This window comes from Equus asinus, chromosome 3 (assembly GCF_041296235.1).
Source record: "Equus asinus isolate D_3611 breed Donkey chromosome 3, EquAss-T2T_v2, whole genome shotgun sequence".
NCBI classification, from domain to species: domain Eukaryota; kingdom Metazoa; phylum Chordata; class Mammalia; order Perissodactyla; family Equidae; genus Equus; species Equus asinus.
In genome coordinates this window covers 108069356-108141444 of record NC_091792.1, presented here as the reverse complement: position 1 = coordinate 108141444, position 72089 = coordinate 108069356, and the positions used below count along the sequence as shown (strand labels likewise).

Sequence of the window (72089 nt, the reverse complement as noted above, 5' to 3'; positions counted from 1 at the left end):
CCGGTTTTCTTTCTCTTGGCATGAGATATTTCTAACTCTTAAATGGGTATTAAATTTCTTGAAAATAAGTTTTGATCTGAGACGCTGAATTGTTAGAAGCCATTTTGTTGCTTGAGGAAGGGACCTTTACAACACAACTTCTTGCTGGAATAATCTGGAGGAGCCCCATCTGTGAGGCATACCACCTTTAGGCCTGAGATATAACTATGCCCTTTTTCCCTTCTTTCCTGTTTTAGCAAACTTCTGGCAACAAAACAGACAGCCTTTTGTAAGGACAAATACAGCAGTTGCCACACAGGCCAGCAGGAACCCAATCACATCCAAAGAGTGGTGCTGGAACCAGGTGAGGTCATGGGCTGCAACTCGAAGGTGTTTGGCTCCTTTGTGGCGCATGACAAACTCGATCCAGAAGACTGCTCAATCTAGAGGCTTCATTGGCTGATCATGTTGAATTCTTGATAATTTCATAGCATTTTCTTTATAGCTAAAGGAGAAACACAAAGATAACAACATTGAAAGGAAGTCAATTTGCCTAAGCATACCAATCCTATTGATTTCTGAAAAGTGTCACAGAAATGATTCAAAATAATTGCTGTAGAATTGCCGAGGAGCAAATTTTTATTTGGGTCTCATAGATAGTTTGGCTTTTATATTGGAATTTTCTGATTGATAAGTATTTACAAAGTGAAAAAACAAATTCACGTGGGAAAGGAAAATCTTTTCCAACAGAGGAAACGATACAAGCCATTCTAAGCACTATAAGTCACATGGTAGAAATGCAATTTTAGGATGATGCTTTTGAAGTTTTTAAAGAGGAATAGTGTCATGGAGGATGAAATGCCTCCTCACTAGTTCCTGTGCTTTTATTCTTCTACACTCTCCTGTCTATTTTCCACCAGTAGCCAGAATGTTTTTAATCAAACTTATGTCAGGTTATTACACCTCCCTGCTCAAAATTTCCACCTGGCTTCTCATCTCATTCCGAATAAACTCTAAATCTCTTCTTTGGACCTCAGGACCTCCATGGACAGAGTCCTGGCTCCCTCTTCTCCTATCAGTTTGTCCCATGCACACTCTGTCGTAGACTCATTGGCCTTCTAGCTGTTCACTGAAGCTGCCCAAAGTTTTCCCACCTCAGTGCCTTTGCACTTTGTGTCCCCTCTGTCCCCCTGCTGGAGCACTCTTCCCTGCAACACCCCAAGCCTTGCTTCTACCTTTCGACGGAGGCCTTTGGTTCAGAGTTCCATCTCAGGGAGGCTTTTCCTGGCCACATTATGACAGCACTCGTGGGCATTTCTTCTTTTGTTTTTTGTTAATCTTATTTTTTTAATGTTTAGAAACTTTGAAATATGTTATATATTCTAAAAGAAACCTTTAAGTATGAAACATATGGAAGCTGCACATTTCCTGAGAAAGCAGCTCAAAATTCAAAATTAACTAGAAAATTATCCCAAGACAAAACACTAATTTAACTACTCTCCAGATCATGATATAGAGAATCATAAGCTCCCCAGAAGCATCCCTTCCTTGTGGGCACTTCCAGCCACTACTCTCTTCCCTAAATTAAATACTAGCCTGACTTCTAATATCATTGAGTAGTTTTGCTTATGTCTATACTGGAATCATATTGTGTCTACTCATTTGTGTCTGTCTTTTGTGTAGCAGATGTTGGTTAATTGCATTGTTGTATAGTATTCCTTTGTACGACAATAGCACAAATTATTTATTCATTTTTTGATCAAAGGAAATTTGGGCAGTTAACAATTTTCTGGCAATTACTAGCAATGTGGTTATAATTCTTGAATATGTCTTTTGGTTTACATGTTTATACATTTTTGTTAGTCATATCCAGAGGAGTAGAATTTCTGAGAGAACAGTGCATGTATGTTTGGGCCTCATTGATATTACTAAATAGTTTTCTAAAGTGGTTTATTAATTTGTGTTCCCACCAGTAGTACATGACAATTCCTATTTCTCCACATCCTTTTCAAGACTTGGCCTTGTCAGTCTTTTTAAATTTTAGCTCTTCTGATGAATTAATAGTGAGGTTCCAATTTACATTTTCCTGATGGCTAATGAAGAGGGTAAAGCTGTATATTTTTTGCCAGTAAATGTAATATTTTGTATAGGTTTTGCTTTTTTTGATAGATAATCATCATCAGATTAAGGAAATTTCTTTCTATTTCTAGTTTGCAAAAGGTTTTTTTCTTTAATATAATAAAGGGATGTTGACCTTTATCAAATTTTTCTTTAGCCATTAAAATGGTCATAATATTTTTTCTTTTTCATGCTGATAATTTATTGAATTATATTGATTGATTTTCAAGCATTTCAGCAAACTTTCAATCCTGGAATAAACCTATTTTGTCATGATGATTTATTCTTTTTTAAGGTACTCTATTTAGTAACTTAATATTTGATTTAGAAAAGGAATTGTTTTAAAATTTTGTTTTCCTGTAATGTCCTTGTCTTTTTTTGACAGATAGGATATTATGCCCTCAAAAAATGACTTGAAAAGTATTAAATATGTTTGACATTATCTAGAAGAGTTTGTGTAAACTTGGTTGTATTTCTTTCTTAAGTATTTGGAAGTGTTCACTGGTAAAGTCATCTGGGCTAGGAGTTTCCTTTGTTGAAAGTTTTAACAAAGAATAAATTGCAAGTTTTCATAGTTTTAACAGACTTTCAATTTCTTTGATGGATATTAGGCAAATCAAATTTTAAACTTCTCCTGAGGTGACTTTTTTATACTAATGTGTTTTATACTACTTTTTATTATGTAGAATTTTGTTCATATAGTTGCACCTAACACACTGTTATTAAAAATTTTAATGCTTGATGGTTCTGCATTAATGTCATTTCTTTATTCTTGATATTGGCAATTTGTACCTGCTTTGTTTCTTTCATGATCCAACTTGCCAAGAGTTTATAAACTTTGTTGGTCTGTTTCAATAGCCAGTTTTTGGACTCATTTATCATATTCATTGTAAGTTTGTATTATATTAATTAATTTTCCTATTGTATTCATTTTTTCCTTCTAGATTGGTTTAGTTTGCTGGTGTTTTCCTCAGATCTTGAAATGGAAGCTTAGATCATTGTTTATTAGACGTTTTACTTTTGTCATACATGTGCATTTTAGGATCTAAATTTTCTTTTAACTACAGCTTTTGCTGCATTCTTCAAAACTTGATACATTTAATTTTCATTATCATTTAGTTAGATATATTAAAATTTACATTATGAGTTTTCATTGATTCTGAATTATTAGAAGAAACTTGCTTAATTTGCAAAATTTAGATTAAAATTTTTTTGGTGATTTCTAACTAAATTCCAGTATTGCCAGACAATATACTCTGTATGAATTGAATCTTTTCAGATTTACTGAATCTTGATTTAGAGACAAACGTTTGGTCAATAATGGTATTTTATTAGACTTGCTTTTGAAAAATGTGTCTTCCCAGTTATCTATCTATTTATCTATGTATCTATGTATCTATCTATCATCTATCTATCTATCTATCATCTATCTATCTTGCATAGGGTATGAAGCCATGAAGAATGACTAAGGGATATAAGGTTTCTTTTTGAAATGTTCTAAAATTAGCTTATGATGAAGTGGTGAGGGTTTCATAACTCTGTAAGCACATTGAATAGATTTGAATTTCACACTTTAAAGAGGTGAACTTCATGTTATGTAAATTTTCCCTCACTATATAATCTATTAAAATAATGGTATTAATAAAAATAATTCTTTAGCAAAAATATTTTTATAGTTGTAGAAAATTTAAGTAATGAATTGAAATATTTTCTATTTCTTTCACTTGCATCGGTTTTTCCTCCTGTGGATTCAGTCACATTTTTAAAATGTGTACCTCTTACAATGAACTATATGGCTTTAAAATTCTTTTGCATAGAAAATTGTTGCACTAATTGGTTACCTATTAAATCTATAGGCTTAAAGTGCAACTTTGAAATAACTGTCTGGTTGAATGAAAAAGTGAATTTTAGATCCCTTATACCATTTTAACGATTTCAAAATTAGCCTCTTAATAATAGGGCAAAACTTATACTCACTGCTGAAAAGAAAATCTATCTATGAATACCAACTAGTTAAAAAAATGCTATACTCACGAAGGGTTATTAATGACAGTCTTCAATGCATTGAGCAAATCTGTACTTGACATTGTGTTCAAGTCCAATCTAATAGCTGCTCCCTTAGCCTCCATGTGACGGATGTTTTCAGGTTGATCAACAAACATAGGGAGTCCCACCATGGGAATCCCATGGGAAATGGCTTCATAGATGACATTGCCACCAGCATGAGTGACAAAAGCTTTGGTTTTTGGATGACCTAATAAAAAGATCAATAAAAACGATAAATTTTGAGCCCCATAGTTAAAAATAGAAATTGGCAGTGTAAGACAGTAAAGAAGCCTGTATTTTCTGCACAGGGTCACTATGCTCATGGGATCATGTAAATATTTGTGGATTTCCAAAAGAAGTCTATCTGAGGGAAAGAGAGAAAGCTGTACATCAGAAGAGATGTTAGTTTAGAGTTTTTTTGTCCAATAGAAAATTGTGGCAGTGAATGCAGATTCAAAGAACATCGTGTTTGAAATCATGGAGGTGAAGAAACATTGTCTCTTAAGGGTATAGGGAGTGATTCACTCTGAAAATGTGTGGAGAATCTCAGGAGGTGTTTGGAAATACAGGACAAATGATGGATGTGTTGAACGCAAACTGCTTCATATCCTCTTGGGTGTACTTTATTTTCTAGGCAATGTGAGTCATTGAAAGTCCATAAAAAAGTAGGGGTGTTTTCCTGTATCTTTTTGGAAGAACAAGAAAACATTATAACAGCAGTGAGAAAGACAGATCTGAAGTAGAAGAGCATGGAGGTGAGAAGACCAATCAAGAAGTTGAAATTTGAAGAAAAGAAAATTGAAAATTTATGGGTGACAGATAATTAACACCTGATTGTCGAAGTTTTCAAAGCAAATGTTGCATTGCATTTCTGTTCCAGTCTTTTTCCTCAGATTTTCTTTTAATTAGAATTGTATTTGTTTGCTGCAGTCTTACCAAGAAGATCATTCTGTGGGATCCACTTGAAGAGCTGAGTATTGGGTCCTAATGTATCTGGTTTCTTTCCCCTGAATCTCCACACAATCTATTAAGATGAAGAAAATGCTCTATTCCATGAATAAGATCACACAGGCATAGAATATTTTTGAAATTAAAATCTACTAAGAAGTCTTTCCCAGCTTCCTCCCACTGACAAATGTGGACATTTTTGCCCAGAAATGTTAAAATATGAGTGCTATTAAATAGTTTTAAAAACCAAAGCACCAAAAATCTAGGTAACTATTATCAACTATCTTTTCATAGAATTTACTACAAATTATTAGTTTATCATTCGCTATTATTAGTTCTAAAGAGCTGAGGGAAATTAGTTTGTAAGTGATGTATTTTAATATTAAAAGCATTCAAGAATCAATCAGAACTGTAGTGTAAACACAAAGTTAACTGCGATTTCTGCAACTTTATTTCAAGTGACTATCTCATATAATGAACTTGTGGTTTTAATCTAGAAAAGACTTTGCTTGCTTATCATTTTCTGAGGGGAATAGGTGAAGATATGCTTATGTTCACTTTCTCCACAAAGCATTTTGATGGAAAGTTATATTTTCTATTTTCTATTGTTGGCAATATCATACTTTCTTCTACTTCGGAGAAAAGGATAAAGTTCCTTCTTCTTATAGAGGGAATATGAAATATTTTAGATTATATATTGGAAGAACACTGTTCCTATAATCTTTTAAGTTTAAATCTTCCAAGGCATTATCTCAGCTTGTTTTTTTTTTTTTCCCCCAAAGGCCTTAACAGTGGAATATCCATCCACAGTTTTACATATTTTTTTACAAAGCTAGGAATTGCAGAATTAATATTAGGACAACTGATAAAATTTTAAAAAGTCACATTAATTTTCATTGACCATAATAAGCTAGAATAGTCAAATTAGAAGCTTGTGCTATTGAGATCTAATTGCATATTATACAACAGAAAACTCTGATATGGAATGCCTCATGTATCAAAGATGCTACAACCAGCCCTAAGTAGTGATTGATGCTGAAATTCTCACTTGTAAGTGGGATGACATGCCAAGGAATCCTAAGTTAGTGGGGCATTTTTAAAAAAGTTGGCAGGTGGCTGTCTACTACCTGTCAAGAGAATCAGCCTAATCTCAGCCTCTCAGAGATACAAATATTAGGGGTTGTTCAGGGGGCAGTTTAGATAGTGCCTAAAGGTGGCAAGTAGTTCACAAATACTGAGAGGGCTCAAGTGGATCTTATAATTTCATAAGAATAACTATAGGATTTTATGGGAGGGAGAACTTCTGGACTTGTCTCTATGCTAAACCTGACTCTGCCCACAAATTCCAAGCTTTTGCTTCTCCCCTTCCCTCCACCTCTGAGAAAGCAGTTGATAAGCCAGTTGGTCAGAATAGTATATCGATTAGAACAAGTTATTAATGGGCAGGACTAAGAGCATTTAAAGTCAGAGCCCATACCCCTTCCTTCCTATTGCCTGTTCTACTTTGACAGGAAACAAGGCCCTCTGGGCCTGCTGGTTAATTTATCCCCACTATTAAACACCAAGGTGAATCAGGAGGCCCAGGCTTCTCTCTTGGTCTTTCAGAGAGGGCTAGTTTTAAGATATATACTGTTTTCATGTTAGGAGAAGAAGAAGAAGGAACAGGAGGAAGTGTCTGAATCTTTATGCTCCAACTCAGTCTTTTTGAAAATTCTGCTTTGAATATTGAGTGTTTATGAAGCTTACCCTCTGAACTATAACTTGATGCCTCTCTGCCGTTCATAACTTCACAATCCCTCAGGAACCCCTTTTGAAAATGCTTTGATTTGTAGGGTGAGATTTGGGAATTCTTGTTGTGTTACTGGCATACTATTAGCATAATAGCAATGAAACCTCACACATCGTCCCTAAAATATAAATGTCTCAGAGAGAAAAATAAAAGTTAAACTGTTTTTTTCTTTTTTTTTTTTTTTTGGTGGGCAGCAAATGTGTCTCCCTTGCACTATTTTAGAATTTGACTTGAAAAGAAAAACATATGAGTTCAATTTGATCTAATTGTATTATGAAATTTTTACTCCTTTGTAGTAACTGTTTTAATGGACTCACTCTACAGACTTTAAATAAACTCATTCAAGTAGTTGTTCAGCATAAATGCAATTTTTCAGAGTGCTGGGAGCCGTGGCTACGTCATTTGATCGGCTGTTTGACAGGGTCCAGCCGATTAACGCCGAGGGGTGCAGGGCCGCCCCTTGGTGAAGAATAACCAGCCAGCCCCTCACATAGTTCTGAAACCTGTGCTGCTTCTAATTGCCCTTCATTCCTTTTCCTTTCTTAACCTCCAGTTTTCACTCCTTTGGGTGGCTGCTTGGGAGGCACTACCTCCTGGGAAAATTAGATATAGTAAGAGAATGTGACCACCTGCAGGTAACTTTCAAGATATTTTTCAGTTAATTATTGGAGAAGCACACAGTCCCATTTGAGACAATCAGAAAGGAATCCTGCCCAGATAAGATGTCGAATTAGGTTTATGGCCTCTGTCTGGTTAATGTTTCCTTCTCCCTCCAGTTCTTTGTCTAAATATATATGCATCGTCCTTCTAAGTTTGCTGGTTAATTGGATGATCAAGAAGTATCTATATATTATTCTTGACCTTCTGCTTTCTGTTAAAATGTTATAGAGGTTTTCTCCTAAAAGCAATAAATAATAAATAATTGATGAGTAGAAGGGCCGAGGGGTGCAGGGATGCCCCTCGGTGAAGAATGGCCGGCTGACACCCCTGATATTTTCTGAATTATATGCATGCTTTCTATCAAGGTTATGTGTATACATATTTCTCTTTTTTATTCTTGAAGATATATACTTTAGCTTAGCTTTTCAGCCCTTTACTTTACTAACAATATGATACTTTCTGCAGCAGTGTACTTAAGGGACTGTTAGCTCTACAATCTAAAAGACAAAGGAATGCTTCCACCCCCTAAAGGGCGCGAAAAAGTAAAGATGTTTAACTGCCCGCTGAGAATGCGGATAGCCCTGGGGATAAGACACCCTGGAGTCGCCTTTTGTTCCCATTAACCGTCTACACTAACGGCGTAAATGATTGAGGGAGGCAGGGATGGCTCCACCAGGTTGCAACCAGATGGACTGCTGTCCTGTCCGGAGGCCTGGACCTTCTCTCTTTGATTTAACTTTACCATGAATCACAACAGACGCCTAGGTACCTATCTCCTTTAGCTTAGAGACAACAAACACTAGTTAATTGCGGAGAAGACGATCATTAACCTTATGCTCTATAGAATGGAATGCTAATAAATATTCTTGTGCTCGTTTTTTACTTCCTTATCTCTCTGAGAATATTTGTAGAACTATTTCTGTACTAATCCTGAAAAATATATAAACGACACTTGTGCACAGTAAAGTCGGACTTGATAACACCAACCCGTCTCACGTCCCCTTTATTTTCCCCCTCACTCATGGCGCCGACGCCGTCCATCCCTCAGGAACCTGGACTCCACTGGGGCGGGACCCCGGCATCAGAGCTTCTGTGGAATCTGATCAAGGGCCAATGCAATCATGTTGGCCTTTTCTTCTGTAAGGTCTTGGACTATTGACCCCAAACTGAATACTACAATGCCATCTTCTCCAGAGCCCTGCACAAACTCTTCAATTTCCTGAAAAGAGACAGTTCATGGTAATATGAAATGGCATCACTGCAGAGATTTTTTTGTATTTCATTTGTTCTTTTTTAGTTTGTTTGAAGGAAATGAATACATACATTTCTAAACAGAGTAGAATTGTCAGAATAGTCTCATCTTCTAACATGCTAAACCATTAAATCCCCTTAGAAGGATTTGTGTGATATGAAATCTATTGTCTTTAACCAATGTATATCACTGATTACTAGGAAAATATGGTTCTTTGTCAATTCTCAGCAAGGGATGACAATAAAGAGGAAGTGTCCTTTGAGAACTTTTCACAATATGGCAACATAGGTTTAATTTTCATAAGTGAGTACTAAAAACAGTGTAATTTCTATTCCACGTGTTAAACATTACCAGGGCCAGACATTTTTTTGTTAGTTCTATGATAAACAATACTGAGACCTACCAACACTAGCTTAGTTGTTTGTTCCAGGATTACATGACAGTGACCAACTAAGATAATTTACTCATTAAACCACGTAGCTTGCTGGGGCTGGCCTGGTGGTGCAGCGGTTAAGTGTGCATATTCTGCTTCAGCGGCCCCAGGGTTCGCAGGTTCAGATCTCGGGTGAGGACATGGCACCGATTGGCAAGCCATGCTGCGGTAAGCATCCCACATATAAAGTAGAAGAAGATGGGCACAAATATGAGCTCTGGGTCAGTCTTCTTCAGCAAAAAGAGGAGGATCGGCAGCAGATGTTAGCTCAGGGCTAGTCTTAAAAAATAAATTTAAATAAAAAACACATAGCTTGCTTACTAAGACAAGAGTCAAGACCTCACCTCACTGTGTCCAGTAGTCCAAAATTATATCATAAAGTTTGCTCACTTACAACCAGTTCACCAACCCAGGCCCCAATACGTTGGAATTATCTTCTTTTGACTTTCCTTTTCTGAAACAATAATAAAACCTTGTCAAGGTGCTGTTCCTGCTTCCTGTAATAAGTCAGATAATCCTAGCTTTGTTTGTTCAACAGGTTATTTTTGGTGTTTTTTTGAGGAAATAACAGATGACTAAAAAATTAAAATGATCTAAACTCCTAGCAGAATTCCTTTAATAAAGTGGAAGACCATCTGTAACTAGGCTTCTTGAATTTGTATGTCACTCTATGTCCAATATGTTTGTTACTGAAGTGTAACAATTTTCTTCTTGTCAGTTTTTAAGGAAATCTCTTTTGGCATAGGCTTTCCTGATTATGAAGGCTACATATTATATGACCTGATTATGAGCTTACATATACTTGCTTTGGTAAAAGAAGGAAAATGCTCTTGTTAAATCACCTTTATGTACAAAAATAAGAATCCTAAATTTATTAGCCACAACCTTTCCTGTTTCAGATTCCCACCATGAAAAGGCTCTCTAAATTTGAGCTTCAGCTAAGACTCTGATGTATTAATCCCTTGTCTGGGGATATTACATTAACAAACTGGAAGATTTATGAATTTATGAAATAATTTTCCTTTTCTTACAGTCTCACGTCCTTTTTCTTTCTGGCACGTGCTGTGCTAATATTGAGCTTGTTATAACAATTTCATCTCATATTAAGGAAGCAGCTTTTCAAATCTTCCTGCAGATTGTTTTTTCCTATTTTCACTCAAAGTCCTAATGAAAGTGCATTAACATTATTTTTATATAGAATGCTCCAACCTTGAATACAAGTTTGATTCTATCTGATCCTGGCCCAGGTATTTCAAGGCAACTAAAGCATGACTGATAATGAATGTGACAAATTTTGCTTATAAACTATTTACTTTGGATATTTTTACCCTTGAAAGTGTGATTTAATGGATACAACATTTAATCAGTGTGTATATGAACTACTTGGGATCCATGACATAAAATTACTAAAAATCTTCATTTATATTTCTAACTCTGTGGCCTGTTGTGCAGGTTAGTATTAAACCGGACATTTCCTCCCTGATATTTTACTTACTATATTTGTTTTCAAGTCAGGTAGTGAGATCAGGCAATTTAAAAGTTTAGAATATAATTATATTTTGTCTTATTTATGCACCACTGAATCATTTTTAATGCCCTACTACAGCTAATTCCTGAGAGAGGCTGATTTCTGCAAACTGTATTATCAGGCTACAATGATCTCTGCTTTGTTTTGTGCCATGAAGTTCTTTGATCACATGTAAGACCAGATCAATTGCTGGAGTGCATTCAGAAATGCTTTTGGAAAAACTATCAGGGGTTTGCCAGTATACACTTATGCATATACATGCTCATTTATATACCTCAGAAGGAATCCCTCCAGTTTGAATACTGGTGAGACTGCTTAAATCTTCAAATCGATTTTGACAGTTTCATCTGCTTAATGTGTATTCTAAAATGAATTCCTTTTGTTCAAAGGATTGCTAGTCAAACTGAAATCACAATAGCTAATATTTATTAAGCACTGTGTGTTTGGCTCTGTGTTAGGGCTTTCCATATTTAGTCAATTCTTATTATTCCCAGCAGTTATGTTCTGTGAAGTGCTGCAAACACACGATTAGCGAATACTGAATCACTGCTCTCAGCAGAAACATAATGTTAGGTTCCCACAAACCTCTTGTTAACAGCATTTTCATCAACTGATCAACACATAACCTTGTTATATGTGTGTTTCTGCTTAAAGACACCTTATTTAATGTATGTTGTTGTTTCATTGGCATTGAGTTCATAACCAACAGTGCTATAACTCATGGAACTGAATGAAGCTTATCTAATAGACATATTTTCTCACTGAGGCATGGCATAGTTGTCTTGCTTCCTCTGAGGAAAACTAGAAAGCACTACAGCACCATCCTTGGGGGCCATTCTAAACAGTGCAATCACGAAAAACCACCACAAAAATGCAAAAAATGTGGCACTAATTAGACTTGGAAAGGGACGCATTTACAGTGTGAGAGCCAAAGAACAAGGCAGAGCATCACCTCATGTGATCTCAACTGGGAACATGCCTGTCAGGTGAATCAACTTTTTTGCTGCTCTGTGCATATCCATGAAAGGTGATGAAAGCACAGCAAGTATTGATGTTGGCATTACAAATCAATTTTACTGAGTAGGCAAATTTAAAACTGTGAAATCTGCAAACAATCAGGAATGACTGTATTAGAACTTTTTATTGTCACGCAATTCAATGAGATAGGTAAGTAACCCCCCTGCCATTTTTCTCGTACATTCATATCTTATAGGAAAGGTATTCTTGGCAGGATTAGGACTTTTGTGTATTTGCTGGCTACCATAATAGCATGCATTAAAGCACCAGATCCCATAGCCTTAGGATACTGGCATATGTTTTCACTTTGAATATAACATTACCAGAATTTGACTCTTTTTAGATACCTGATTGCAATTTACTAGAATAAAATATAGCAAGAAATCCCATACCACCTCAATCTTACTTATAATATGATTTGTATTTTATTGTAAATAATTGCATATACTGAACATTAATAGTGTTTCTGACCAACTAGTCTATAAGCTTCCCATAGGAGGTAACTGTGACTGTGTCATTCACCTCTTCTTCAGTACAAAGTGTAGACTCTAGCATATAGTAGGCACAGAACATATATTTGTTGAAAAAATTATCTTTTGTTATGTGTTGGATGCTGAAAGATTGTTTTATAGTGCCTATATCCACACAATCCTCCATTTCTCTCATACTTGTAACAATTGTAATGTAACCCGGAATCTTCAGTGATAATGAAACATGAAATACATAGTATATGCAGGAATGGTGTGAAGAGATTTTAGGTATTGCCCCATATCTTTTCTATAGGACAGAATCTGGATTGGGGAAAAAAAGCTCTTTTCAAGACACCAAAGTCTTACCTTAGGCAACAGTTTGGCAGGTTTGCACTGGAGTCCTCCAACAAACTCAAAATTAGGTAAGAGTGGATGAGGAAATTCAAAATCCCAATAGGTTCACATCAGCCATACGTCAGCTTTCCCCATCAGTTCACACAATGTAGTGGGTCTTCCTAAAAAAGAAATAGGGAAAGAAAAATATGTATATCTGTGAATTAATATACATTTTTTCCTCGAAAATAAAGGAATAAAGCTTCAGGACTCTGTATGTCAAGATGTTCAAAATATGCCAGTGTTCTAAAATATGAACAAACATTTGAAGAACATATAAAGCAAAACAAAAACCATGTAAGTGAGAGACTTAATAGTTAACCAGGTGCTGTCACCTCTGCTGCTTTTCTAAGTTCAAATATTCATTAAAGATTCGTTCCTCTTTTCATGTATTACAAATTCAAGATAACTAATACCGTATATTTCTGGGTCAATATTTTTGTGTAATTGTTTAAATATATATGATGAATGTTATGTTCTAAATGACCATCTTCTCATTTTCCATATCCATAGCATTAGGATTATGATATTTATGACAGTTTTACTGAATCCCATGGCATTTTAAACATATTTTGTTTTCTTTGCTAGCTAGTGATCCTCAGTCTCTGGGGAGGGCCCATGTGACAGAGTTTCCAATGGGACACAGGCCCAGCTCAGAACCCATTTGCTGCTCACTGAAATGAAGAAATAACCCAAGATTGATGTAATTGGGTTGAATAAGAAATTGTTTTCTAAATATCATAATGATCTTCCTCATTAAATATGGATCCGCAGTGTGAATATTTGCATTGTTCTCACTTGTCTCAATCTGTTCTCCAGTTGCACCAGAGAATAAACAGGTTACACATGGGAAGCTAAGTATCCTTTGGAAATCCAGAGAAAGCAAGCAGAAAAACCTCAGTGGCTCTAGAGTCCTCCCTAATGATACAGAGCTCACCTTATGACAGAGAGACCTTCTCTTCTATAGCTTAAGGACTCACTCTCTGTGGTATATTTTACTGAAGAAAACTTCTTACAGGACCAAAGCCCTGGACCATCCATGATCAGGAAAGTGCATGATGAATGAGATGCACTAAATGAAGTGACATCTTTCACCTCCATCTCCTTGTCATTTATTTTTTATTTCTGAAGAAAGTTGAAACATTCTGACATGGATAGATGATTATGATTTAACTTATAGGGAAAGCTGCTTGATAACTTCAAGGAAAGAATTGGGGTCTGAGGCACTATCCCATCATTCAGTCTATCAAGTGTTTTCTCATACCTAATTCGTGCCTCTAGTCTACAGAAAAGTTATATATATGGAAAAACTAAAGTAAGTATTAGTAAGTGTGTGGGAAGGGATGGTAAGGGAGATTCACCTGCAAAAGAGTTAAAAGTTCTCCCTTTTAAGGATTTATGACTTGGCCAAGGGATCTCCTTTGTCAGTTTCTACCCCTAGAAAAAAATCATCATTGCTGTCATGGGTGCCCACTCAAGGAATGACATAAAACTTCCAGAAAAACAGGATGAAAAACTTGACTTCGTTGTAAAAGTCTATTTGCATCAGTGTCCCCTAATTTACTTAAAATGTTCTTTAAACCTCTTTGTGGCTTTGAGTTATATGCTTGGTCTTACATTCCCACAGACCCACCAACCCACTCACCCTCCCCATTCGCCATCCAGCTTTCTATTTTTTGTTTGCCATTTGATTGCTGTTTTCCTTCACATGACTGTGCATGTCCTGACTATGGAATCTCATCTAAGAGCTTATTTTCTATAACCTGTTATTCCTGATTAATTATTAGCAGGTTAATCATAGAAACTTTGGTCTTTGGATTATTTGTTTAGTCTTTTCCTGTGGGCCAACCTAGCCACCCTCCCACTCCACTTAACCAACCAGCTTTCTACTTTGATTGTTTGCCATTTGATTCCTTGTTTTCCTTCACGTTACCTTCCATACCTTTGCTCTGGGATCTCACGTAAGGGCTTAATTTCCATGACCTGTGATTCTTGATTAATTTTTAGCAGATTTCTTTTTGAAACTTTGTTCTTTGGTTTTATTCTCCAAGCCACTGCCTCCCATACTCTCATACAGTATACATATAGTAGAAGGTTAATATTTTTATAACTCAGATCTTTATTTCCTCTGTAATCAAATTAATCTTACATACCTTCTTATCCATTGATAATAATTATTACATTTATGCTAAGGATGGTTAAGTTCCATTTGAAAGGGATATTTTTTCCAGGGTTTCAAAATTTTTACAATAGAGCCCCCCAAAACGATGCTTTATTTATATGAGTAAAGATGCTTTATATATATGGTAATGAGGGAGCACCCCTCTTGACAAAGCAAAGTTTGGGTAGTTGAAAGATATATACTGGCAATGGGGACTCTTTGCTAAAAGGATCTCCCAGATCAAAAAAAAAAAAACAGTTTTATTGATCTTCTAAATTGTGGTATACTTAGTGCTTAGCACAATGTCTCTTCAAGTAATATGTGGAGATTTGAAGTTAGAGTCTCTCTCTTCTCTTTCAGTTAATGAAATTTGCAGAGGTGTTAAGTCCAGTGGCCAGACTGATCTGTTTCAATCCCACTCCCAACATTTCTTCTCTATGAAAACGTGGATAAGAAAGTTACTTGAACTTTCTGTACATAAGTTTCTGTATCTGTAAAATTAGGAGAATAATAATAGTGCCGCAAAGTGGATTTCTATGTGTATCTTCCATGAGTTAGTAAATATGAAGGACTTAGAAGAGAGTAATTATCAATAAATGTTGACTAATTTCCTTCTGCCGCCTGGAAACAAAAATCATAGCATCTGGTCAATAGATGTTTGTTTTTGAATGAATGTGTTTTTAGTGAATCATATTTAGACCTCTTTTAGATTTGAAAAATATATTATACCCCCATATTTTGCATTACTTTTTAGCTCAAGGAGAAGTAGTAATTGTAGGTCAGCAAACAGACATGGATAATTCTAAAATAATCCCGAAAGTTTTAGGTTGACTTAACAGATGATTTATAAATCATTGAGAAAGAAAGAGCAATAGTAGATAACGCCCAGAGATGACTTGTCCATAACTAAGCAATTTTCCTCTTACTAGAGGTATTAAATGATAAGACCAAAGAAGCAGTTCAGATATAGTAATAGAAACATTTAATCTGGAAGAAAGATATCAGAAACTTTGATTCTGAAGGCTGAAAGGAACCTTAGCACTGAGCTTATAGAAATATTTAATTTTGAAGACAAGTACACATAAAGTTTTCACAAAGTAGGCATCTTTCTCACACATAAAGTAAACTTTTTACTAGAATCAGATTGGTAAAATATATTTTCTCATGGCTGACCTTCTCTTGATTTTATAAATATAATTAATGAATTTCCTTACTGTGGCACTTTAAAAATGCTATATAGGGGCCAGCCTGGAGGTATAGTGGTTAAGTTTGCATGCTTTGCTTTGGTGGCCTGGGGTTTACTGGTTCCGATCCTGGGTGTGGACCTACACACCACTCATCAAGCCATGCTATGGCAGTGTCCCACATATAAAGTAGAGGAAGTTTGGCACAGGTGTTAGCTCAGCAGCAATCTTCTTCAAGCAAAAAAAAGAGGTAGATTGGCAAAAGATGTTAGGCCCAATCTTCCTCACAAAAAGGAAAGAAAAAAAATGGCTGCATAATCTTTGCAACTTCTCCTAACAAGACTTGGAGGGTATTTCTCCATCCTTTGAATTTGGACTTGCCTCATGGCCTGTTTTACCAATAGCAGGTGGCAAAAGTGACATTGTGTGACCTAAACCTAGGCCCGGAGCATTCATACAAGCTGTTCTGGAATTGTACTCTCATCTGAAAAAGCACAAGCTTGCCTGTTCAAGGGACCATAGGGAGAAGACAATTAAATTGTTTGGTTTTTGGGCCAAGGAAGGCCCAAAGAAGAAATATTTCACTGAACCTAGCCCTAATTGCTGGTCTACAGGATCATGAGCAAATAATATGGTTGCTGTTTTAAACTCTGTTTTAGGATGGTTGGTTATACAGCAATAAATAACAGAGACATTGTGATTTATGAAGAATATAGTACATAAGTATCTTTTGAAATAAACAAGCCCTAAGAATATTAATATAGTAGATCAATGTCAAATAGAGTTACAATTCCAGTTTCACAGAATTATAGAATAATTTACTCAAGTTTTCTTGAATGATTGATAAATTCTGATTGAGAAATTATCATATGTCCATTTGGACACTAAAACTAAGACAATGTAAATTCTCTTTAATTATATATATATATATATATATATATATATATATATATATATATACACTCTCTCTCTCTCTCTATATATATATACATAATGTATTATATATACACACTCTAACACATGCCTAGAAAGTAAGGGTCTTTTTCCACCTACTGTAGGGAAAAGATAATAAATAAACCATTGACTTACCTAATGCTTCACTGTAAAACTTATCCCACTTCTTCTTGTTAAAGATCTCAAATGAAAAGTCAACATATAAGGAATACAAGAAATTTGCTACCCTCTCCATAAATGTCATTTTGTCACTAAGTTCTGATAGGACAACAGGTACATAGGAAGGAGGTAATGTAAGCCCTCCACAGAGTTTTTCATATGTATTGTTAATGGTAAATCGAAGAGGGTAGAGCAAAGGTAAGTTAAGTAGTTCAGGCAGAAGCCCACTACAAGGAGCAATGGCATCTCCAAGAACAACATCAAATTTGGATTCTTGCAGTTTCTTGATTAATTTCGTATTCAAAACTGCATCCTCACAGAGCTTTAGAACAATATCAGAAAATTCATATATGTTTTTTGCATCTTTGAATCATATGCCCACAATGTACTCTTTGGTAACTCATATGACCACATCTTGATAAATTTCATAAAACGCAAATCAAGTTCATTCTTCATAAAGGATGTAGGATAAACCTCAAATTTAAGAGCAGATTGTTTGTTAGGATCCACAAGGATGGAAGCTGAAGATACCAGCACAGTTACTTCATGGCCTCTCTGAGCAAGTTCATCCAAGATTGTCTTTAAATTGAGCTAATGACTGTATTCCATTGGCCACACAAGCACTTTTCCACAGAACACACAGCTGAAATAATAGTACAGTGCAAGAAGAGAGGCCCATTTCTTAGACATCCTGATAAAGTTCACTCCTTCTTTATAAACTTCTTGTAACTTTTGTGTTGCTTTCATTTATATGTAGGAAAGAATCAATTAAGCAGTTAAAATATAACTGATACATATCAATTTCATGATGGTTAAAGAGCTCCCAGTGGGCTTGGAAAGCAAATAAATAAAGGATAAATGATCTTTTGCTTGTATGTGAGTATCATGAATCCCAGTATCATAGTAAATTCTACTGCCACTAGGCTAATAGGAAGAAAGTACCTTCATGAATCCCAGTATCATAGTAAATTCTACTGCCACTAGGCTAATAGGAAGAAAGTACCTTCGATGTGCAGTCTCCAGATAAGAAAGTAACACTGTTTGAACACAAATCTATTCTGATTTATTTAAGCATTTCCAAGCATACTTTCTGAATTTCCTGCTCCTTATTTTCACACCTGTTATATTACCTCCATTTCATTTCTCTTCTCTTTGTTTTTTCGACTGTAGATACTCTTTCTCTTCTTTCCTTTTTGTCCAAACATGAGAGACTCTCAAGTACCACTTTAGTTTCTTTCTTTTATTTGAAAATATTGCCTCTCATTTATGATCTTTTTCTTTTCTGAACATTTGCAACATTTTTTATGTTACTCTTCCCTCCTAAAACTTACACTTAGAAAGTATTTATCCTCAAAGTACCTTCTTTTGAACTTTGATTTGTGGATTGCCTTTGTGATCCAGGTAAATTATATATATGTTTAAATCTTACCAGGAATTCCCATCAAATTAGAAGTAGGAAGGGAGAAATGCATGTCATGGGATAGATTTGTTTTCATGCTATTAACAATCTGTTGACCTGAAATGAGAGGTGATTCTCTCTTAAAAAGAATTTGGACATAGATTCTAGCAAAACACTGCCAGCAGAAGTGCTATATCCTTCAATTTTGGCAATGCCCTTTGGTGGAATTGCCAAATATTTGGTATGTTAACCAAATTCTCCTTTTGGGGATATAGAAATTGTTCCCCATCTGATGAGAACATTGTCAGCTGACACCCCTTGTCTACCAGCTGTCTTTGAGGACTGACTCTGCAGAAGAGAACTATCTAGTCTAAAGTGATGTCTCCTTCCTGGGGAAGCCCTAATCTGATATCTGGTCTCCTCATTTCACTCCAACTCTTAAATGTGATCTTAGCTTCAGAGCTCTCAGTGGGCTGGTTGAGACCTATGCTGAAACTTTATTATGTCCCTATTTTTTTCTCTGTTCAATCTTGTTTCCTACCCTTCACACTCATGGGCTTTGTTTCCAAAAGCATCAATTGGTAATCTCCCTGCAAACTAATCTCCAACTCAGTGTATGCTTCCTGGGAGCATTCAACCTTTGATAATGGATACCAAGGGTGGAATAATAGAGTAGACACTGGGATTGGATGTCAGAGCCGATCATTCACCACCATTGTAATGAGGACTCTATCTTTGGTGGGAGGTGGGACACAGATAGCCTCAGAACTATGGTAACTTAAACGTTTACTACTTTCAGTGATGGTAAATTGGTGTCATATACTGTTGGAAAGAAAGGGATTAATGATTGTGATATATCAGGTATTTGATGAATATGGGGAAAGTAGAAATTATGAGGACAATGGAGCTAGATGATTACTTCATCTGAATTTATGTTTTGGAAAGTATAATGGAAAAATGACAGCTATGAATCATCAAATTAAGGCTAAGTGTGAAAGCCACAGAGGTCTCATTGGCAGCATGTAAAGTGCTTCTCATTCTCTTAGGGAAAGCCAAAAACTACTCTCTACCATTTTAAAAATAAAACTCTTCCAATGCTGCTTAAAGTCCCAACCTAGTCTGATCTTTTACCAAGGTTAGGGCTCTAGTTGAGAAAGAGCAGAATCTCAAGACATCTGATAAACAGTTAATTGCACATGACAATTTTGAATTCCCAGATTCCTCTGAACACTGTTAGTCCTGAGAAGTGTCCCATTCCTCTCTACTAAGGGATAGCACTTCTCCCATATTTGAGGATTACGTAAAGTCTTCTACCCACAGGACATTATGTGTCTCTCTCAGGATCTGCTCTTGTCTTCCTTCTTGGACATGGACCAATAAATAGGGTTGAGTCACATTGTAATTCAGCATAGATATGGCTGCATGTAAGCTGCACTATGAATGGAGGAAAGATATTATAACTCAAGGGTCACAGACTAGTTACCCCAAGGAACTCAAAGGTGGATTTAGATATTTTAATTGTTTTTCCAAATTGTTCTTTTTCTTTTTGCTATGTTAAGGAGATGCAATTGTCAACCACTCTGAACCAGACCAAGTCTCACCATGAGAGCTACACCTATAACCTTTGCCTTATTTCTAATGCTAAGATTTCTCCAGGAGGAGCTTAGGCCTTATTATCATAACTTGCCATGTACGTGGAAGCATGTTTCACAACTGAGCCTGTGCAAGAGAATACCCTCCTCTCTCTTTTGAATATTTGCTCCCTATCCAAAATAAATGTCCCTGCTTCTCTTTGTTCAGGGACATAATGACTCTGGAAATGATTCTTTATGTCTCCTATTTACCACAAATATACTTTACTTTATGAGACAACTACTTTTGGTGGAGAGTCTGATTTAACTCACCAGGAGGGAACCCACTTTGGTTTTGGTAACAAAAGAACTGAATGATGTAACCAATATTTACCAGCAAGAACTGGGAGATTATTTAGATTATTTATTATTTATGTGAGCAACTGGACTATGGAAAATAGAACATAAAGTTACATAAGGAAGCATAGTTTTATTTTGTGTTTTGTTTTGTTTTGTTTTGTTTTGTTTTGTTTTGTTTTGAGTAAGATTAGCCTGAGCTCACTGCTGCCAATCCTCCTCTTTTCTCTGAGGAAGATTGTCCCGGAGCTAACATCCACGTCCATCTTCCTCTACTTTATATGTGGGATGCCTACCACAGCGTGGCATGCCAAGTGGTGCCATGTCTGCACTCGGGGTCCACACTGGCCAACCCCAGGCCACTGAAGTGGAACGTACGCACTTAACACTGCACCACCAGGCTGGCCCTGCATAGTTTTATTTTGGAGCTCTCTCTCAGGACATAGGATTTAATACCTGTGTTCAGACTGCAGGAGATGGCAGTAAGAAACTGCTAAGATGCCATAGAAACTTTGGAAAGTGATGGCCCACACAAAGTGAACCTGATGTACTAGAAATGCAATGGTGAAGAGTGAGAGAAAGCATCAAAAGGCTTAGAGCAGTGGATATATTAAGATAGATATGTTATGTAAGTTGCAAAAATCTACCAGATGATTGTTTACTGAAGTTATACGGAATGCTCAGTGTGGCTCTCCTCTGAGGGTCAGATGTTTTGATAGATATAAAACTGAGCTCACTAAAATTAATCATAATCAAATCGAAAAATAAAAGAGACCAAACCATGGTGCTTAATTATGAGAAACCAGGTACTCACAATGATCACAAGGAGCAGAAAGATCAGGTTTGCAGCCAGGCAAGCTTAACTTTGAAAAGCTATGATACGATTATAGAACAGGCAGTCTTAGGGACAAAACAGACCATGACAAAGGGCATTGCACAACCTATACTAGCTGTCTGGAATCTGTGGCAAGCCCAATGGGAGAACCACAACACAGAAAGACAAGGCCATCTAGACTGACGAATTGCACGCATTTGGAAAAGCAAGTCATGGCATGCCACCAAGCCCTGTTAGCGATGGAGCACTTGATCATGGACACCACGTTAATGCTCACCTGAGGGCATCTATCATGAAGTAGCTGCTAAACAATAGGGTAGGCAAAATGACTCAGCCAGTTGACATCAGCCAGCCTCTATCATCAGCCATCATAGTTCTGGTCCCAAGAGCAAGTTAGCAAAAACGTGGCCATAGTTAGTAGTGAGAGAGGCTATGCATGGGCCCAAATGCACGCACTCTTGTTTAACAAAGGTGATCTAATTACTCTTTAACCTGAATGTCAAGTGTATCAAATCTGCTAGCAATAGAATCAAACACTGTGCCCCTGATATGGTACATCTTTTGGATAGAACAGCTGGATGGTTGGGGGCCAGTTTCCCAAATTGTATCCCTTCCGTCTGGCTATTTTGCCTGACAGGATTAGCCAGATATACTCGGAATCTCTTTATCTTTCTTATTCTCATAAGTCAGATATGCAGATAAGAAAGAAAATGTGACATTCCACTAACTGGAATTTTAGCAATTTGGACAGTTGACAAGTCTGAGAGATATAAAACTGATCTTAAAATCAAGATTGTTTAAGACCAGATGTGAAAATTGATTTTAGCAGGTCCAAACTAACTCTTCTGTGAGTAGGTTAATTTTAAGTAGACAATAGTGTGGGTCATTTTGGATTTCTAAATTCTGCACATTCAATTCCAAAAGTCTAGTTACCTCAAATTCCACATTTGTTTTTCCTCACACAGTCATACCCTCAATTTCTGGTGGAGATCCTGTTCATTGCAATGTAATCCGGAAAGTGTCTATACTCAGAAAGCTGAAGTGACCTTATCAATTTCCTATCTCTTAATTGTCATGTTCTTGTGATGCCCAATATTCAATATCTGAAAATAGTTGTTTTATATAATTTGTTCAGTTTTCTAATTGTTTATGGTGGAGTGCTAGTCTGGCCATAGTTACTCTATGAGGGCCAGAAATGGAAGTCAATATCTAATTCTAATGCAGTGCAAACATCTTGGAATAGTCTTGAGTAGAAAAACTAAAGCAGAAACTGAGAAAGTTTTGTAACAAGAAGGGAAACTTCTTAATAGAGATGTTTTGTGACTTACTGAACGTATATCTTAGAGAAATTACACCCTCTTGTTTTTCCTGACTTAGAAAAACTAAGAATGAATTAAGCATGTTTTCTTTTTCTGATAAAGAGTAAAACAATTAACACCTAGGCCAGGAAGCACCCAATAACATTGATAGACTATTATTGACAATACTTGAATTCACTGGCTGTGGGTCATAGGTCTTTAGCTCTTCTGTTGTTCATAACAAATATAATTCAGAAAAATGTTACAGTTAAATGAATTATTAAATAATATACTAGCATTATTTTAAAATAAGGAAAATGCATATAGAAAGAAATACATTGTTTTCTTGTCCTTCATTACATTTACATTTTAGATGATACAATCTCAGACATATAAATGTGAAAAAAAAGAAGATATTTTTCTTGAATGATTTTAGCACCTTTTCCTGATAGATGAGGCAGTCCTGTATATTGATAGGGAGATAAACTTATTTCTAACAACAAAAATAATGTGAGCAAAAGCCAAAGTTGGAAAACTAAAATAGATGATTTGAAATACTTCACTTGATAATTAGAGTAATAATTGGTTCATATTGCTAACCTCAGTTTTAGGGCACAATGCTATGATATGTCAAATGTAGGCTGGTCAGTAAGATACGTGGTTGTGGTCCTCTAGAGCTCTTCAGATTATCTAACTATGAGAAAGAAATGAAAACCGCAATAGCATGTAGTGACGTGTGTGTGTGTGTGCGCGCGCGCGTGTGTGATTGAACAAAGGTTAATAGGGTGTTTTATTTTTTTCTGTGTTTTATGCCTATTTTTTTTCTCTTGTTTATGGAAAATATTGTCAGGTACCTTCCAGTGATAGTACTTTTTTCATTAAATGTTCTAGTTCCTTTGATTTTGGAGTTTATATTCTTTTTTTGTTTTTTCTGTAAGGAAGATTGGCCCCGAGCTAATGTCTCTTGCCAATCCTCCTGGGAAATTGGCCCTGAGCTAACATCTATGCCAATCCTCCTCGACTTTGTATGTAGGATGCCACCACAGCATGGCTTTACAAGCAGTGCATAGGTCAGCACCTGGGAACTGAACCAGTGAACCCCAGACTGCTGAAGCAGAGCACACGAACCCAACCACTGTGCCACTAGCCTGGCCCCTGGAGTTCATATTCTTTAGTAAGGTAAATAATTTTTCACATACTTCTCATTCAAAACTATTTCTTAAAGGGTGGAATTAGAATTTTGACAAATGCCTCATCACTTTAGAAAGATAAGAAATGTCAAAGGATGACTGGTTAAGAAATAATCTAATGACAAATTGATATTTAGAAAACATTCTTAAGGATAATCATTGGAAAGATCTTTAATGACCTTAATTGAAATGAAAATATTAAGAAACTATCCTGTATCTTATGGATTTTATTATAACTTATGTTTGAATGAAATAATTTTTACTCATAATTTAAACTAGGAAATACAGAAAATGTATTTTTCAGTTTAAAGGCACTATTTTTCTCTAAAATTACTCCATACATTTTAGAAGTAGTCATACAAATCCTGTTGTAAAGTTTCCTGGCAGATACATCTCATTAGTTGTATCTTAAATGAGTTGCTCTGTAGGAATGAATTTTAAATTAATTGCTCTATAGGAAATTAACCAAATTTAATTAAAATATTCCAAACATTGCCAACAAATGCTGTTAAATTAATTAGAGTACTTATACTTCAATAACCAAAACAAATTCAGCCTTTAAATCTATTCATTTATTTATTTTCAGTTATTTTTTTAATGCTCCAAGTGCCAATCTCACACCTTCACCAACTTTGCAACCAGCTTATTGTGTGTGCTCTCGAGTGCAGCAGCGAGAACAACCTCTGGTAGACAAATACTGTGCACAGAAAATAGGCCAGGACCTATCAGCAAGGGAGAAAACAAAAACTTGTGCTGTAGTGTCACCTTCTGGAAAACAAGAGGGACGATTCACATAGCTGTCCTAGTGAGTTGTAAGATCAAGAGAAGACATACAAGCCTAAGATTTCTGCCATGAAAGGGAGCAAAAAGTGTGGAGCAGGTATATCTATACAAGGCTGAGAAAGCCCCAGATATACAAAGGACCCATGAGGGGCTGGCCTGGTGGTGCAGTGGTTAAGTTCACACATTCTGCTTCTCGGTGGCCTGGGGTTCCCCAATTCGGATCCCAGGTGCGAACGTGGCACTGCTTGGCAAAAAAGCATGCTGTGTTTGGCATCCCACGTGTAAAGTAGAGGACCATGGGCATGGATGTTAGCTTAGGGCCAGTCCTCCTCAAAAAAATAAATAAAAAGGTAAAAAATAGTAAAAAGGACCAATGAAAAGTATTTCCCACCTGTAGGCAGCTATAAAGATTGGAGGAGGAGACCAAAACTTCAAATGCAAAAACAACAATGCTAAACTCCAAGAAATGTGAAGAATCAAGGAAACGTGATGTCACCAAAAGATAACAATAGTCTTCCAGTAACCAACCCAAACACTCAGAAATCTGTGGTTTACCCAGTAAGAAGTTCAAAATGGCTGTCTTGAGGGAACTCAGTGAGCTACAAGAAAGGACAGAAAGTCAATTCAGTGAAATTAGGAAAACAATATAGGAACAAAATGATAACAAAGAGATAGAAATCATAACAAAAAACCAAACAGAAACTGTAGAGCTGAAGAATTGAATGAATGAATTGAAAAATGTAATAGAATCAAGAGCAGAATAGACCAAACAGAATATAGAATCAGTGAGTTAGAGACTAGAAACTTTTAAATAACCCTGCAAGAAGACAATAAAGAAAAAAAATGAAAAAAGAAGAAGAGAGTGAAGAAAACTTATGTGATCCATGGGACATCATCAAAAGAAATAAATATCTGAATCATTGGAGTTCCAGAAAGGGAAGAGAGGAAAAAGGGGCAGAAAATTTATTTAAAGAAATAATAACCAAGACCTTCCTAAATTTGGGGAAAGATTTGGATATCCAAGTTAACAAAGCTAATAGATCACCCTAATACTGTAATTCAAAACAGTCTTCTCCAGGACATGTTATAAGGAAAGTGTTAAAAGTCAAAGACAAAGAGAGAATCCTAATAGCAACAAGGCAGAAGAAAATTGTAACCTACAAAGGAACCCTGATTAGGCTCTCAGCAGATTTTTCAGTAGAAACCTAACAGGCCAGGAGAGAGTGAAATGGAATGATATATTCAGAGTGGTGCAAGAAAATAATTGCCAGTCAAGAATACTATATCTGGTGAGGTTATCCTTTAGAAATGAAAGTAAAATAAAGACTTTGTAGACAAATAAAAGCTAAGGGAGTTTGTTACCCCTACATTAAAAGAAATGTACCTACAGTATGCCTACATTACAAGAAATGAAAGGATTTCTTTAGCTGAATTAAAAAGACTCTAATTAGTGACATGAAAACATATGAAAATATAAAACAGACTTGAAAAGTTAAATATACCATAATATTTTGAAATCTCTAATTTTGTATTATGATGGTATATTAACCACTTAACTATAATATAAGGTTAAAGAAAAAGAGAATTAAATATGGATACTATAATTTGTTATCAAATAGACAAAATGCAAGGAGGTAAATTGTGACATCACAAACGTAAAAGTGAGGGTCTAAAAGTGTAGAATTTTTGTATGCAAACAAAGTTGAGTTGCTATCAGTTTAAATGAGCTGTTTTTATCTATAAGATGTTTTTCTGGAAGCCACATGGTAACAGCAAAGCAGAAACCTTTAATAGACTCATAAAAGATAAAGAGAAGGGAATCAGGGTACACCACCATGAAAAATCACCACTTCACAAAGATAGGCAGAAATAGAGGGGAAAGGAAACAATGAAACTACAAAACAGCCAGATAATAATTCATAAGATGGCAATACTAATTTTTACATGTCTATAATTATTCTAAATGTAGATGGATCGAATTCTCCAATCAAAAGGTACAGTGTGGGTTGATGGATTGCAAAAAGAAAAGACCACACTCTGCCCACAAGAGATTCACTTCACCTTTAAGGACACACATGGGCTCAAAGTAAAGGGATGGAAAAGATCTTCGACGCCGTGGAAACCAAAAGACAGCAGAAGAAGGTATACTTATATCAGAGGAAACAGACTTAAAACAAAAATGGTAACAAGAGACAAAGAAGGTCATTTTATAGTGATAAAGGGGTCAGCTAACCAAGAAGATATAATAAGTGTAAATATATATGCATCATCATATGTATGCATGAGAGGCCCTGAATATATTAAGTAAATACTAACAGATCTGAAGGAAGAAACGGACAGCACAAATACAGTAAGGGACTTTAATAACTCACTTTCTCCAATGGATAGATCATTCAGATTGAAAATCAGCAAGAAAATGTTAGACTTGAATTATACATTAGACCAAATGGATCTAACAAACGTACATAGAACATCCCATCTAACAGCAGTAGAATACACATTGTTAAGTGCACATGAACATTCCCAGGATAGATCCTACGATAGACCACAAAACAAGTCTTAGCAATTTAAGAAAACTGAAATAGTTTCAGGGATCTTCTCCAACCACAATGATATGAAAATAGAAATCAGTAACAGAATCTGTAATGTTCCTTTTGCCATGGTTGCTCACATATTCACAGATTTTGAGGAGTAGGGCTTGGACATCTCTGACAGCCATTATTCCGCTCACAAGAGTCTGTCCTCTGGGCACCAAAGATTCATGTCCATCACACGTGAAAAATTCATTCACTACATCCTAGGGTCCTCCAAAGTCTCAACTCATTGAAACATCAACTCAAAGTCCAAAATCTCTTCAGCTCTAAAGTCCCAAATCACATTATCCATATCATCTAAATTAGGTATTAGACAGTCTCTTGGTATATTCCATTATGGAGAACAATTTCTTTTCTGAGAAACTAAAGAACAATTTCTCTGCTCCCAAAATATGATGATGATCGACCTGGGAAAATAGTTGTAGACATTTTGTTTCAAAAGAGGAGAAAATTAAAAATAAAAAGAATTGATGGTTCCTTCAATGGGAAAATCCCACTGGCTAAATGGCAGTAGAAATCAAGTCCTGTGGATGATTGTTTGTACTTCATGGCTCTTCCTTCTGGCATTGTCACTCTCTTCTGGGCCATGTTTCCTTTTTCATGGAAGATAGCATGTATTTGCAGCCAAGTACATTTATTAGCCTCATTATCTTCATGAAGAAATCTGAAGATCAGACAGCTTTCTTTCATTGTCTACTCTCTTTTTCTTGAAGCAGAAAGAGTTTTTGCTGGTGTAAAATTCTCAATAAGTTGTGGGTCTCTGTGTAAGTCATGGAGATTCACTCCCTTAGATGAGGGGCTCGTTCTTTTGTAGATACATCTTTCTTAGCTAATTCCCCTCTCTCTCCTTTGACTTTTACTGAGATGGCTGAGCAGTTCTCAGAGAACAGAGAACAGATAGATGTTCTCTGGTTTGATTGAGTCATATACCCAATCTCTTCAGTCTTTTGTGTAACTGAATACTCTAAACTTTTTATTTTTCTGAAGTGTTAGCAAAAGATTGCATAGCCACACCGTTGGCTTTTCCTCTAGAGGATGTTTTTCTCACAGTGAATCTCATAGTATTAGCTTCTTTTACAATTTAGCCAGACTATGAATTTTACAAATCATCTAGCCCAAGTTCCTTGTTGTTGAACAGTTCTTCCCTCAACTTATCTTCCTCCTCTCACATTTTACTATAAGAAGCAGAAGAAACCCGAGGTAGTATCTTGAAACTTTGGGAAATATCCTCTGGTAAATATGTAAGTTCATCACTTGCAAATCTTGATTTCCATGTTGTCATGCGACACAATTCCTCAAAGCTCTCTGAAGCTACAGGACAAGGATTCCCTTTGCTCCAATTTCCAAAAACATATTTTTCATTTCCTTGTGAGTCCTCACTGGCAGCAACATTAATACCCATATTTCTGCTTACAGTCTATTTGTATAATTTAGATATTCTCTAAGGCAATTTGGGTTTCTCTACCATGATCTTTGTTGCAAAATTTTTTGAAAGGAAATAAGGAGTGATTTTCTTATATTTTATTACTAATATATAGTTAGCTGAAGATTTATATCTTTCTATGTTATGTAGTCAATAATGTAGTATTGTTGACTTGGAAGTATGAAATAACATGTATTCTTCTTAGGGAGACAGTATAACAATTTTTATTATATAATAAGGGGGAAACATTGTTTTCTAGAATATTGTAGACAGAAATCATTGACCTGAGTCCAATGCGTTTTTGCCACTAGATGCCCAGTCACTAGTTTTCTGTACTTTTGATGTAGAAAGAAGAAAAGCCCATAGAAATGTCAGAAATCATAATGTTATCATTGATATATCCACAAGAAAGAGGATCCCACATTACAGTCAATTTATCATCATTAGCTAAAATGAGAAAATTATCAGGTTATTCTATTAGGTGGTCTAATTCCACTTTATAATACAAAAAATATTGAACAGATCATGAGTCTAACTAGAACTTGATTCTGCAACCAGATAGATGGAATAAAATTCCACAGAATCCTAGATTACTGGATTTTCTTTTTCACTCTTTTCTTTTTCTTTTTTTTTTACGACAGGTTGCTATGTACTATATGCAAAGTCATTTCTCAAATAACATTGTGATAATAGTGTAGATGGCTTGGAAGGAGTTCAGATCAGTCATGAACCTAGCCTGTAGGTAGCGCTGATCTTATAATTTTAGAAAAATAGTAAGATTTTAAAAAAGGAGACCTATTTACTTTGTTCAATCTAGACTTAGCTCTGCTCACTTTTCTCCCAAACTTATACATGCCTATTCCTAACCTATCTGAAAAAGTTGGAGTTGGTTATCTGATTATTCAGAAGCAGTCACATAGATTAAGTCCTCTTCTGAATGGTAAGTGAAGAGACATTAAATTTATGAACCTGTGTCCCAGCATTTCTGTTGCTATTTCCTAATTGAAACTAGAAAAAGTAGCAGCTATCTTTGGACTGGATTTTGGTGTCTCTCTTCTACTCCACAATCAGAGTAAAAGAGGATTCATGGAGGCCCATGCCATCTCTCTCAGGAGATACTTGAAGTATACTATTCGCAAAATGTACACTGTACTCAGCTGGGAAAAAAGGGAATAAAAGCAGGGGTGGGAGTTGGAGTTCATTTTATGCTTGGAGTCAGAGTTTGCCAACTCAACATTTTACCAATTCTACACTAAGTAACAAATATTTGGAAGGATAACACTAAGTAACAAATATTTGGAAGGAACATCTGATGCTGCTTCATGTGCCTCACTTTATTTAGAAAATCCAGTAGAATAAGTCCTGATTGATGAAAAAATCTGGAAATTGTTTTACCCTCGTCCATAATATCCAAATTTCATTCTTAATTTATATCTATGTAACTTTCACTTACCATAACTTGTAAAAGTATGAATAATTTTTCATTTATTCATAAATTTAATTTTCATTCATAACTTTCATTGCTTTGAAAGCAATGCAAAGCAAGATTTGCAAAATTGAAGAAAATGTGTAAAAATAATACAAAATGACCATAGGAAGATATTTGGCTACACATATATTTTAAAATATTACCTCCTTTTGTGGAAAGCGATTTATAAATGTGATAAAGAGTTTAAAGTTTATTTGGTTCTCTTTGGGATCTGGGGAAGGGCCACTGCAATCATGTTGTGTTTCTTCTGTGAGATTTTTTGTCATTGATGCCAATGAAAATGCCACAAACGCATGTTCTCCAAAATTCTGGACAAATTCTTCCATTTCCTGTAAAGAAAAAATTTGCTCATCCAGGTAAGAAATGTGTTAAAGGGATTTTTTTATTTTTTTGAGGAAGATTAGCCCTGAGCTAACATCTGCCACCAATCCTCCTCTTTTTGCTGAAGAAGATTGGCCCTGAGCTAACATCCACGCCCATCTTCCTCTGCTTTATATGTGGGATGCTTGCCACAGCATGACTTGACAAGCAGTGTGTGGATCTGCACCCTGGATCCGAACTGGTGAACTCTGAGCCGCCGAAGTGGAACATGCGAGCTTAATGGCTGAGCCGCTGGGCTGGCCTCAGGATTTTTTATTTTTAATGGATGCCTACACTTGTACATAAAGATAAATTGTTAATACATCGCTGCCTTCTGACATGCCAAACTATTACACACCTTCAGTTGGAATAGGTGATATAAAATCTGTATTCAAAACTATAGATAAACAAGGCTAGTAGACAAGTTATAGAAATGAACCATATTCACCAGGAATTGATAAACATGAGTTCTTGTTCCTTGAAATCAGAAACAAGAGATTGTCCATCGTCTGGCCCCTAGGTTCACTTGTGTCCCTTCTTTGTCTGATAAAATTATTATTACTGATGTATTTTTCTCCTGAATAGGCTTTCAAGATTCCTTTTTAGTGCATAATTCTTGTATATCTCTCCAAATAATCAAAAACAGAGAGTTTACAAATCTTCGCTTTGTTTTAAGAAGAGAATTAGCTTTGTTAAATAATCATGCATGTAAATAAGAACCTTATTCACAATACTCTTCCTTATGTTTCAAATGTACACATTACTAGTGCGTTAATCACCCGGAACTTCTGTCTGCGTTATGAGTTCAATTCATTAACTGCTTCCTTGTGACGAGACATCAGTTGTCTTAGAGAGACATACAATTTTGAAAATGATTTTTATGCAGGAGGAAGAGTTGAAAATGGTCATGGCATTTAATAACCGCTTCACATTGGGTAAATGTGTTTAATGACTCAGCAATTTGTTTTATTCAGATCACTAATGCGATGAGAATTTGACCATATATCCCATGACAGGTCAATTATTGCCTGGGAACTGAGCCCTATGCTTGTGGACAATTGACACATTTTGTAACAAACAATGGCAGATAATGTACTCAGCTTATGTCTCTGAGGCTCTAAGAGTAGCAACTACTTGGTGACCAGCATCCTCATCGTCTTGTCTTGTAAACATATAAACATAACAGGTGAACTCACATTTCAAATTTCCGGATTCTCCAGGTATATGGCATTGTGTTTTGTGAAGATCTGGAATGGAAGCTCACCACTCACTGCAAAGGGATGATGCAGGAGTAATACTAACAGAGTTGGTTTCTTCTACCTATTACACAAGCATTTGATAACTTTATGACACCTGGACAGTGAGTCTTCCTTCAATTCCTACTAGATATTGATGAAATAGCAGTTTTATGTCAATAAAGGAAGAAAGATCTAGTTTATTCTAAACTCTCCAGGAATTGTAGGACCCCCCACCCTCATCATGACCTGGATGATGAGAGCCTATGTCTAGGAGTTACTGGAAAAGAAACAGGAAGTATATGGAGGAATGTTAATTAGGGCAAACTATCTCCAGGACAATCAGGTGGCTTCCCTTCATGGTACAATCGTGATTTTATGAAATGACAATTGCTTTAAGAGTGAACGATAGGTGCCTTCATTTCATGATGTCATATGGCTTAAGTGAAATCATATATGAGGTGATTTCATCTGACTTGATGAAAGGACCGCCTCTGGGGGAAATGATTGACAGAACCTGACAGTGAGAGATTAGGATTTCAGCTTCTTTGGCTGGGTTTACAGCCAGAATCCAGAACACTGACAGAACTGGAGTGGGATTTAAAAGCCAAGAACTGTGGGAGGAAATGGAAATGAGAAGCTTTGTAGTGATTCAGTGTGCTTTGCAGAACTTACGTTCTCCGTTCCATAGGCAGCAGACTCTTCTCAGTCCTAGCTGTATAACACTTTAAAATATCATGGATACCATTCCATTAATTTAGGGAGTATGGTAGATCTGGGTCTGTAGGTGAGTTATTGTTTTTGGTAAAATATGTAAAACTTAACAGAAACAAATGCTCCTTTCATTGTAAAAGGTCAGCAAATTCAAAAATCAAAACATACAGCAATATGAATCACTTTTATTTATAACATATACAGCATAACTTTTTGTTCCTCTATATATGCATGCGAATATGTACAACATATTTGCAGCTACCTATTAGATTTTCAATTAAGGTATGATCCAGAAGAAAAGTGAGCAGAGTTTGATAACATAGTCACATATGAATTGTAAATAGTTTAAAAATAAATTATTTTAAGATATGCTCTTTTAACTGACTAAGAAAACCAGAAATAATTAAACTCTTGAAAAATGTGTTCTTATTAAAACTTCAACTGGAAAAAGTGCAGTAAGTTACAAAGGCTTAGCCTCTGCAAATTGAAAATTATTACCAGAATGTTATTATATTTGATATAATGGTCTATAGATGAATTAAATAGATAAGTATTTGTTTCTAAGAAATGCATTTATCTCTACAAGATAGAATATATTCATCTATTTGTCTGGGTAGTTCTTTTGAACAAACTCAGAAATCGCTAATAAACTTTCAAATCTTGAGTTTACTTTAACTACTTATGTTACATAATCTTATAATAATAAAAAAGTGAAAGGATATCTTGACTTTGACATCAAATGATCAAAGATTAAGCTATGATTTAAAGGCCATGATAGGAAAGAGCATCATCTTATTACTGGAATAAATAATTCAGCAGCACCATAAATTATTGCTCTGATTACTTTAATGAGATCTTAAACCAAGCAGCATTAGTGTTTACATTTTTTAAACTCTACACTTTAAATCATTATAATTATCCAATTATCTCAAAATCTCATAAAATTTGGAATATATATTTTTTCTCCTATGTTTCTTTAAAGTTAACTTCCCACCTAAGAATTAATTAGTTTGCTTCCTCTTATTTCTGTCACTATTGTGTCCTCTTATTTGTGTCAAAAAGCAGATATCCCCCTAGTGATTTGTATTACTCTAGGACAGAGACATGAGTTTAGGTCTCTTAAGCTTAGGTTATAAATGTCAAACTTTGTGCTAAATCATTTACTAAACTTGCTTAATAGACAAAATTATCACAGTTAGATTGAATAATTCTTTGACCTTAAGGACAAAGAATTGTCAAATATATTGGAAGAGAAAGCCTTAATTCTATTAAAATTAAACTTACTTCCTAAAGTTGACTGCAGATTTCTAGCCAATGCTAGGTAACAAGAAGCCTAAGTACTTGTGCCTGGTATAGTTGTCACGGTACAGCTTATGAGAGGACAAGGTGAAGTGATGGAGGAAAGGAATAAGAAGAAATGGGCAAACTGATTGAGTTTCTGGTTAGGTGGAGAAATCACCCCCATAGCAAGTAACATGTCTGAGAAAAGCGTTTTCTCCCCAAAATATCTGCAGTGTAGCAAAGTACTTTTGCCTTTGCTTTCCAAATATGGTTAAGTACAATTAGTATAGGGAAGAATTTTTTAAAATTTTTAAATTACTTAAGAGGGTAGGTGTTAAATTGCAGTCATTTGCTTTGCTCTACCATACCACCAATCATACTAACTTGTCAGAATCAACTAGTTCTCTGAAGGCACACAGTGTTACAATACAAATCAAGTACTATTATTATTAATTTCCAAATCAAGTAGATCTGCACATCAAAGACAAAAATAGCATTTTGTATTCCAAGGAGAACAAAGTCAGATGGGTTATATGAAAGGAAATTGATGGTATAAATGTGCGTCATAGAAGAGTAGAAACCCTGACAGTCTCCTGATATTTCTAACTGGAAGCAAAGCTCTGGCTATAGCGTGCTCTATGCTACTTCTTGTCTGGTTGCTTTAGACAATATGCTGTAATTATAAGATAGAGCAACCAAAATGATATCAACTCTTTAGAAAATGTTCAATATGATTGATATTGAATATAGAATTAATCATTATGTTCCCAAGGCCTCAATTTTCATCTCATTTTGTTGAAATGAAACAAATGTATAAAGTAAAGGACTAGGATTTGAATAGTAGTAACTTCCATGTACTTATAGGTTTATCTTCACTTTTGAAAGGCTAAATTACTTAAAATCTTCATTCTAAATCAAGTTGTCAACTCCTTGGAAGAGTCTTTAATCTCTGACTTAATAAGCTAAGAAATGGAGAAGAGCTTGGGAGAGTAGGAGAGGAATCTGTTCAAATAAGCAGCTCAATTAATTTGGATGAGCCCTATCACGGTTTCCAGCCAAACTCAAAGAAAACTACTCTCTCTTTTTCTTCTTTCCTGGCTTACCAAACTTCCAGCAACAAAACAGGAAACATTTTGTGACCAGAAACATAATAGTTGCCATACAGGCTAGCAGGAACCCAAGCACATCCAAAGAACGGTACTGGTACCAGGTGAGATCGTAGGAGGCTGGCCGCAGGTGTTTGGCTCCTTTGTGGCGCATGACAAACTCAATCCAGAAGACTGCTCGATCCAGGGGTTTCATAGGCTGATCGTGGTGAATTCTTGATAACCTCATAGCATTCTCTTTATAGCTAAACATTGGATACATAGTCAGCAACTTGAAAAATTCATGAAGAACGTGATATACTTAAATTATGTTATGTTATCAAAAGTTACTAGGTAATTATATAAGAAACATGTCATAGATGATATCACCAAGAGGCCAGAATGCATATGACAGCTTATTTCCTCATGAGAAATTTCTACATATGGTGGCCTATCAATTGGAATTATTCAATATTTCGTAGTCTAAGTAACAATTGGAGGTGGGAAGAAAATAATTTCTCACTGGAAACCCCATTTAGAATGTTCAGAAATAAAAATGTAGACTATGTCAGTTAGGAATACAGAATTTTGATCTAATTTGCTTTGTGTGGTTTTAGGAACAAGACAGTGACAGGAAGTAGCAGTGAGAGGCAGATCTATGATAAAAAGACCCCACCCCACCCCCTCTCCCAGGTTTGTTCTGGAGTGTTAGTGGTAGCAAAAATCTAGTCTTCAGCAGTAGCAGGTAATGATTTCCTTCTATGATCTTCCTGGCTTTGACATTTCAGACCAAACCAAAAAGCTTAATGTGACCATATGGGCAAATGTAGGGCCAAAGAGTGAGTAGAGACTGGGATCTTGGCTTCAAGTTACAGAGGGATGCAAGTGCCAGTGGTGAGAAGGGACAATGGCAACAGTGAGACAAAACGCTAACCTTTCTAACTTCAAGCAAAGAACAAAAGACCAGGCCAGAGTTTTGGTTTAAGGTATGGATGGCTGACCTAGAAAAAGGATTTCCTTGAATTTGTGAAGGAACTGAAGAAGGAGGTAATTCTTCTCCACCAAAGTGCAATCATCATTTGAGGAGAAGAGAGAACATTAAATTGTAGAAGATAGTGGAACATGTAGAAACCTCTGAGGAAGAGAATGAAGAGTCAGAAAACTTATACAAAGCCCTGTTGCCTTTTGTTTTTAAAACAACAGGCAGGCTTTTCTTAATATGCAAGAATTTAAGGAATACCTACCTTGGATATATCTCAGGAAAAAAAAGAGAAAGCAACCTAAGCTCCAAGATGGGAAAGCAAAATATTTGTTAGAGAGCAAATTAAGAAAACCAAAACCCCTCAGGAATAGAAAGACTGAGGTAAAACACGAATGACATCATTAAATCCATATAAATACCACTCTGTGGTTAAACCATACTGGAAATTGTTGTCATAGACAAGATGTATATGTTATAAGCCTTAACAATGAAGTAATGATAACATATCAAGCAAAAATTAAGATGTGAGGTTCACGAGACAGAGTGAGAGGTTGAGAAGTGACTTTAAAGCGAGAAATCATTCTATATTGACCAAAATTGTGAGCATTGTAAAAATAATTATTCTAATCTCTAATGTCAGTTTTGTTTATGGATTCATCTGTAGTTTTTAGTAAGTGATTTATTTATTAAAGAATATTTATCCAAAGCCTGGCCATTCTTTTAATTTGACTATAGTTTCTTTCATTCCCGGAATGTATTCACTTGATTTATTTTAAATTAAATAGCATAATTAATGTAATCATTGTTGAGAATTTATGTTTATTTATTTACTATCACAGTTATGTTTATTTTGAAATGAAATAGTGTTACCAAGTAACATCAAAATGGAAGGGGTTGTTCCAGCTTTACTGAGATATAATTGAAATATAACATGTAAGTTTAAGGTGTACAAATGTGTACCTTCATACACTTATACATTGCAATATGATTGTTACTGTAGCAGCAGCTAATACCTCATCACATCATATAATTACCATGCTTTGTTTTTCTCTTATGGTGAGACCATTTAGGATCTACTCACTTAGCAACTTGCAAGTATGTAATACAGTAATATTAACTATAATCACTATGCTTTACAAAGATCCCTAGAATTTATTCATCCTATATATGTATGTTTGTACCCTTTGACCAGTGTATCTCCACTCCCTGAACCCCTATGCCCTGGTAACCACCAGAATCTACTCTCTGTTTCCGTGAGTTTGACTTTTTAGATTATAAATATAAGTGCTACCATAAAGTATTTGTCTTCTCTGTCTGGCTTTTCACTTAGCATAATGCCTTTAAGGTCATCCATGTTGTCAACAATGGCAGGATTTCCGTCTTTCCTATGGTTGAATAGTATTCCATTGTATACATACAACGCATCTTCTTTATCCATTCATCCAGTGACAGACACTTAGGTTGTACCCATATCTTGGCCATTGTGAATAATGCTGCAGTGAACATGGGAGTGCAGATATCTCTTCCATATCCTGTTTTCATTTATTTTGGATGTATACCCAGAGTGGGATTGCTGAATCATACTGTAATTCTATTTTTAATAGTTTGCAGAAACTCCTCACTGTTGCTGTATCAATTTACATTTCCAGCAAAAGTGAGTCTGTATTTCCTTTTCTCCACATGCTCACTAGCATTTCTAATACCTTATCTTTTCATGACAGCCATTCTAACAGGTGTGAGGTGATTATCTCATTGTGATTTTGACTACATTTCCTGATAATTAGTGATGCTGAGCCCCTTTTCATGTACCTGTTGGCCATTTGTATGTCTTCTTTGGAAAAATGTCTAATCAGTACTCTGCTCATTTTTTAAATCTTGTTTTTTTCTGCGTGTTTGTTTTCCTATTGAGTTATGTGAGTTCTCTATATGTTTTGGATATTAACTCCTCATCAGATATATAATTTGCAGATATTTTCGCCCATTCGGTAGGTTGCCTTTCATTTTGGTGATCATTTCTTTTGCTGTAGAGAAGCCTTTAAGTTTGATGTAGTCTCGTTTGTTGATTTTTGCTATTGCTCTTTGTACAGTTGCTGTTGCATCCAAAAAATCATTGCCAAGACTCATATAAAGGGGCTTTTCCCCTATGTTTTCTTCTAGGAGTTTTATGGTTTCAGGTCTTACATTTAAGTCTTTAACACATTTCTAATTAATTTTTGTGAGTGGTGGAAGATAGGGGTATAGTTTCATTCTCCTGCATGTGATATCCAGTTTTCCCAGCACCATTTATTAAGGAGACTATTCTTTTGCCATTGATATTCTTGACTATCTTGTCAAAATGAGTAGACCTTGTATGCAAGGGTTTATTTCTGGGCCCTGAATTCTGTACTTCGGACTATGTGTCTTTGTTTGGCAGAACCATTACATTTTTTTATTACTGTAATTTTGTAGTACTGTTTGAAATCAGGAAGTATGATGCCTCCAGCTTTGTTCTTCCTCAGGATTGCTTTGGATATTTGGGGACTTTGGGGCTCCATATGAATTTAGGAATTTTCTTTTTCTATTTCTGTGCTCCAAAAGGCTTGAGAAGCTTGTTACTAAACCAGATCTTCCTTTCCTGTTGAGGAACTCTTTCTAGCTGAGAAGTTCCCTCCTGGCATGAGCAATGATGGCTTGGGGATGGGATGATGTAGGAAAAGGAAGCTATCCTGTTTCTCTTCTTGGGCAATTGTTCTCAGTTTTCTTTTGTTTCACTGTGTTGCTAAAAGTTCTTGTGTGGACTCAAGAGCTCTCCCAGAGCTGATTTTGTTCATGGATAGCTACCTATTATTTATCTTTGTTGCAGCTGGGACTTCTATGTCACCATTTTGACCTTTCAGTTTTACTTTATTTCTTTTCTCTTGTTTTAAATTAAAATATAGCAATATAGCATATTTTTTGTTAAAAAGTAGCATAATCCAATTTTCATACAATTGTTTCTATCAGATTCTTTATCCTTTATAAATTAGCTTAATGAAATATCTGAAGTAATACTTTGCTATTGGTAATTGTTTATAACTGCACGTGGACAGTTAAGTGATTTTTAAATTTTGTTTCTTTGAATTTTTGTTACATTTCCTAAATTCATTGTAACAATAATATCAACCATTTGTGAGAAATAAACCATAAATATTATTAATAAAAAGTAAAGATTTGTACGTCTTTAAAGATAGCTTATTTTGCTTTCATAAATTCAGTGTTTCTTTGAGCTTGTAATCTATTACCCATTAACTATAGGTGAATCAACATGCCACCAAAGAATTTGAGACCTATAAGACAATTGTATTTGATATTAATTATGTGCTGGTGATTATTTAAAAGTAACCAATTTAAAATTGAGTAAAACAAGTCATTTCATTTTAAAATACTAGATGCTTCTCAGTAAAGAATGTATTCTATACTCACGAAGGGTTGTTAATAACTGCCTTCAAAGAGTTAAGCAGATTGGAACTGGTCGTTGAATGCAAGTCTACTTCAACAGCTGCCCCTTTGGCCTTTAAACGAGCAATATTACCAAACTGATCACTAAATATGGGAATTCCCACCATAGGGACCCCATGGTAAATAGCTTCATAGATTCCATTTGTTCCACAGTGAGTGATAAAAGCTCTGGTTTTGGGATGACCTAAGAGGAAAAAAAAATCATTATTTTAAGTTGTGAGAGTTTCAGAAACAGAAAATCATGATATCTGTACAAAACATTAATTCAACTAGGCAACATCATCTATACAATTCTGTGCTATGAGGCCCTATATAAATTCCTATAAACTCTACAGAAAGCAGCAATTAGTTATCCCAGCAATTAATTCATTCCATAAACCTCTGAAAAGGTTTCTGTGAAGTTTAAATGATGGAGAATAGTTGTCACATGGACAAGTTATTGGGATAAGGAATATATTAATAAAAATGAATGGGAGGATTCAAAAATGAAACTCATGTTTGGATGGGGAAGAGGAGGTAGGATGTACAGCATTTCAATGGGAAAGTGTCAGAATAGCAGTCTAGGAAGATAGACAATGGTAAGTCATGAAGTAGTCTGTTTAATAAAATGAGATTTTGTACTTGACTTTATAGTAATATGGAGCCATTTATAATATTATAAATGATGAATAGAATTACAAGATTTTTATTTTAAAATAGTTATAGTGGGAAAGAGAAAAGAGAGGTGAGAGAAAATGGACATGGAGACTCTGGAGATGCTGCAATAGTCTATGCCATAGTTAATGAGAGCCTGAACTAAAGGTATGTTGACTCCAATTCTGAGGATGGAGAGATTATCTCATAAATGGGAGAATTATAAATTCCATATTAACGTTACAGCCTGACAAAAATTATCTCCTTGACCAAACTCTAGTCAGGCTCTTCTGAACTTTCTTCTCAACTAGTACCTGATTTTTGAGCTTCTGTGTGTCGTCTCTGCATTGTCTAATTTTAGCAAGAGTCCTGCTGAGTCAGTTGAGCTAGACTCTCCCAGCCTCAATATCTGATCACCGTTTATATCAGATTAGTTTCCTAATCCATCAGCAGCCCCCAGGTGATGTCTGATCACTCTGACCTACCTTCAGCAAGAATCTGGTTAGGTCAGTTTAGCCAGGGTCTCCCCATGCCACTGAGGTTTCCCCAGGGTAATTTTCCATCCAGTGACTCCCTCACCCCCTGCCCCTTCTGCTACTCTGCTCCTTGTCTATAAAATCTCTGCTTTTCCTTTCTATATTCAGAGTTGAGTCTAATCGCTCTGCCTCACTGCAAAAGTCCATTGCCATAGGACCTGTACTTATAACGATGGTCTTCAATAAAGTGTGCTTTACAGTCTTTAGCAAGTGTCATGAATAATTGTTTTTTTAAGACACCTTAGAAAAAATATGAAGAAGACATGAAGAGGTTTTTCTGCTTGTTTTGAATACAAATTTGTTGGATATATTTGTTATTGTGTTGTCATTCAGATTATCCCTCACTCAACTTTGTTTAGGCTTGCTTCTCTTTGATCTTACCGAGAAGATCGTTCTGTGGAATCCAGTCGTATAGCCGTGTGTTGGGTCCTAATGTATCCGGTTTCTTTCCTGTGTATCTCCACAGAACCTGTTACGATAAGTGCCTTTATTAGATTTTCAGAATCACATAATTCAGTTACTTAGAATTAATCTAGTTCAATGCCTCCATGTAACAGATGAGAAATTTGAGGCTCTAAGGTTTGAGTAACGGGTGTTTTGAAACCATTGAGACATCAACTATGTTTTCAAAGGCTTGCAATAATCATAATAGATAGGCCAGAATCAACAAGAAAGGTCTCATTTAGTAGAAAAAGAAAAAAAAACTCTGTATCTGAAATATTTACATCTGGGTGTTCCTAGGACATCCTAGTAAAGGGAACTTTTAAATGGAGGTTTTTGAAGCAAAGGGGAGGGATGTTACTTACATTGACTTTAAGAATTTGTTAGTGTTTTGAACACTTTTCACTTATTGGGAAGTAACATAGAAGCAAGCATTGCATTTTTTTTTTACTATAGTAAACTATAGATAATGATATTTATCATTTTAATCTATTGTTTACAATTCGGTGGCATTAAGTATATCCACAATGTGTGTAACCATCACCACCTTCTACACTTCAGAAGTTTTCATCATCCCAAACACAAACACTGCACCCTTAAACAATAACTCCCTGTTCCCCCACTCCCCAGTCCCTGGTAACCTCGATTTTACTTTCTGTCTCTAAGAACTTAGCTACTCCAGGTAACTCATATAAGCTAGTATATCTCTTGTTCTGACTAGCTTGTTTCACGTAGCATTTTGTCCTCAAGGTTCATTCATGTTGTAATATACAATAATTTCCTTCCTTTTTAAGACAATAATATTCCATTGTGTGTACATACCACATTTTCTTTATCCATTCATTTGGTTATTGTGAATGATGTTGCTATGACTATTGTGACAAAAATCTGTTCAAGTTCATGCTTTCAATTATTTTGGATATATAGCTAAGATTGGAGTTATTGGGTCGTTAGGTAGTTCTATGTTTAACTTTTTGAGAAACTGCAAAACTGTTTTCCACAGTGACTGTATCATTTTGCAGTCCTACTAGCAATGCACAAGAGTTCTAATTTCTCCACATCCTACTCACACTTGCTATTTTCCCTTTTTTTTTTTTTTAAAGACTGGCACCTGGGCTAACAACTGTTGCCAATCTTTTTTTTTTTTTTTTTCTTTTTCTGCTTTATTTCCCAAACCCCCCTGGTACATAGTTGTATATCTTAGTTGCAGGTCCTTCTAGTTGTGGGATGTGGGACGCCGCCTCAATGTGGCCTGACGAGCGGTGCCATGTCCGCACCCAGGATCCAAACCCTGGGCCGTCGCAGCGGAGCACGCGAACTTAACCACTCGGCCACGGAGCCGGCCCCCTATTTTCCATTTTTTGATAATAACCATCCTAATGAGTGTGGAGTGGTATGTCATCATGCTTTTGATTTGTATTTCCCTTATGATTAATGATGTTGAGTATCTTTTTATGTACTTATTGGCCATTTGTATATCTCATTTAGAGAATTGTCTGTTCAAGTCCATTCCCATTTTTGAAGTGGAGTTTTGTTATTGTTGAGTTATAGAGTTCTCTATGTATTGTGAAAATTAATCCATTATCAGATATATGATTTTCAAATATTTTTCTCAATCTGTAGACATTGTGTTTTGCCATCTTAGTAGTATCATTTGATACACAAAAGTTCTTAATTTGTTTAAGTCCAGCTTATCTAATTTTCTTTTGTTGCCTGTGCTTTTGGTGTCATTATCTATGAAATCATAGCCAAATCCAATGTGAGAAAGATTTTCTCCAATGCTTTCTTTGGAAAGTTTCATAGTTTTACCTCTACAGTTTAGGTCTTTGGCTCATTTTTAGTTAATTTTTGTCAATAGTGTAAAGTGAAGGTCCAACTTTATTCTTTTGCATGTGACTATCAAGATTTTACCAGCATTATTTGTTGCGGAGACTGTCTTTTCTCACTGAATGGTCTTAAACCTTTGTTGAAAATCAATTGACCTTAGATGTAAGGCTTTATTTCTGACTCTTCTTTTCCATTGGTTTATATTTCTGTTCTTCTGACAGTACTATACTGTATAATTTACTGTAGTTTTATAGGATATTTCAAAGTTGGAAAATGTGAGTCCTCTAACTTTATTCTTTTTCAAAATTGTTTTGTCTATCTGTGGCTCCTGCAGTTCCATATGAGGTTGAGGATTGGATTTTCCATTGCTACGGAAAAGGGCTGTAGGCATTTTGATAGGCATTGTGTTGAGTCTGTAGATTTCTTTGGATAGTGTTCACATCTTATCCATGTTAAATCTTCCTTTCCATGTACATGGCATGACTTTTCCCTTATTTAGGTATTCTTTAACTTGTTGCAGTAATAAAGTTTTGTAGTTTTCATCATACAAATACTTCACCTTCTTTGTTAGATTTATTCTGAAGCATTTAATTCATATTACTGCTCTTGTAAATGGAATTGCTATATTAATTTCATGTTCAGATTGTTCATTGATGGTGTATATAAGCACAACTAATTTTTGTGTGTGGATCTTGTAGCCTGCAAATTTGTTGAATTTAGTTATTAGTTCTGTTAGTGTTTTGTGTATTCTTGGAGGTTTTTTCTATGGGATGATGTCACCTGAAAATAGACATAGTTTTGCCATTTCCTTTCCAATTCAGATGCCTTTTATTTCTTTTTCTTGTGTAATATCCTGGTCTAGAGCTTCTGGTACAAAGTTAAATAGCAGCAGTAAAAGCATACATCCTTGTGTTGTTCCTTATCTTAGGGGGAAAACTTTTATTTTCCACCATGGAGTAAGACATTAGCTGTGTGCTTTCCAAAAATATCCTTTATCATATTGAAGAATTTTCATTCTATTCCTGTTTTAATGAGAGTTGTTATCATGAAAGAATATTCGATTCTGTCAAATTCCATTTTTCTGTGTAAGTTGAAATGATCGTTTTTTTTTTTCTTCATTCTATTAAGGTAAATTATTACACTGATTTCTTGTGTTGACCCACTCTTAAATTCCATTTTATCATGATGAATAATTCCTGGAATAAATCCCACTTCATCATGGTGAATATTCCTTTCGATATTCTGTTGACTTTGATGTGCTAATATTTTGTTGAGGACTTTTACATGTATATTTACAAGGGATCTTGGTCGGTAATTTTATTTCCTTGTGATGTCCTCATCTGGCTTCTGTATCAGGGTAAATCTGGCCTCACAGAACTATTTAGGAAGTGTTTTCTCCTCTGCAAATTTTTTTTTTTTTAAAGATTTTATTTTTTCCCTTTTTCTCCCCAAAGCCCCCCGGTACATAGTTGTGTACTCTTCGTTGTGGGTTCCTCTAGTTGTGGCATGTGGGACGCTGCCTCAGCGTGGTCTGACGAGCAGTGCCATGTCCGCGCCAGGATTCGAACCGACGAAACACTGGGCCGCCTGCAGCGGAGCGCGCGAACTTAACCACTCAGCCACGGGGCCAGCCCCTCCTCTGCAAATTTTTTAAAGAAATGAAAAAGATTAGTTGAATTCTTTAACTCTTCTTTAAATGTTTGATATAATTTATCAGCGAAATTGTCCAGTCCAGGATTTTTCCTTGTTGAGAGATTTTTGATTAGTAATTCAATCTCTTAATTTGTTATAGCTCTGTTGAAATGTTCTATTTCTTCTTAAGTCAGTTTAAACAACTTGTATGGTTCAAGGAGTTTATCTATTTCTTCTAGGTTGTCTAATTAGTTAGAGTACAATTGTTTGTAATATCCTCCTTGTAATCCTTTTTATCTATGTAAAGTCAGCACTGTTCTCCCCCTGTTCATTTCTGATTTTAGCTATTTACATTTTCTCTTTGCCACTCTAGCTAAAGTTTTGATAATTTCATTGATCTTTTCAAAGAACTAAATTTGGTGTCATTATTTTTCTCTATTGTGTTTCTATTGTGTGTTTTATTTGGCTTTGCTCTAGTCTTCATGATTTCCTTCTTTCTGCTTGCTTTGGGTTTAGTTTGCCTTCTTTTTCTAACTCTTTAAGATATAAATTAGGTTATTGATTTTATATCTTTCTTCCTTGCCAGTAGAGGCATTTACAGCTATAAATTTCCCTCTGAAAACTGCGTTTACCACATCTCATATGTTTTAATCTCTTTGGTTTTCATTCATTTTAAAGTACTTTTTTTTTTTTTTTTATCATCCCTGCCATTTGTTCTTTAAACCTTTGGCAGTTAACTACAATAGCATACAAAGACTCTACTCCTTTATAGCTCCATCCCATTTTCGGTAAATGATGTCACAAATTACATATTTATACTTTGTGTTCCTAATAACATTGATTAATAATTTTTTTTATGCACTTCTCTTTCCAATCAGTGAGAAAGTAAAAAGGTGGAGTTACATCCAAAAGAGTGGTAACACTACCTTTTATAATTGCCTTTGTAGTTACTTTTACTGCACATTTTCAGTTCTTATGGTTTTGTGTTACTGTCTAGTAGTCTTTCATTTCAACCTGAAAGACTCCCTTTTGCATTTCTTGTAGGGCAGGTTTACTGGTAACGACCTCTCCAACTTTTGTTTACCTGGGAATGTCTTAATTTATACTTCATTTTTGAGGAAAATTTTGCGTGATGCAAGATTCTTTGTTGACAAATTTTTGTTTCAGCACTTTGAGACTGTCAAAATACTGCCTTCTGGTCTCCAAGGTTCCTGATGAGAAATTGGCTGATCATCTTATTGAAGATCATTTATGAGATGAAATGCTTCTATCTTGCTGCTTTCAAGGTTCTCTCATTGTCTTTGCATTTCAACAGCTTGAATATAATGTGTCTTGGTGTGGATCCCCAAGTTTATCCTAGTTAAAGTTTGCTAATCTTGCATTTCTAGATTCATATCTCCTATTAAATTTGTGACACTTGCAACCATTATTACTTCAAATATTATTTTTGGCCCTCTCTCTCTTTATGGGACTCCCACAGTGTGTATGTTCCTCCACTTTATGGTGTCTCACAAGTCCCTTAGGCTTTGTTCACCTTTCTTCATTTATTTTTCTTTCTGTTCCGCTGACTCAATAATTTTAATCATCTTTTCTTCAGGTTTGCCAGTTCTTTCTTCTGCCTGTTCCCATCTGCTTTTGAATCCCTAAGATGAATTTTCATTTTAGTTATTGTACTTCTCAGCTCCTTCCTCTGTGTGTGCGAGTGTTTTAGAGTAGCCTAATTGTTTATTTTCTTTCCCCCCCAATGTAGAAAAAAATGGAAGGGGAAAAACAGGCTTTTCCTTTAAATCTCCTGAAAGCTGCTTTAGCTAGTGAAGGTTGAAACAACTGCGGCCAACTCCCATGCCTCTACCTCATTGATTAAAGGCAGGAGTCAATAATGAGAATACAGAAACCCAATATTTGGAGGATCTGGTCATTATTGCCAACCCTGTCTCCACACAGTCATACAAGGAATGCAGGCATTTTCCCAGCCTTGGGGCTGGGAGATGAAGGATTTGAAGATGCTGCTCTGCTAAACGCTGAGATTGACCGATTTTAATTAATCACTATGTACCAGCAAACTTTTCCCCTGGAAGTTGTGAGTGCTCTGATGGACTTCAGAGTTCTAATATAGTGACTCCAGACAGATTCTGCCAGTACAATTATGTTAGGTTAATAAGCAGACCTTTGGTGCTTCCTACTCCATCCTGATGTCACCTCTAAGCATTGTATTTTAATGCCATAGAAAATTCAAAATTTCTATGAAGATCCTATTTAAATTAAATATTTAAATGCGTAAGGCTCCCACAAACAATTTTTGAAATAAATTTGGTTATAAATACAAGTATTGTTAAGATCATTTAGAACTTAAATGACATATATTCTTGGATTTTAACTGAAGCTAGAAAGGAAAAGTATCCCTGGAAGCATAAGAAGAACATTAGTCAGTTATAATCTAGAATGATGTTAATAAAACATCATATTTTGTAGGAACATCATATAATTAACTGTACAAATCTTTTACTATATTACTAACTTTTTAAATGAATGAATCATTATTTAGAAGCACTCCAGGATTATCTAAGCTGTCAGATCCAGGCTAAATCAGGGTCTTGTCTAAAACCAGTAATTATAAGGAAATATAGTCCCAAGGGGCCTTGCAAATTGAGTCCACGTTTTGCAAATCTTTGCCTTTACTCTCTGTCATGCTAATTCTCCCTTGCATGTATGCCTTAGATTTAAAAAAACAAATATGAACAAGAAAACAAGATTAGATTACATGGGAGCCTTAAAACCTAGCCATAATGCTGATAAATTGTTTAAGATCAGTGAATGATTTAGTTTTAGTCCATTATTTGAAGAAAATACTGCAAAATGCTTTCCTAATAGTAATGCCAGTTTTAAAGCAAGAGAGCAGTCAAATGTTTATAGCTGCCCTCTTCTAATATTTCCTGCTTTTTCTTTAAGGCTCAGTTAAATTGGCACTAACAGTACTAATAGCTTTTTCTACATTTGTGAAGTACACATCTAAGGAGATCTTCGTGGATTTTAAAATAAGATTTTGAAACTCAAAAAATAACTTTATCTGACCTTCTGTGGAAGCTGGGCAAGAGCTGATGCAATCATGTTAGTCTTTTCTTCGGTGAGGTTTTGGATCATTGACCCCAGAGTAAATACCACAACTCCATCTTTGCCAGAACTCTGGACAAACTCTTCTAACTCCTGCAAAGAAAACAGTCTTGTAATATGAAAGCCTAGAATTACAAGAATAAAACAGTTACACACTTTTCTCAACGTGTCTCAATTATTAAAACAGTTCTGCATTTTCATACATTAAAGTATGAAATATGACCTGAAATCGCTTGTCGTTAGGCAAATTAAAAATGATTTAAATTGAAAGATTCCATCCAGCATGTTCTCAGCATTTTTGAGGTGTGTTTGTGTATTTCTGTGTTTACAAATTTTTGACTACTTGTTATCTTCTGTCAGGTACTCAGCTCTTTACATGTGTCTTTTAACTTACATGGTGATCTTAAGAGATATGCATGCATTTGAAAATAAGAAAGCTGTCTCAGAGAGATTAAGTACTTTTTTCAAGGCTACACAGCAGTAGGTGGTAGAACAAATTTCTAAGTTAAGCTTGTTGATTATAAAACCAATAACCATATTTAATACTCTCTTCTGCTTTCCAACTCTTTCCTCAATGCTCCAAATGAACGCTTGACTCCTACTTTAAGATAAATAGCTCTGGTACTTCACTTCATATTTACCCTAGGATACTTCGAAGATTGTCGTTGACTTTTATGCTGGATCAGTCAGTATAATGACATGCTAATGGTATATTTACTTTGTTTTTCTGTTTTTTTAATTTTCTTTTCCTTTGGTTCCATTTGTACTTTATATAAGCTTCCATAAACACAGTTAGGAATGAGGTAGTCATATAACTTACTGACCAAACAAGTAATGTAGAAATAGCTATAAACATACTCTGGAGACAGCAATAATATTGTGGAAATGCATGGTTTTGCATTCAGTACAAAAATAGCATATTTAATCATGTTGAATTAAAAAGAAATCTTTTTACCCCACGTTTAAGTACTAACCAAACAAAGCCAACAAAATAAGACAAGAAAAGAATGTGTGAGGATTTAAAGGGGAAGGTATAAATTTTGTAGACTTGTACATGACAATACTGGGGAAACAAAAATAACCAATATGTGAACTATTATAAATATAGTTGGTCAGATTCATAATCACTATACAAATGTCAATAATATTTCTTCACAACAGCAATAGCCAACCTGTATGATTAAAATGAGTCATTATTCACTGTAGTAATTAAAAATATGAACTGTTTAAGAGTATAGCCATGTGGACTTTTATTTTAAAAACATCAAATTCTAGTATATGACCTAAGAGAACACCCTAATAAATAGAAAGAACTATCATGCATATTAGTAATCTTCTTCAGAGAAACAGATTCAATAGGATTTCTGTATATCTATTTCTATGTCTATCTCTCTATCTATGTATGTATCTATCTACAGAGACGGAGGTATGTTAAAGAATTGCCTAACATGATTATGGACCCTGGCAAGTTGAACATCTGCAGGTTTGCCCATCAGGCTGGAGATCCAGAGAAGACCAATTTGTTCAAGCTTGAGGGCAATCTGTTGTCAGGCTTTGCTTTTGCTTGGGAGAAGTATGTCTTTTGTTTTGTTCAGCCCTTCAACTAATTGAGTCAGGCACACCCACATAATGGAAAGCAATTACTTTACTCAAATTCCACTATTTCCATGTTAATCTCATCCAAAAACACTCTTGCAGAAACATCCAGAAAATGTTTGACTAAGTATGTGGGTACATGGCCTAGGCAAGTTGACACATAAAATTAACCATCACACTGTGATGATAAAGTTAACATCACACTGTGGTTATAGATGATTTGACTTAATATAAAGCTATCAATATTTACAAATTAATTTTCAATTATGGGAAGTTTTCTTGAGAAATTGGAAAATATTTAATAATGTATATAGACTACCTTTTTATAAATATTTAATGAACTTTGAAAATAAAAGGAAATACTAGTTGCTTCTTAAACCAGATAATAATACATAATACAAAATGAGTGCTACTAACGTCCTTACAGACAAAGTGAACAACAGAACAAAATGGTGACAACAGAGGGTCCAGAGAGAGAGAAGATCCAAGATGGCACCGTGAGTAGTCCTCTTTGTCTCTCCCCCTTTGAGTCTACAATTATTTGGACACTTATCGCTTGACAAAGGATATCCAGACAGCATCTCGGGACGTCTGAGAGACCCACGCGACTATACATCGGAAGGCGGACGGACTTTCCTCCGGGAGGATATGGAAATAGGTGAAAACTCTCTGACCCCGACGAGCAGCCTAGTACCCGCAGGTGGCTTTCTTCCAACGGACGCCCCCAGAGGATCTACACACATCTAGGGCAGGAGCGAGCACACAACAGAGGAGCAACGGTGGAAACAGGTGACCAGAACCCTACCTAAACCCCCCGCAATTACTCCTAAACGCAGAGGGAAACTTTGGAGTTGCACACCTGAGCCCGCGGGGAGAGTCTCTCCCTGCCATTGGCGGGGAGTCCCCGCTGGGTGTTCGCGGTGCCCAGAGGGTCCCAGAGAGAGTCGCTGAGGGTATGGAGGTCTCCCAGCTGCCGTTGCCCGCCCCGTGGGACTAGGGATTGCCGGAGATCTCGGGGAGGACCGGGGCTGGGGGAAGTTTCAAAGGCCGGCTCTGCGACCCGGACGGGAAGCGCCGGAGTTCCACCCGGGCAGCAGACAAAACTCTCTGTCTGCCATTAGCAGAGGGGCCATGCCGAGCATTCACAGCTCTGGGAGAGGCCCAGAGAGAATCCCAGAGGGCGGGGCGACCCCCAGCTGCCGTTGCCCGCCCCGTGGGACTAGGGATTGCCGGAGATCTCGGGGAGGACCGGGGCTGGGGGAAGTTTCAAAGGCCAGCTCTGCGACCCGGACGTGAAGCGCCGGAGTTCCACCCGGGCAGCAGACAAAACTCTCTGTCTGCCATTAGCAGAGGGGCCACGCCCAGCATTCACGGCTCCAGGAGAGGCCCGGAGAGAATCCCAGAGGGCGGGGCGACCCCCAGCTGCCATTGCCCGCCCCGTGGGACTAGGGATTGCCGGAGATCTCGGAGAGGACTGGGGCTGGGGGGAGTTCCAGAGACCCAGCTTCGTAGCCTAGGGCGAAACCCTACAGGCTCACAGCAGCCTTAGGGAAAGCCTCTGCACAGCACCAGTAGAAGGCACCCAGCCGCCAGCCACAAGGCTGGAAGACCCCAGGGCAAAAGCAGCATAGCTAGGTGAACTAACCACAGACTGTAGAAGATGCCAATAGCTCTCCTGCGACCCATAGAGAACAAGTGAGATTTTGTGTGTGCCGACAGCAACGGAGCAACAAATATAAGTGATCCCACCCCTGGCCGCTGGAAAAGCCCATAACACCGTTGCAGACCCCAAGGAGAGAGCACATCTAGGTGGGCTGCAACAGTAGGCACCAGCAGCCTGAATCCCCCCTGTGACGGCCCCCACGGCAGAGGAGGGAATCCAAAGGGCTACTGTGGCTACGAGGAGGGGCCCAGGCCCAGTTAGCAACTGCGGACAGGGTTCCTGGTTGGTGCAGTATAAACAGCTGCTCCCCCACCGCAGCAGCTGAAACAAGTGAAAGGAGCAACTAAACTCTATCTCCATGCGGAGACACAAATCAACAACATCAAGCAATATGAAAAAATACATTAAATCTCCAGAACAGAAAGAAAGCAACAAATACACAGAAAACAATCCCAAAGAAAATGAGATATATAACCTAAATGATGATGACTTCAAAACAGCCATCATTAAAATTCTCAATGTGTTAAGAGAGAATTCTGACCGACAACTCAACGAGTTCAGGAGCTATGTCACAAAAGAGTTTGATACGATAAAGAAGAACCAAACAGAAATATTGGAAATGAAGAACACAATAGAGGAGATTAAGAAAAATCTAGATGCTCTGAACAGTAGGGCTGATAATATGGAGGAAAGAATTAGCAATTTGGAAGATGGCAATATAGAATTGCTGCAGGCAGAGGAGGAGAGAGAAGCAAGACTAAAAAGAAATGAAGAAACTCTCCGAGAATTATCAGACACAATTAGGAGATGCAACGTAAGGATTATAGGTATACCAGAGGGAGAAGAGAAGGAGAAAGGGGCAGAAAGCCTATTCAAAGAAATAATGGCTGAGAACTTCCCAAATCTGGTGAGAGAGATGGATCTTCAGGTGACAGAAGCCAATAGATCTCCAAACTTTATCAATGCAAGAAGACCAACTCCACGCCATATAGTAGTGAAGCTAGCAAAAGTCAACGACAAGGAGAAAATACTAAGGACAGCCAGGCAAAAGAAACTAACCTACAAAGGAACCCCCATCAGGCTATCAGCAGATTTCTCAGCAGAAACTTTACAGGCTAGAAGAGAGTGGAATGATATATTCAAAAATCTGAAGGACAAAAATCTACAGCCGAGAATTCTCTACCCAGTGAAAATATCCTTCAAATACGATGGAGAAATAAAAACTTTCCCAGATAAACAAAAATTAAGGGAGTTCATTGCCACAAAACCTCCTCTTCAAGAAATCCTCAGGAAAACCCTCATTCCTGAAAATTCCAAAAAAGGAAAGGGGCTACAAAACCAAGAGCAGAGGAGATAAGTAGAAGGACAACAACAGAGAGTAGCAGCTCTACATCAGAACAGATTAAACCATGGGACGAGAAACAAAGGAAACTGAAGAAAAGCAGAAAACAAGACACAAAATGGTAGTGGTAGGCCCCCACATCTCAATAATCACTCTAAATGTAAATGGATTGAACTCCCCAATCAAAAGACACAGAGTGGCAGGATGGATCAAAGAACAAGATCCAACAATATGCTGCCTCCAGGAAACACACCTCAGCCCCAAAGACAAACACAGACTCAGAGTGAAGGGATGGAGAACAATACTCCAAGCTAATAATGAACAAAAGAAAGCAGGTGTCGCTATACTAATATCAGACAAGGTAGATTTCAAAGCAAAACAGATAAAGAAAGATAAAGAGGGACAGTATATAATGATAAAAGGGACTCTCCACCAAGAAGACATAACACTTATAAATATATACGCACCCAACACAGGAGCACCAAAATTTGTAAAGCAACTCTTAATAGAACTAAAAGAAGACATCAACAACAATACAATAATAGTAGGGGACCTCAACACACCATTAACACCAATGGACAGAACATCCAGACAGAAAATCAACAAGGAAATAATAGAATTAAATGAAAAATTAGACCAGATGGACTTAATAGATATATATAGAACACTTCATCCAAAAACAGCAGGTTACACATTCTTCTCAAGTGCACATGGAACATTCTCAAGGATTGACCATATTTTGGGAACCAAAGCAAACATCAATAAATACAAGAGAGTTGAAATAATATCAAGCATCTTTTCTGATCATAATGCTATTAAACTAGAAATCAACTACAAGAAAAAAGCAGAGAAAGGTGCAAAAATGTGGAGACTAAACAACACGCTTCTCAACAAACAATGGATCATTGAAGAAATTAAAGAAGAAATCAAATTTTATCTGGAGACTAACGAAAATGAGAACACGACATACCAAAACATTTGGGATGCAGCAAAAGCAGTCCTAAGAGGGAAATTCATTGCAATACAGGCCCACCTCACTAAACAAGAAAAAGCTCACATAAGCAACCTCAAACGACACCTAACAGAACTAGAAAAAGAAGAACAAACAAAGCCCAGAGTCAGTAGAAGGAGGGAAATAATAAAAATAAGAGCAGAAATAAACGATATTGAAACAAAAAAGACAATAGAAAGGATCAATGAAACAAAGAGTTGGTTCTTCGAAAGAATTAACAAAATTGACAAACCCCTAGCCAGACTCACCAAGAAAAGAAGAGAGAAATCGCAAATTAATAACATTAGGAATGACAAAGGAGAAATCACAACAGATACCAATGAAATACAAGAGATCATAAGAGATTACTATGAAAAACTATATGCCAACAAATTGAACAACCTGGAAGAAATGGACAAATTCCTAGACTCCTACAATCTCCCCAAACTGAATCAGGAAGAAATGGAGAATCTGAATAGGCCAATCACAAGTAATGAAATAGAAATGGTAATCAAAAACCTCCCCAAAAATAAGAGTCCAGGACCAGATGGCTTCTCTGGAGAATTCTACCAAACATTCAAAGAAGACTTAATACCTATTCTCCTCAAACTGTTCCAGAAAATAGAGAAAGATGGAGAACTCCCTAACACATTCTATGAAGCCAACATCACCCTGATCCCCAAACCTGACAAGGACAACACAAAGAAGGAGAACTACAGGCCGATATCACTGATGAACATAGATGCAAAAATCCTCAACAAAATTTTGGCAAACCAATTACAGCAATACATCAAAAAGATTATACACCATGATCAAGTGGGATTTATACCAGGGACACAGGGATGGTTCAACATCCGCAAGTCAATCAACGTGATACACTACATCAACAAAATGAAAAACAAAAACCACATGATCATCTCAATAGACGCAGAGAAAGCATTCGACAAGATCCAACACCCATTTATGATAAAAACCCTCAGTAAAATGGGTATAGAAGGAAAGTACCTCAACGTAATAAAGGCCATATATGATAGACCCACAGCCAACATCATACTCAATGGACAAAAACTGAAAGCCATCCCTCTGAGGACAGGAACAAGACAAGGGTGCCCACTTTCACCACTCCTATTCAACATAGTACTGGAGGTGCTGGCCAGAGCAATTCGGCAGGAAAAAGAAATAAAAGGAATCCAAATAGGTAACGAAGAAGTAAAACTCTCGTTGTTTGCAGACGACATGATCTTATATATAGAAAACCCCAAAGAATCCACAGAAAAACTATTAGAAATAATCAACAACTACAGCAAAGTAGCAGGGTATAAAATTAACGTGCATAAATCAGTAGCAGTTCTATACACTAACAATGAACTAACAGAAAGAGAACTCAAGAACTCTATCCCATTCACAATCGCAACGAAAAAAATAAAATACCTTGGGATAAACTTAACCAAGGAAGTGAAGGATCTATACAATGAAAACTACAAGACTTTCTTGAAAGAAATTGCGATGACATAAAGAGATGGAAAGACATTCCTTGCACATGGATTGGAAGAATAAACATAGTTAAAATGTCCATACTACCTAAAGCAATATACAGATTCAATCAGAATCCCAAGAACATTCTTCACAGATATTGAACAAACAATCCTAATATTCATATGGGGCAACAAAAGACCTCGAATTGCTAAAGCAATCCTGAGCAAGAAAAACAAAGCCGGCGGAATCACAATCCCTGATTTCAAAACATACTACAAAGCTACAGTGATCAAAACAGCATGGTACTGGTACAAAAACAGGTCCACAGATCAATGGAACAGAATTGAAAGCCCAGAGATAAAACCACACATCTATGGACAGCTAATCTTCGACAAAGGAGCAGAGGGCCTACAATGGAGAAAAGAAAGTCTCTTCAACAAATGGTGCTGGGAAAACTGGACAGCCACATGCAAAAGATTGAAAATTGACCAGTCTTTTTCACCACACACCAAAATAAACTCAAAATGGATCAAAGACCTAAAGATTAGGCCTGAGACAATAAGTCTTTTGGAAGAGAATATAGGCAGTACACTCTTTGACATCAGTTTCAAAAGAATCTTTTCGGACACTGTAACTCCTCAGTTGAGGGAAACAATAGAAAGAATAAACAAATGGGACTTCATCAGACTAAAGAGCTTCTTCAAGGCAAGGGAAAACAGGATTGAAACAAAAAAACAGCTCACTAATTGGGAAAAAATATTCACAAGCCACTTATCCGACAAAGGGTTAATCTCCATAATATACAAAGACCTCACACGGCTTAACAACAAAAAAACAAACAACCCAATCAAAAAATGGGCAGAGGACATGAACAGGCATTTCTCTAAAGAAGATATGAATATGGCCAATAGACACATGAAAAGATGTTCATCATCGCTAATCATCAGGGAAATGCAAATCAAAACTACACTAAGATATCACCTTACACCGGTTAGATTGGCAAAAACATCCAAAACCAAGAGTGACAAATGTTGGAGAGGTTGTGGAGAAAAAGGAACCCCCATACACTGTTGGTGGGAATGCAAACTGGTACAGCCACTATGGAAAACAGTATGGAGATTTCTCAAAAAGTTAAAAATCGAAATACCCTATGACCCAGCCATCCCATTACTGGGTATCTATCCTAAGAACCTGATATCAGAAATCTCAAGAGTCCGTTGCACCCCTATGTTCATCGCAGCATTATTTACAATAGCCAAGACGTGGAACCAGCCTACATGCCCAGAAACTGATGATTGGATAAAGAAGATGTGGTATATATACACAATGGAATACTACTCAGCCATAAAAAAAGACAAAATTGGCCCATTCACAACAACGTGGATGGACCTTGAGGGTATTATGTTAAGCGAAATAAGCCAGTCAGAGAAAGACGAACTCTATATGACTCCACTCATAGGTGGAATTTAGTATATTGATAAGGAGATCTGATCGGTGGTTACCAGGGAAAAGGGGGGGTGGGGGTAGGGCACAGAGGGGGAAGTGGTGTACCCACAACATGACTAACAAAAATGTACAACTGAAATCTCACAAGGTTGTAATCTATCATAACATTAATAAAAAAAAAATGGTGACAACAGAAAAAGAAACGCAAGTATGTAAAAGCCTGCTGTATATAAAGGTGATAACACAAGTCATTGAGACAAACAGTGAGAATAATTCACACTGAGTAGATTATTTACTCTTGCATGGTGCTATAAAAATATATTCACTACCTAGACAAAAAGAGCAGATGAATCTCTACCTCATATTATACATTAATATAATATCTAAATGGATTAAATGAATCCACATTAAAGTGAAATTTATAATTTTTTAAAGAAAATATAAAAGAGTAGCTTTATAATCTTAGAAATGAGGAAAATATTAGACTTTGAAATGTACAAACCATAAGGTAAAAAACATGGATTTCATTACATCAAACTTAGTACTTTGTGCTTGAAAAGGGAAATCAGAGGTAACATTAACAGATACATGGAGTCGTAGAGGAAGATATTTGCAATGGCTAAACCAAGGATTAATACCTAGTTATTCTGAACTATGGAAAGAATTTGTATCACTTGGCAAAACGAAGACATAGATTATCCAAAAGAAAAATATAGCAAGTATATGAGCTTAACAGAGAGAAAATCTGAATAACTGGTAAGTTTCTGAAGAGATGTTCAACTTTGCTAGTGATTGAGATTATCAATAAAATACAACAATGTGATACCAGTTTACCTTTATGACACTGCCACATATTGGAAAATAGAATACCATCAAGGGCTAGATATGATATGGAAGATAGGACCACTTAAGCATTCCTGAAGAAACTATACGTTTGTACATATTTTCAGTGAAATAAAATGCACAATGAAATTAAGTATACGTGTACCCCATGACCCTACAACCCCACTGTTGCATATGTATCTCAAATACATGCACAGGTCCATAACGGAACATGTTTAAAATTTTTCTTCACAATATTCTTTGTTGTAGGATAGAGGTGGAGACACCTAATTGTCCTTTATAGGAAACAAATAAACAAAATGTGGTAAATACATACACCAAAATTCTCTGCACCCATCAGAATGAATGAAATATGATTACAAATAGAAACTTGGATACATATAAAAAAATAAAGCAATAAGAGAAAGAAAATGTGAACTATAGCATTACCTCATTTATATAATTAAACTCAAATCAATGTTATATGTTGTTGAAAGATCCACAGTTATCTGTGTGAATCAGAATGAGAGAGTAAACGTTACGCGCACTTGACTAGGTGTCTCTTGGTTGTGGGGTAACAGAGGAGAAGAGGCTAAAGGAAAATTATAGAAAAATAAATCAAAAGAGGTGTCTTCTTTGGCCTGATTATGGAATGGCTTGAGTTGAGAGTATGATTAACGCATACTGAGGATCTGTGGTTCAAACGAAGTGAACAAAAACAAAACCTGAATCGCATAATTCTACAAACATATGTTTTAACATTCATAATCAAACTGACATTTTTTATCATGTTGAAGTGGGAAGGAAATTTTTCCCACTTCTTCCCAACCTTTTCCTATGTCTTCCTTAGAAGGAAGAGGTGAAGATCTGTTTGAGTCTTACTGCAGAACCTGATTGGGTCAACTTTACTAAGAGATCATTCTACTGAGTGAGATAAGTAGAATTATCACAAGTAGACTTAGACATGGCTGATAGTGGCTCCTTCTCTACTTTTTCTGTAGATGAGGTCAAAAGTTTAAGGAGAAAAGAACATGTTCAAAAGACAGGCCTTGAAGGCTGTTTTCTTCTTTTCATCTTTAAACTGATATTATTTTGACGTAGCTGCCTGATTATTGGTAAGATTTTTACTCAGAGGAAACAGAAGCTATGTACAGTTGAGTCTAACCAAATGATCCAGACTAATTTATTGCATAGAGATTAAGGCACGAATGCAGTTAACAAAAAGGGCTTCCACTTATTAATTTGTCATTGTACATATGCTAAATCAAACACAGCAGGCAAATATGGTTATTGTTTGTGGAAATATTCAAGTTTTACCAGGTTCTCCTACCATATGTCTGACTGTTAAAGCCTCAAACTTCATGACTACTTTACTTTTCACCCTCATTATGGGTTACCTTACACATTCACATTGGCTCTTGTATTTGTACGTGACAGATAGATTTAGTGTCCTTAATCTGATTTTTATAATCAGGAATATTATTGAAAATCCTGAAATATTCTAACACCCAAATTTAACATGAATTATTCAAAAAATTAAATATTATGAAATAATTTACTGTATTAAAGAACCTTTACTGCCATCATAGAATTAGGAATCAATTTTTTTCATGAGCATGAGAGCATGGTCCTTATTTGAATACAGAGATTGTGATTGTGCTTTTGTAGTGTCCCCAAGGCGCTACTGTGTTCTTGTGGGAGGAGACAGGGGAAATAAGATTCCATCGGAAACACCTTAAAGCTCTGACCCTTTCGATCAGAGCTTCTTAAAAGTCATACAAAAATTATCAGATAGATCCTTTGTGCCACACTGATGGTAAAATAAATAAATACACAAATGTACAAATACATATATTATATATACATATATGTGTGTGTTACTGGATCAAAAATAAGGCAATAGAAGTGTCCCAAATATACATGAATTATTAAAATATAGCAAATATGCATATAAGTAAGTTTCACACTATCCCAACTGGTGATTTCTATGCTTTTAGAATTGAATCTTTATAGTGCATAGATCTTTTATCCAAAAGTATGAAATAATATGAAGAAGGCTCAGAATATTTAAGTGACTACTTTCTGAGGAGAAGTAATGGTCTAAAACAATATAGAATGGATATCCAGTATTAATTAACTTGTCAAAATTAAGTTAATGTATTCATATAATGAGACAAATTAAAAATTTATGTTACATTATTTAAAAATTCCCAAATATTTTCAGCCTCTCCAATGAGTATTTCATATGCTTCCTGGTATTATCTGAAACTTGGGTCTTGCTCTATAATCTTGTCACGGTACTCTACTCATTTTACCCTGCCTGCATCAGGGTCCAGATAGAAGCTTGATCTGTGTCCTCTCTTCTCCTGACTGAATTTTTAACTATTTCTTTTTCTTTGTTCTTATAAAATATCCTTGTCTTCAGGTGTTTAATCTGTGTTGTCCACTACCCATGCTCACTATACCACCTGTCAGACTTTCAGGTATACCCCTGTTCATAGACGCCTTTGGCACCTGTCTCATAGTCTTCTGCTCTTCCCAAAATTCCGTTTTTACCCCGTGTGGCTTAACAAATACAAAATGATGTCTTCTTATCCCTTGACATCATTAATTTAAAAGCCCTGCTTATGGAAAAGTAGAAACTATGGAGGCAGTTAAAAAAAATCAGTGATTTTCTGGGGTTTAGGGTCTGGGAGGGATGAATAAGTGGAGCACAGGGGAATTTTAGGACAGAGAAACTCTTCTCTATGATATTATCAAGGTTAATACATCTCATTTTACATTTATCAAAACCTATAGAATGTACAAGACAAGGAGTTAACCTTAAAGTAAACTATGGACCTTGGTAGATACTGATGTGTGAAATGTTGGTCCATTGATTGTAACAAATGTGTCACACTAGTGTGGGATATTGATAGTGGGGGAAGCCATAAGTGGGAGGAGGACAGGAGACAGGTGGAAACTCTCTGCAATTTCTGTTCAATTTTGCTGTGAGTATAAATGGATCTAACAAAAAGTATATTAGTTAAAAAATCACAAACAGTACGTAGACCTCTCCCGAAAGAGTAAGACACTGTATTCAGTACTAGGCATTTCATGGCACCTCAAATTCAACATACTCAGATATAAAAACCCTCAAACTGTTCTTCAGCTTAGTAAATGGCAATATTCTCTACTAAATTTCCCATACAAAGAAAGAAAAAGCCAAAAATCCATTCACTCTTGAACTCTCTCCCTTAACGTCCACCTACAGCCAATCACCAAATACCGTGGACTCTCTTTGTAAATGCTTCTTAAATCTCTGCACTTCTACTCATAATCACTATCATATTGTAGTTTGAATCTCTATAATCTCTTGCAGTAACCATGTCAACTGTATGTTAACTCATTTCCTTGCTTTAAATCTGGTTCCACTCCAGTAAATTCAATAGCCAAGATTTATGAAGAGGCAATTTATATCACGTGACTGCTTAAAAATTATGCATTGAACCTTCCTTGACCTTAAATTTAAAGAATGTTTAGTATTGCCCATTTGTTTTTTCATAACCTATCCCCCGATTATTTCTCTAGTCTATTCAAGCCAATCAGTTCATCATTACTGAACTTCTGCCATAATTTTTGAATAGAGCATCATATCTCTATATGATCTATTCTCAAATTTTTATAATGTCCTTACCATTATCCATTTCTCAGATAAGGTGATGCTAAGTAACATGCAACTACAAAATCTCAGTGGCATAAAACAACAGTTTATTTGTTTCTCATGTCATATGTTTGTCTATTGAACTGCAGTTGGTATATATATATATATTCCTTATTTTTTTTGTTTTGAGGAAAACTAAGCTCTGAGCTAACATCTGCAGCCAATCCTCCTCTTTTTGCTGAGGAAGACTGGCCCTGAGCTAACATCTGTGCCCATCTTCCTCTACTTTATATGTAGGATGCCTGCTACAGCATGGTTTGACAAGCAGTGCAAAGGCCTGCACCTTGTATCTGAACCTGTGAACCCCTGGCAGCTAAAGCAGAGCATACAAACTTAACCTCTACACCACAGGGCCAGCCCCAAGGAACATATATTATTTAATCCAGAGCTCACATTGACAGACTAGCCAATATTTGGAACACAGCCTGTTGATGTAACAAAGGAAAAGAGAATTCTGGAATATTTGGACCTGATAATCAGGTTTTCATCTTGGAAGTGATGCAGGACATTTTAGCTTATAGTCATTGCCCAGAGAGTGTTTCATGGTTCCACTAAGTTCAGGGCTAGGAATTTCATTCCTATCAAATATCTGGCATACTTGGTGAACATCACTAATGATTGCCATGATAATGTTGAAAGTTCCCTATGGCAGTATAATACTCTAGGAGGATACTGTCTATTAATTCCTGTGTCTATGTTTTCAGTTTGAGGTCAAATATTTTAAGTAATAAACTAGAAATCATTCCTAAAGACAAATATTCAAGGAAGCAAACATAAGGGCATTTAATTACCTTAGGGAGGGGCTTTGCGGGCTTGCAGTGTAGTCCTCCAACAAATTCAAAGTGAGGTAAATAAGGGTAAGGAAATTCAAATTCCCAGGAAGTTCGAATCAACCACATTGCAGCTTTCCTGATAATTTCACATAATGTGGTGGGTTTTCCTGAATAAAAATGAAGGGTGATAGAGGAAAAACAAAAATATGCTAAGTGGGAAATATTTTACTGTCCAAGTTTCTAAGAAAAGTCCTTAAAATACCAATATTAGGCTTACGTATGCCATGTGAAATTCATTGGCCCCTATCCCAAGAGTATACCATAGTAAGATTATGAATAATGAAACAGGGATTTCAGTCCAGAACACGAGAAAAGACTGCCGACAATACAGTCTCTCTGCTTGACCTAAGCCTGAGCCCTAGACCCTGCTCAGAATTGGCTAATGCTCCCAGCAAGAACAGGAACCTCAGGCAGTGATCCTCAGCTCCCTGTGGTAGTGCCTTCTCCACTTCTGGAATTCCAATTTATCTCACCCTTGTTCCTCCAAAAGCCTTTTAATATCTTTGAGAAATGACTTTTGTAATTTTCCCATCTTTTTCTAATGTTTTCAAGTGTGCTGCCATAACTAATTACATCCTACCAGTAATGGAAATCTTTTGATAAATTTTTCAAAAGTGATTATCCACTTGCTATGCAAAATCAAAGTGCCTGTTTCACAAGACTTTGTCGTCTTTGGTAAAGATACAGCAATGCATAATAATCTGGGGGACAAATATTTGCTATTCTGACATATTTGGCAAATGGTACAAAATGGGCACCTTTCAACTGAAGTGGTAGCCATTAACCATTAACAGAAAAAGAACTCAAATTAGTGACTCTGAATTAAATCTTTTTTCTTTAGTTTGGAGCCAGAGCTTCATTTCTAAATTCCATTCAGTTATTATCATATGAGAAAGCTTACCCAGAGGTTTGGTGTCCTTTTGAAATATACATTCACTATTACTGGTATGAAAAAAATCCAACTACTATGTGGTTTCCCACCATATGGCTTTTTGAATATTCTCCTTGATGTACTAAATGCGCTAAAGTTTTGATAAGAAGATATGAGGGATTTTGAACTGACCAAGATAATCTATCTATATAAGAGATGACAAGCAAATACCAATACTTTATGAGTTTGAGCCTGGTATTGAAAATGGTATTCAACACCTGGTTTTATACTCAGAACTTATCCCATTTTGATGCCTTATTGGTGTCAGCGATGGATATAATCTTATTCTGTTTGTGTGATGCTTCACTCCCTCGCCTTTTAAATGAAAGTTTTATTGAGATATAGTTTATATAACAGAGAAGTCCTCCTTCTAAATACACAATTGAGTAGTTTTAGTATATTCATAAAATTGTGCAACCATGACAACCATTTATTTTTAGAATATTTTCATTACCCCAGAAGAAATCTCATATCCATTGGCAATCATTCTCCATTTCCCCCTCTTCCCAGCCACTACCAACCACCAATCTACCTTCTGTTTCTATTTGCTTATTCAAAAACAATTTTGTTTCATTTCATATAAATGAAATTGTATACTATGTGGTCTACGTGCTACTTTGTTTCACTTAGCGTAAGATTTTCAAGGTTCATCCATGTTGTAGTATGTATCAGTACTTCATTGCTTTTCTTGCTGAATAATGTTTCTTTGTATGGATATACTTCATTTTGTTTAGCCATTCATCAGTTGATGAACATTTGGGTTGTTTCCATTTTTGGCTACTAGGAATAATGCTCCTGTCAGCAGTCATGTACATATTTGTCCGGAAATACGTTTTCATTTATCTTGGATATATGCCTAGGAATGGAATTACAGAGTCATGTGGTTGATTCACTTTCTTTCACAATAAGATAATATCAGTTTCCTGTTAAATGTCTACTCCTTAAATAATAATCTAGTGTGCTTAATGCATCTTAATCAAATGAAGACAATATACTACAAGAGGAGCAAAAAATAATGGTTTTGCATAAATAGACTACGAGAAAATGTTCCAAATTTGGAAATCAAGAGAAATTACAGCATGCCCTTTTGATACCATGCTAAGGCATGGTTAAACAACAAATGAAGGAATATTTAATTCTTTAGACGAATGTGCCTGTGTTTTATTTTGTTATTTATCACTGACTTACTATGGACTTTTGAGTCTAAATATGGTGACACTAAATGTCACTTAAATGTAACATATATTTACGTTTAAAAATTACATATATTAAATGTAATTTATATATTTGTCTGGTAGAAAAGATCACACCACAAATTATGATTTTGTTACCCTTTAGGACATTAACTAGTTTTGTGTCTAACCTATTAGTATTATCTTAACATTCCTTTTTTTCCCTAAAATATTTATAAATAGTTCCTCAAAATATATTTTGAGCCAGATTTCCCATCTTACTGATTTTCTCCTTGATGACTTGAATTAATCTATGGTATGTTTCACTGAATAATTCTATAAGAGTTATGAGTTTTATTTTTTAAAATTTGAGAAATATAGTAGAGTACATTATAAAATGAAGATATTAAATTCTGAATAGCCAAATGATAATCTATAGCTAATAGCATTTTTAAATTTATGAGCGTTAAAGAAGTGTTTTCCTTCTATTTATCAAGCCTTCATTCTTCTTTCTCAGATTATTGATATATTCCCAGAAAAAATATTCTAGAGTGCCAAGAGTTAGGCAAGAATCAAAGACAGTCATATCCTATCACTAATGCTTCACTATGTAAGAGGTTCCAAAAATGAATATGAAACTTCTAGAATCAAAAGTGAGGAATTTAGATCCAGTGGTAGATCATTCACTGCCTAATCCATGACTCAGAAAATGTCTCCAGCATGAGATTCTGATTTATCTTTTCTCAGTTTTGTCTTTTGCTGCTTGAACTCTGACCATGGATAAGTAATGGGTGCAGCAATTTCTGCCCACGTTCTTTTTAGGGTCATGGCTAATAGGAAATAAGCACCTGCTTCTGTCGCAGAACTTCCAGAAAAAGTCTCAATGCAATGTGTTGGTCTTGAATAGGTCATATGCCTCCCTGAACATCTGACATATTCCAGGGCAGCATTCTTCCTTAGAAGCATTCATACTTTTTGTAAGTTGGTGAGGAAGTAATTTCTCAGAGAAAATTTAGAACAGATACCAGACAAAAGTATAAGGGACACTGCTTTATAAAATAAGAGATCACAACTATAAAGAAAAATTTTATTTATTTACTTTTTCTGAGAAAGATTCACCCTGAGCTAATATTTGTTGCCTATCTCACTCTTTTCGTTTTTTTCCTCCCCAAAGCCCCAGTATGCAGTTGTGTGTTCTAGTTACATCTAAGTCCTTCTAGTTTTTCCTCAGTGAGCCACCACCACAGCATGGCTATTGACAGTCAAGTGGTGTGGTTCTGTGCTGGGAAATGAACCTGAACCAAGGAAAGAGAGCCTGCTGAACCTTAATCACTAGGCCATCACACTCTTTAATATTTTTTAGTAATAATCTTAAACTTTACTTCTGTTAAATAATAACAAGGAAAACAATCCTAAAATTCATATGGAACCACAAAAGACTTCAAATAGCCAGAGCAACCCTAGGAAAGAAAAGCAAAGCTGAAGGAATCACACTTCCTGATTTCAAACTAGACTATAAAAGTATCATGATCAAAACTATATGATACTGGCATAAATACAAACACATAGACCAATGGAACAGAAACAGCAGCCCCAAAATGAATCCATGCATATGCGGTCAATGATAATTCACAAGGGAACCAAGAATACCTAGTGAAAAAACACAGTCTCTCCAGTAAACAGTGTTGGAAAAATTGGATAGCCACATGCAAAAGAATGAAACTAGACCTCAATCTTGTTCCATTCACAAAAATTAACTCAAAATAGATTAAAAACTTAAATGTAAGACCTGAAATTGTAAAACTCCTAGAAGAAAACATAGGGAAAAAGCTTTTTGACATCAGTCTTAATGATAATTGTTTGGATATGTTGCCTAAAGCATAAGCAACAAATTAAAGATCAACAAATGGGACCTCGTCAAACTGAAAGCTTCTGCATAGTAAAGGAAATGATAAACAAAAAGAAAAGACAATCTATAAAATGGGAGGAAATATTTGCGAACCACATATCTGATAAGGGGTTAATATTCAAAATATATAAGAAACTCATAAAACTCAATAGCAGCAAAACAAATAATCCAAATAAAAAATAAGCAAAAGAGGGGCCAGCCCAGTGGCATAGGTTCTGCTTGGCGGCCCGGGGTTCACTGATTCGGATCCTGGGTGTGGACCTATGCACTGCTTGTCCAGCCATGCTGTGGTAGGCGTCCCACATATAAAGTAGAGGAAAATGGGCATGGATGTTAGCTCAGGGCCAGTCTTCCTCAGCAACAAGAGGAGGATTGGCCACAGATGTTAGTTCAGGGTAATCTTCCTCAAAAAAGAACTTTAAAAAAAATGAGAAAAAAGACCTGAATACATATTTGTCCAAAGAAGAAATTCAAAAAGCTGACCAGTACATGAAAAGATGCTCAACATTACTAATCATCAGGAAAAAGCAAATCAAAACCACAAAGAGATATCAGCTCACACCTCATCAAAAAGACAAGAGATAACAAATGATGGAAAGAATGTAACCACCAAAAAATTTAAAATAAAACTATGTTATCATCCAGAATTCTGGGTATAAATCTGAAGAAAAGGAAATCACTATCCAAAAGAGATGTCTGAACTCTCATGTTCATTGAAACATTATTTACAACAGCCACTACAAGGAAACAACCTAAGTGTACATTGATGGATGAATGAATAAAGAACGCTGTTACATTTAGAATGGAATATTATTCAGCCATGTGAAAGAAATAAATCTTACCATTTACCTCAATATGGATGAACCTTGAGGGAATTATGCTAAGTGCAGTAAATAAGAAGGAGAAAGACAAATACTGTACGATATCACTTATGTGTGCAGTCTGAAGAACAAACAAACAAACAACAAATTTTATAGATACAGAGAATAGATTGGTGGTTGTCAGATGCCGAGGTTGGAAGGTGGGCACAATAGGTGAAGTTGTTCAAAAAGTACAAACTTTCATTTATAAAATAGGTAAATCACGGGATGTAATGTACAGCATGATGATTATACTTAAGAATACTATATCGTCTACTTGAAAGTTGCTATGAAAGTCAATCATAGGTGTTCTCATTTCAAGAAAAAAAATTTGGAACTATGGGTGGTGGTGAGTGTTAAGTAGACTTGTTGTGGTGATCATTTCACAATAAACACAAATATCAAATCACTATGCTGTACACCTGAAATTAATATAATGTTATCTTTCAATTATGTCTCAAAAAAACTCCTAAATACTATAAGCAGGGTACTACTTCCTTAAAGATAACTAATATCTTACACAAAATCATTCCTAAAACAATTATATGAATACTTTTTTAAATAAAAAATCAATTATGCAAAAGGTGCAAAAAGGAGGTAAATGGACTTGCCAAAACAGAGAGAAACATTGTGCTGAGGGCCAAAGCTCACTAGTTGACCTTTAATGCATTCTTTGATAGAAGAAGAACAACAAAACAGTGAGGTAAGTTAAAAAACCTTGAAACATGGTCCTTCAGAGAAAAATTTTCCAGTTTTTTCCTCTTTGGGAGACAAGAGCAGATGAAACCAAGATATATTTTTTTATTTTCTAGTTTTGTGCTCACCATATGACAAGCCCTGCAACCATGCAACTACACCTAGATAGGATGCAAACAGAAAGCCAAAGAAGCAGCAAATTAATCAAAAAGAAAATGGGGTATATAGAAGAGTTAACAAGAGAGAAAGAGTCCAAGGTTTTGGAAACGAAAAACACAGTTAGATGTGGGTTTTCCAGATACTCAAAAAAATTAGTAGCAGCAAGTAAGATTGTTGTATAAATATAAAGAGTATTCCTTCTCTGATAAGTTGTAAGTACTCAATCATCTAAAACAAACAAAAGAATCATTTTTTTTTCCACTTCAAACAGCTTATGCACTGTTTAGCCACAATTTAGTTTCTCCAAGATGCAAAGAAGTTGGGCTCCTCACTTAAAAGTATCTTTTTAAAGTTTTATACACTCAGATAAATATTTACATTTTTCATATGAAATATGAATTCTTATTATATGCAAATTTCTCTTACCTAAAACCTTGCTATAATAGTCATCCCATTCCGGAAATAGAAAATATAAAAACATCATATCATTCATTGTGTAAAATAACCAATTCTCCAGCCTCTGTACAAAAGTCATGTTGTCTGTCAGTCCCGTCGTGCTGCCAGGAACATAAGAAGAAGGAGAGGGAAGCCCTCCACACACTCTCTCAATGACATTCCCCTCAGAAAATCTAAAAGAGTATATAAATGGAATATTGAGAAGCTCAGCCAAGAGCTCCCCACAAAAGCTTAAAGGATCAGCAACACAGATATCAAACTTAGCTGCCTGTAGCCTGCTGAGTAACTCCGTATTTGTGATAGCACTGTCACATGCTCTTTTGAGTGTTCTTAAAAAATTCTTGTTCAATTCTATCAGTTTTACTTGCGTGTCCCACCACGAAAGTCTTGGCAGTTCAAAAATAGCTGTATAGAAATCGTTATTGAACTCTTCCATGAGATCTTCTTTAGTTACTGAAAGTTGAAGGATCTCTACATTAAAGGGAATCTTGCTATCATCCATCATAAGGTTGGGTGAAGGTACCAGTATGGTTATTTCGTGCCCACGAAGATGGAGTTCTTCCAGAATAACTTTTAAATTAATCCAATGACTAAAATCCATGGGCCATACAAGTACTTTCCCAGTCCTTCCAGAGTCAAAGAAACACAGATGCAGCATGAAAAGCACACAGAAGCCTTTCACAGTCTTCATGATCAGCTCCTGCTCTAACAAAATCCGGGCTTAAACCAACTGCATGAATTTCACAGTCAAAAGCCCTCTTCTTTGACTCTCTCAACCAATTTGTAGTACGTTGGACTGAACTATGAACAGTATACTTTGTATTATTGATAAAATTAAACACAACCACTTGGACAAAGAAAATGTCAATAAGGTCAATGAAATGAGTGAGGAAGGAAATACTCCTAATCAGAGTTTCAAAACTTCTTTTAGAGGATATGAAAATAAAGAGGATTAAAGTTAAACACAAATCTAAACTTCTAAATGATGTTAAGAAAAGCCATCACCATATGATGTATATTAAATTGACTGTATTTTTCTATCTTTTTTCTGATTTCATTTGATGTTCATTCAGACAGAATTTTCTCTCTAGTATTTATCTTACTCATTACTTTGCTAGATATTCTAGACATGAAGGAGGCTATCATCTACTCCCTGAAGGAGATAATGTGAGCACTGTAAGAGGTGTTAAGGCAGAGAGAAGATTTAAATCCAAATATTCTACTGCTAAATGTAGTGTTCTTTCTGCTAAATCATGTTTATCTTAAAGAGAAAAAGATTTTTTTTAAATTACTGCAGATGTGATTACAAGTTTTGATTCTACCTTAATGTTATGTTGAGAAGAGATATTTTAGAACAAAACAGGCAAATCATAAAGAAGATAACAATAATCTTACCCATCTTTCCAGCACATCCTTTCTATTTTCTTTGCTTTCTTAATCTAAGAGGCTTTTTAAAATGTAAACTTCCATTATTTCACTTGGATCCCCACACCTGGAACCCACTGCCCCATGTAGAAATGGATCCAATGATATTTAGGACAATAACTTCATCTATAAGCTTCTTGCTTAAAAAGCTTATTTTTCATCAAGTAGTTTATCAATACGAATATGTTATGACAATAACACTATCATTTCTATTGTTATAAGAGTAACTGGATAATAAAAATTAGGATTGAACAATTATTCAATTGACCATCATATCTATAAATTCAACCTCCAAATAAAAATCAATCCATTCTCCTTTATCAGTTTTCACTGCCATCAATCTAATCCTGGCCCTTTTGTGATCTAACCTAGACGAACAGCAGTGGCCTTCTGATATTCCTGCTTTCAATGTGCACAACTGCGACTATCTTTCCACATAGGAACTTTTCTGATTCTCAAAAAATCTACTCCAAAGAATGTCACTCCTGAGCAAAATAGTTTAATAACTTTATTTTTTATATGTGTTAAAATCTATGTTGTCTGACACGGCCCCCAACATCCTGACTAGATTTCTAATCTTCTATTGTTCCAGTTTCCTCCTCTAATCCATATCAGCTTTCTTTGAGCTTTTTGATTATAAGAAATTCCTTTCTAGAGTGACATCAGCAGACTGCAGAATAGGCATTCTTTACTGTCCTCATCCCCCCAAAGAAAATTGATTTTGATAGTCACCCACTGATGAGAGTACCTGTGGGAATCTGGGAGTCTGATCGAGAAGTTTCAACTGACCATGGAACACATAATTCCAAGAATAGATGCAGTGAAGATGGTAAAAGGAACAGTTTCACTTTGTCTGTGTTCCTCCCCCACCAGGCAGTATAACACAGTGCCAGGAGAGAACACTGTGACCTGTGATTTATGCTATGGCAGGAAGTGTGATTGTGTGAGCGAGCACCTAGCTTCTCCAGTCATGCAGGATGCTGCCCAAGAGGCCCACTTCTTTCTGCCATACTAAGGTTACTGAGGAGATCTGCAAAGCTGAAGGGCTAGAAGAGGCTGGGATCACAGCTAGAGCTCAGAACTCATTAAAGTGTTGCTGCAAAGCACTTCATGGTTCTTCCTACTGATGAATTTGTGGACTCCACTGGAAAGCTTGCCTGCAAGCCCCTGTTGACACCTTGCTGGCTGATCACCCTCAAATGTCCCAAAGATGCCCCTCAAGCACCAGACACTTCACTCCAATTACCCTGATAGCTCCAGATGTGTGCTCCCATTGATGGTGAGAGTGAGCTTTTGTAGAAAGCTAGTGAGCAAGTGCAGAAAGCTGGGCATAGTTTTTGAGTTTGGGAGAATATCACAAACTGGAGCATTTCAGGCCTCTGCCTTTGGGAAAACAAATGGGAGGCTCTCAAAACTTGGTCTGGCTTTGTGAGATCAAGAGAAGTCATATAATCTGAAGAAATCTCCCTCAAGAAGAAACAAGATGTGTGGAGCAGGGATATCCATAGAAAAGTTCTGAAAAAGCCTCAGAATTCCTAGTCAGACTGACAGATGAAGGTACCTCTCTCCCAAAGACAGACAGTAAAGACTGGAGGAGGTGATTGCTTCTTTAAGTGTGAACACCAATGCAAGACTTCAAGGAGCATGAAAAATCAAGGAAAAATGACATCACCAAAGAAACAAAATAATTTTACAGCAACCAACAGCAAAGAAGTGAAAATCTTTGAATTGCTTGAAAAGGATTTAAATTAAATTGTTTACAGGAAGCTGAGTGAGCTATAAAAGAACACAGATAGACAACTCAATGAAATCATGAAAGCAATATATTTACAAAATGGGAGGTTCAACAAAGACACAAATCATAAAAAGAATCAAACATAAAGCTGGAAAAAATTACAGAGACTATTTTGTTTTGATGACGATACACAAGGAAACAGAATTCTTAGAACTAAAGAATACAATGAAGGAAATAAAGAACGAACAAAGATCAACAGCAGACTCAATCATCAGGAGAATGAATCTGTGAACTCAAAGACAAATCATTTGAAATTATCCCCATCAGAGGAGAAAAGCACAGAACCATATCCCTGATGAATATAGAAGCAAAATTCTCAACAGATATTAGCAACCTGAATTCAACAGCATATTTAAAGGGTCATACAATTTGATCAGGTTAGGTTTGTTCCTGGGATACAACAATGACTCAAGATAAGCAAATCAATAAATTTGATACACCACATGAGTAGAATGGAAGTCAAGAATCATATTATTTCAATAGATGCACAAAAAACATTTGTAAAGTACAACATCCTTTCATGATAAAAATGCTAAGCAAACTGGATATAAAAGGATATTCACCAACATAATTAAGGCCTTCAATGACAAACCCACAGTTAATATCATGCTCTATAGTAAAAAGCTGAAGGCTTTTTCTCTAAAATCAGGAAGAAGACGTCTGCCCACTCTCAACACTTTTATTCAACATAGTGTTGGAAATCCTAGGCAGGGAAATCAGGCAAGAAGAAGAAGTAATAGGCATTCAAATTGGAACGGAAACAGTAAAATTTTCTTTGTTTGCAGATGATATGTCTTACATACAGAAAATCCTAAATGTTCCACCAAAAAATTGTTAGAACTAATCAGTGGATTCAGTAAATTGTCAAAATACAAAATCAATATATAGAAATGAGTTGTGTTTCTGTACAATAACAATGAAACACCTGAAAAAGAAACAAGGAAAGCAGTCCCATTCACAATAGCAGCAAAAACAATAAAATTCTTAGGAATAAATTTAACAAGCAACATGAGAGATCTGTATACAGTCATGCACCACATAACATTTTGGCCAAAGATGGACCGCATATACAATGATGGTCCCATAAGATTACTCCCATATATCCTCAGTGTGTGGTAGGATATACCATCTAGGTTTGTGTAAGTACACTCTATGATCTTCTCACAGCAAAAAAATTGTCTGATGATGCATTTCTCGGAATGTATCCACATCATTAAGTGACACGTAACTGTACTGAAAAATAGGAGACTTTTGGCTGGCATGTGGCCTAGTGTTTAAGTTTGGTATGCTCTTCCTGGGCGGCCCAGGTTCCCTGGTTCATATCCTGGGTGCAGACCTACACTACTTGTCAGCCATGCTGTGATGGCAACCCACATATAAAGTGGAGGAAGATTGACACAGATGTTAGTTTAGGGATAATCTTAAGCCAAAAAAGAGTAACATTGGCAACAAATGTTAGTTCGGGTCTAG

At 36.0% G+C, this 72089-nt stretch overlaps 1 protein-coding gene and 1 pseudogene across 1 annotated transcript; both read right to left on the bottom strand.

The window, feature by feature from the left end:
• Window positions 1-17781, bottom strand: part of LOC106847090 (UDP-glucuronosyltransferase 2B18-like) — an 18653-nt pseudogene extending 872 nt beyond the window's left edge.
• Window positions 17782-32504: 14723 nt separating this feature from the next.
• LOC106847089 (UDP-glucuronosyltransferase 2C1-like) lies at window positions 32505-68184 on the bottom strand. The gene is made up of 6 exons (XM_070505721.1): window positions 67370-68184; window positions 61175-61323; window positions 47306-47437; window positions 40715-40802; window positions 39129-39348; window positions 32505-34971 (listed from the first exon to the last, which is right to left on the bottom strand). The coding sequence occupies exons 1-6, from the start codon at window positions 68088-68090 to the stop codon at window positions 34692-34694; spliced, it is 1590 nt and encodes a 529-aa protein (XP_070361822.1). The 5' UTR covers window positions 68091-68184; the 3' UTR covers window positions 32505-34691.
• Window positions 68185-72089: the final 3905 nt, after the last annotated feature.

Excerpts from the sequence above, each read along its gene's own strand:
- LOC106847089 (XM_070505721.1), bottom strand. The coding sequence starts at position 68,090 with ATGAAGACTGTGAAAGGCTTCTGTGTGCTTTTCATGCTGCATCTGTGT. Across the intron at positions 47,438-61,174 it reads CCGCAAAGCCCCTCCCTAAG|GAGTTAGAAGAGTTTGTCCA; the intron begins GTAATTAAATGC and ends TTTTCTTTGCAG. Across the intron at positions 34,972-39,128 it reads GCAGTTATTAACAACCCTTC|CTATAAAGAGAATGCTATGA; the intron begins GTGAGTATAGAA and ends TCCAATGTTTAG.